The 71,491-nt window shown below is 47.1% G+C and overlaps 2 protein-coding genes across 2 annotated transcripts; both read right to left on the minus strand.

The window, feature by feature from the left end:
- Positions 1 to 18,409: 18,409 nt before the first annotated feature.
- LOC135875584 (oxidized low-density lipoprotein receptor 1-like) lies at positions 18,410 to 26,751 on the minus strand. Its single transcript, XM_065400513.1, has 6 exons — positions 26,556 to 26,751; positions 24,406 to 24,498; positions 22,166 to 22,273; positions 21,237 to 21,379; positions 19,737 to 19,879; positions 18,410 to 18,551 (listed from the first exon to the last, which is right to left on the minus strand). The coding sequence occupies exons 1-6, from the start codon at positions 26,749 to 26,751 to the stop codon at positions 18,410 to 18,412; spliced, it is 825 nt and encodes a 274-aa protein (XP_065256585.1).
- A 12,599-nt stretch (positions 26,752 to 39,350) lies between these two features.
- Positions 39,351 to 45,999, minus strand: LOC135876524 (cystatin-like). Its single transcript, XM_065401785.1, has 3 exons — positions 45,778 to 45,999; positions 41,537 to 41,650; positions 39,351 to 39,761 (listed from the first exon to the last, which is right to left on the minus strand). The coding sequence occupies exons 1-3, from the start codon at positions 45,997 to 45,999 to the stop codon at positions 39,684 to 39,686; spliced, it is 414 nt and encodes a 137-aa protein (XP_065257857.1). The 3' UTR covers positions 39,351 to 39,683.
- Positions 46,000 to 71,491: the final 25,492 nt, after the last annotated feature.

Below are 71,491 nucleotides of genomic sequence, written 5' to 3' on the forward strand. Positions count from 1 at the left end.
TCGGTTGGGCCAGCAAACTGAAAAACTGGTTACTGAGAAGTTGAGCTGTGAAAATAGTTCTTAATGGGACACTGGTAATTCGGGCCAGTGGGAGCAATCTGATTGGCAGATGAACATTCCTAAGGTGTGTGTCTATTGGCTAAAATTGCTGTATTGCACTCTGAAAGGCTGAATCTACCTCTCTTTGTGGTACAAATTCATGTGTATTTCTGTAAGCATGTTTACAAATTAGAGGAGAGTCTGACGCGCTCAGACCTATTGTCTCTCTGCAGCTCCACATTCCCCTATCTGCTGTTGAGTCTAGTCCTTCACTCCCTGCTGGGTGATTTGTTTGAGGGCTCAGCCTAGTTGATCTGTTGCCACCCTTGTCTTCTCACAAATACAGAATCGAGTTTCTCCGCAGTTCCCGGCTTTCGCGTTCCCTCCTTGGAAATAGGCACAAGCTCCACTCTGAAAATTGTCACTGGAGCCTCCTGGGATGTGAAACCTGCAAAACAGAAAGCAGGGGTTCCATACAGGCTCTATGATGGTGTCAGTGGACCCACACACTGACACAGGGCAGCAGAACATGAGCCTAGAAGGGAACTAAGTCATCTCTTCTAGGGGGAGGCCTGTAGGCAGACTACAAATAATGCTGAATCGGCACATTTACCACCGCTGATAGTGGTAGTTAAATGGCATTATTATAATTATAGTGCAGCCACAGAATGACACCCACCACCATCGACCCCCAACTGCCTTCAAGCCCCTACGAACTTCCTGTTACCTTATCCCAGGGAGTGGGGATCAGGGCACATTTCTCTCCCCAGGCCTTCTTAGCCCCTTTCATCCTGAAACATCCAAAGGTGCCTTATAGATGGTGAGCCAATGGGTTGGCTTGTTCCTGGGTTTCTATCCATGGAAGCCGACCTTAACGGAGGGCCCCTAGTGGCAGATAATCAGCCCAGAAGTTAGACACCTGCAGCTGACCTGGGGTCATGGGGCTGTTTGTTTGAGGTGTAGACAGCTGGGCTCAAGCTGCAGCCTGAGCTGGAACAGCTACCCCAAAATTAAACCGACGCTGAGCCCGACTCAGCTCGCACGGGCCAGCCACCGGTGTCTAACTGCAGTGCAGACCTACCCGAAGAGCACTACGGTGATTAAATACACTTGCAAGCTCCCCACAACTGGGGGGCTGCAGTCAGGCAACGGTGCTCTCAAGGTGGGGAGGGGTGGTGGGAAATGTGCTGATGGACACGTTGGAGGCTCACAGTTCCATGGCAGAGCCCACAGAGGTGTTAGCGCTACACTTTGGCTCATCACAGAGGATGTCCTAGTGCCAGAGACTTACAGGCCAGAGGACAGAGCCGCACCATCCATCCAGACCCATTTCTTCGTGCTGGGCTCGTTCGATAATCCAATCCAGTATGGGAAATAATAGGGAAGGCCTTGGTGATCTTCAACATATTGATAGGATGCTTTTTTGATGAAATCCTGCATGAGAATAAAGAGAGACCCTAAATTCCCTCCGGTGTGAATGAATAGATCAGTAGAGTATCCCCGATTCCCAGCACACTGTACTAGTCTAGATATGAGCGCAATAGCTGAGGTTGGCTTGCGCTCCCACTATATTAACCTGCTCTATAAGCTGACCAGGGATTCCTCAAACTCCGGGGGGCTGAAGGTCGCCAGGCTGAATCTCAGCCCAGAGCTGCCTTTTTTTCTTTTTTCTTTTTTTTTTTTCTTAATAAATGGAACATTTCAGCAAAATCCATGTAGCCATGTCTATGTTAAACAAGGTTGAAAAACGTATCTATGTCCCTGCTATTTCCTAATAAGGACTTTTGCCCACATGAATTCAAAGGTGCTTGAATAGATTTTATTCATACATGGCTCATTTCATAGATCAGTGCAATCACAGAAGATCTAAACAAAAGGCCTAGTTTGAAGAAAATAGCTACCAGGGCCGGCTCCAGCTTTTTTGCCACCCCAAGCGGGTGAAGAAGAAAAAAGCAAAGCCCGACTGAGCCGAGCAATTGAGCTGCTGCCGAAGTGCCGCTGAAGAGGAAGCGAGGCACTGAAGGACCCGCTGCCGAATTGCTGCCGCAGACCTGGACGTGCTGCCCCAACAACGGACAGACTGCCGCCCCTTTCTATTGGCTGCCCCAGGCACCTGCTTCCTTTGCTGGTGCCTGGAGCCGGCCCTGACAGCTACAGTAGATTTTGATTTAAAAGGCTCTGATTCTTGTTTAAACTAAGGCATTTTACACCATTTCATCAATGTAAAGAGGCCTTCAAGTGGGCACAAATTACATATACATGCACTTTAACATCCCTTTATGCTGCTCGAATGGAGTAAAAGGACCTTAGTGTAAATGAGAATCAGACTCATTAATGTACCAACTTTTCTTGGACATATGCAGCAGGTTTAGATTTTTTCCTACATTTCTCAATCTCAGCCCTCGAATGATGGCTGGGTAGCTGACGGTGACTGTATTGTTCAGCAGCCAAAGGCAGCTGCAGAGCTTTGAAGTTGTGGCGTGAAGCTGGAAACTCAATATAATCCAATAACTTTAATGCAAAATCCAGGTTGGGGATTCAAACGCTCAGTCGCTAAATGCCCCAAAACAACCTTAACTCTGCCCCTTTCGTGCCACTATTTATGCCTTAACATAAGGTATCTTTCTATCTTTGTGAACTATTTTCCAATGAACACAGTAGACAATACGAACATGGGGGTAGAGTGTGACATTACAATCTTCCCAGCGTAAGGAGCAACATGTTGTGCTACCCCTTCAACAGCCTGGGAAGAGACTGTGACTTGGGAAATCAGTCTCCTTCCTGCTCCCTCCACTGCTGTAAGGAGGGAATAAACTGCCAGATGGTCAGTCGCAGCTGTACCAGCTAGTACATTGCGAGGATGTAGCCTAGGTTCCACCCCCTTCCCACCCTGTTTTAGTCCCTCCCACCCCCCGGGGGAAGTAGCCTCTCTCTGAGTTCTGCTTCTGCCTCCCTGTGAGATGGGTAGCAAGCACTGTAATGTAAGTGCCATGGTGCTAGCGAGGCCACAAGGTAGTCCATAATCCTCCTTTCATTTACCCAGTTTTATAGCAGTATAATGATATTTCTCCTGATTTATTCATGGAGGCTCAAGGCCTTAATTCTGATCCATTTGTTTCCACCAGTGTTTAAAAAGAGACTCATTTTTACCAGCTCTTCCTTGCCATCAATCTTAAGAAACCTGGACTCTTGAGAGGAGCAAAAGGAGTTACATCTTTGCCAAGAGACGTTTTCATCGGAAAAGAGGTAAGAGGCTTGTCCCTGATGTATCCACCTCTCTGGACAAGGGTTGCTTTTATGTCCTTAAAAAACCAAACACATGCCATTACTCTATTGCATCTCTACATAAATGGTGCAAACTGTTGTGGCTGGGGATTTGGAGACCCGCCACCAGCCAAATCATCAGCTTGCCAAGTCAGTAAAGCGGAGTTTATCCTCCTTTATCATTTACCTACAATTGTTCTTTGCTTCAATTATTATGGGATTTACAATAAAATTGCTGTTGAATGGTTGGCTGGTAAATTGCAAATTCAACCGATCTACAACTATAAAGTTTTCCTAAGGAGACATCAGGTTCTACTACACAATTTACCTCTCTCCTGTGTGAGACGCTGCAGATTCTCTGAGGCGTTTGCATTCTGGGCTTGGCAAATGTTCAACTGCTGGGTAAGGTTTTCCAGCTGTTGGATTAAATTTTCCTGTTGTCTGCTCAATAAAATGACTGAAAAGGACAGAACAATTTTATTTTAAAATAACAATGGCTTCAGACAGCAGCTGTCCATTGAGTATGGCAATACCAAGAGTGATACACTTAATATTCCAGATTCCTTTCAGAGCTTGAAACAATGTCAAAAATGCACTCTCTCCAGAGTTTTTTCTGGTGTCTGGGGACACATGACTGATTTAGAACCTGATCCGGAAAACACTGGTGCATGTGTTTAATTTTACATGAATAGTCTTTTAAATAATGCCTAGTCTGTGAAATGAAGAGCCATTCAAATGCTATTTTAATGGGAGCTAGTAGGGGCTAAGCTCTCAGAAAACCAGGCTCCAAAATGACAATTCAGTGTTACAAATCAATGTAACAAACGTTACTGCATACGACCCAAAAGAGTGATACATTTAACACCGCTGATTTGATTTGATCTGATTTTGGTTTTTGCTGTCTTCAAAGTATTTTTAAAAACTGTCAACTTTGCAAAACAAAGCGTATCCATCCCAGATCAGGATGATTTTCATTTCATTAATTAAACAAGAATAGGAACCTAACTAGTTTTAAGGTGGAACTTGATTAGTTGATGAATGCGATCATATGATGGGGTTGCCTGTGATAGCAGGGGACTGAATTTGATGGTCCCAGTGCTATGTCCCTGTGTAATAGTGTGCACTTAGAGAGAGCATATAGAGAGAGGATTTCAAAGCATTCTGCCTATGTGTGTGTATATATATCTCCTCAATATATGTTTCACTCTATATGCATCCGAAGAAGTGGGTTGTAGCCCACGAAAGCTTATGCTCTAATAAATTTGTTAGTCTCTAAGGTGCCACAAGTACTCCTGTTCTTTTTGCGGATACAGACTAACACGGCTGCTACTCTGAAACTTGCCTAATATTAATTAATTATGCTCTTCAACGTCCCTGTGAAGAACAGACCTGATCCCACATCCCTTTCTCGTTATTTATATGTTTTAAACTGGGCCTGTTCCTCATTCTAAATCAGGTACAATATACAGATATTTATACAATCTACAGAATAAACCATCCCTGCATTACTAGCTAGTCCTCCCCCAGCTCATCTATCCTCATCCCTGCCTCTCCCTCCCTTCTTAACCCACCCTCTCCCCTTCTCAAAATCCTGCAAGAGCCTATGGCATGTCCAGCACGCCCCCAAAAGACAAGAGATTCCACTTCTGTCAGACCAAGGAGGGAAGCAAGTTCCCCAGCGGAGGGCCCCTCCTTGAAGTTGCCCTGCCTCCAGCTCCCTCCTAGTTAAATGAGCTTGAGCGGCTCAGCTGAATTCAACCACGGGGTTGGACAGGAAGAAAGAGGTAGCAACTCAGGTACACAGGGACCAAAACAGAACCTCAGCCAGCGTCAATGGATGTAATGCCATTGGCTTCACTGGTGCTGTGTCCGTTTACAGCAGCCGAGGAGCTGGCCATAAGCGTGTTATAGCTCCAAACCTTGAGCTGCATCTGGAAACAAGTTGGAAACCAGGGCAGGCGTAATGTGCTTCCTGCCAGGTGAGAAGAGCAGACGTTCTGCAGACGTAGACGTTTCTGCACAAGCTTTAGGTGTAGCCCCATGCATAGCACATACAGCCACCCAGTCTTCAACTGGCCAAGGCACAGGTAACTGGAGCGAGGTCCATTTTTAAAAGAAATAGTCACCACTTTCATCCTATGCACCCCTCCGGGCCAGCGCTGTTACCTGACTTGCCAGACACAGCCAGGAATCCAGTGAGAATCCCAGGCTAGGCACCTGTGTGCTGAACAGCAAGTTTGATCTCCAGTCCAAGGAGCCAAAGTCATCTCCAACATTTCATCTTGTTGCTTCCTCCAACCTTTCAGCATTGCCCTGATATTAGTCTCAGCCTCTGTGCAATTGGGAGGTGCAGCAGGCGAAGACATAGAATCACAGAAGATCAGGGTTGCAAGAGACCTCAGGAGGTATCTAGTCCAACTTCTTTCTCAAAGCAGGACCAACCCCAACTAAATCAACCCAGCCAGGGCTTTGTCAAGCCGGGCCTTAAAACCTTCTAAGGATGGAGATTCCACCACCTCCCTAGGTAACCCATTCCAGTGCTTCACCACCCTCCTAGTGAAAAAGTTTTTCCTAATATCCAACCTAAACCTCCCCCACTGCAACTTGAGACCATTGCTCCTCGTTCTGTCATCTGCCACCACTGAGAACAGCCGAGCTCCATCCTCTTTGGAACCCCCCTTCAGGTAGTTGAAGGCTGCTATCAAATCCCCCCTCACGACCTCAGTTAGCTTTGATCTAGCTGGCTTGAATAACAACAGCAGTGAAGCCATGGAAGCCTGGGTGCTGGCTGCGTGCGTATGTACCTAGGATCCCAGGGAGGAAGGGCTGGCCCGTGCCACCACCTGAGCAGCCGCAGCTTCACTGCTATTGTTACTTGAGCTACTGAGCTCGGGTACGTCGGCAGGGGCTGCAATCACACCGCCCTATGACAAGGTAGATGTACCCGAAGTCTCAGCCAAGCCCCACTGTCAATTGTCACTGCATCACGCCAGCTGGATCAGAGGAGACTGGAGCATTTCTTTAATTTACTCCTTGTGATTTCCAAATGCATCCAAGCAAATAGCTGGATTCCAAGAAGAAAAAAAGCTCTTCCCTTCAAGCCAATAAACATACGGAAAAAGAGCCTGGGGAACAGGATGGCCAAACGACCTTGGCTGGATAAGAAATGAATACAGCAACACGTTAAAAGGCCCGTCTCAATAACAAATTAAAAAGACCGTCTAAGGCAATCGCTGTAGAGTAACAGAAAAGAGACTCCTATTGCTAGTTTGTAAATTAACAGGGCTTGTGAAAAGTGCTACCTACAGGAACATTAAGAAACAAGTGAAATGGGAACACAGGGACCGCCAGACTGGCTCAAACCCAGGATCCCTCTAATCTAATCCAGTAACTGGCCTCCCACAGTGGCTGGACCCAGATGCTTCAGAGAAAGGTGCAAAAACTGCAGCAGACAGTTATGGCATTTCTGCTTAATCCCACATGGCAGGGCACTACTGGGGAAGCCTCAGTCAGCTCCTGCCACCCCAGCCCCAATCAGGGGAAATGAATTGGGGCTGGGTAAACAGCCTAGGTTTGCCTAATCACTGACTACACCTGCCAGGCAGGAGCTATAAGGCTGGGAGGAAGTGAGTGGAAAGGCGGGGGTGGAGACCAGGAGGGACGGGAGGCTCAGGGAGAGGTAGGAGCCTGCTACTCTGTTGTTGACCAGGCCTGTGTTAGGCCAAGCCACTGTAAATAGTAGGAAACTGGTGGTGGGAAACGGACACAAATAAAGAGCACGGTTGTTGCACCAGCTTGGAGTGTCCCAGAGTCTGTGAGGAGCGGGGCCGAGGGGCTGAATACGACGGGGCGCAATGTGCACCCCGTTACGCCCCCACTAGTAGAGGTTAGTTTACGCCCTGAAGCGTGTGGGTTTATATCCCTTACAAAACGCCTGGCTTTTTAAAATAATCCTCTTTTTTTGTAATGAAATAGATCATTCAACTGCGGTGCTCGATTCAGCGTTATCTTTGAGGAAAGGAAGATCTTGGCTTTCCCATAATATTAATAAAAAAGAATAATATTTACCATCCTCGCTAAGCCAAACGTTTAGAAGGGAACAAGACCCACGCTTTAAAAGCAAGATAAAAATGTCAGCTCTACAAAGGAACAGCAGCGTCTCTTTCTCTGAGCTTGTGTGTTCTTAGAAACACCTGGGAATACGTGGAATTTTTTAAAAACAAATTTTTTCAGATGTTTCTCATTAGTCTTTCACGACTGGTTGGTGATACCAAAAGCAACAATCAACGTACATGGGAAAGGTCTTGCTGAGGTTAATGAGGAAAAACTCTGATTACAGACTGCAGGAATTTTAAAGGGAAGATTAAAATGTCCATTAGAGTTAAAGAAACATATCTTATTAGCAAACGGTTCCCCACCTGCATAAACCTCGGGGAAACCAAGCATCCATCCATTCTTGAACTTGGTAGCATTTCCCATTATTCCTAGGAAACCCCATATTCTGTTTAATAAGCACCAAACAAGGCTCATAGCACTCGCCTCCCTTATCTCCAAATCAGCTGAGTTTTCCCGAGTTTCGTTAAAATTCTGCTCTGCTAAATCAGCTTTTTTCTCTAAATCAGACTTTTTTTATCCAAAGACACAAACTAATCTCCTCCCAGGAGAATAGAAAACAGACTTGGAAGCCCTTGAACGACACCTAATGGGTGTTAAATATTATATTAGATATTTGTAGAAGAAACTGAAGACTAGGCAGTTGATACCTTGCCTGGTAGAATAACACCCTCCCAAGTAGGCAGAGCAATGTGACAGGGACTGAAAGGAGAAAGGAAGCCTCCCCTCCATATTTTCAGCCCCATTCAGTGCTTCCACTGATATAAACTGATCTAAGAGTACCTCCCTCTTAAAACTGGGTTCATTATTCCAGAGAGTTCCATTCGAGTCAATGGGGCTTCTCTCATGAATAAGGACTGCAGGATCAGGTCCTATGTACGTAGCCTATTATTATTATCCACTTTACAGATGAGCAATTTGAGATATAGTGAGATTAATGACCTGCCCGAGTTATGTAGCACATCAGTGGCATAGCCAGGGTAAAGCCAACGGTTTCTGACTGAAGCCCCTAGTGATTTTTCCGGGTTTATTTGGGCGGCACCAAACTCTAAAAGACCGAGACCAACCACCCCGTTGGAAAAAAAAATGTTCCAACTTAACTTCCGTTGACTGGACGCTGGATGGAGCTGATCCTCAGCGGGTGAAAGTGGAGTGCAAACGGGTGGTGGGTGCAGCACGATTTACTTCAATGGAGCTCTGCCTGTTTGCACGAGCTAGGTTTCTAGTCACATTTCTCCATAGTCCCATATTTGTTACATGGTGTACCTTTGCTTCCAGCATTCTCGGGCTTTGGTGTCTGATGTTCAGAAGAGGATTGACATTTCAGGTCGTCCTGCTCACCCATTTCTGGTGGGGCAATAGGAATAGCCGTATTAGACTCGCCTCCAGTGGTTGTGTCAGAGTTGATGAAATGCAGGCGGTTCTAGAAAATAGATCATAAAGGCAGGTGCAGAAGCTTTCGGTGAAAGGATTTAAACAATACAATGATTTGTACTACCTGGGTAGACTGAGATGAACAAAAATTGTGGAATAGACATATGAACATAAAAAATGGCCATACTGGGTCAGACCGATGGTCCACCTAGCCCAGTATCCTGTCTTCCGACAGTGGCCGGTGCCAGATGCTTCAGAGAAAATGAACATAACAGGGCAATTATTGACATCCCTGCTGTCTAGCCCCAGCTTCTGGCAGTCAGAGGTTTAGGGACACCCAGAGATAGGGATGCAACCCCGATCATCTTGGCTAATAGCCGCTGATGGACATATCCTTCATGAACTTCTCTAATACTTCTTTGAACCCAGTTATTCTTTTGGCCTTCACAACATCCCTTACAAGTTGACTGTGCATTGTGTGAAGAAATACTTCCTTTGGTTTGATTTCAACCTGCTGCCCTTTAATTTCATCAGGTGACCCTTAAGTTTCACGTTATGTGAAAAGGTAAATAACACTACCTGTGTCACTTTCTCCACATCATTCATCATTTTATAGACCTCTAGCATATCCCCCCAGAGTCAGCTCTTTTTTCCAAACAGCCCCACAGGCTTTTTAATTTTTCCGCATATGAAAGCTGTTTCATACCCGTGATCATATTTATTGCCCTTTTCTGTACCTTTTTCTATTCTAATATGCCTTTTTCAAGATGGGGTGGGGGGGCAGAACTGCACACAGTATTCAAGCTGTGGGCATACTATGGATTTATATGTAGGCATTATAATATTTTGTCATATTATCAATTCCTTTCCTAATGTTCCTAACATTGTTAGCTTTTTTGACTGCCACAGCGCACTGAGCAGATGGTTTCAAAAAACTATCTACGATGACGCCAAGATCTCTTTCTTGAGTGGTAACAACTAAATTAGACCCCATCACTTTGTATGTATAGTGAGGTCATTAAGCAGAAAGATTTTCTGATTTCCACTACGTTTTCCCCGCTCTCATTGTGTGTGCATATTCTGTGTCTTTGGGTTTAAAGTTTTAATCTGTAAAGTACTCTCCATACTCAAGGAAAGTTAGGGAATATTGCTTCCAGCTGCCAATGCCTCCTGTCCACCCTACAACAAAAGCCAAACCTGCCCATGCACTGTTCAATTATAAAGGGCGACGCCAACATCCTTCCCAGAAGTCAAAATCTTCCTGTTAGCCCATGACAAGTCTTCCCTCATCTCCAATATCCTACCAAAATTCTCTGGGTTTTCTTACTTGAAATATTCAGTCACCTGAAATACAATAGGTCAGTCCCAGCTACAGCAAACACCCATTATCAAACTACAATCCATGACAGCGCCTGGGAGGGATACCTGAGTGTGCATCCGGAGGTCTGGGAGCTGAGGCCGGTGTTCCGGAATAGAGCTCTGAGTGGAGTATCAGCCCCGCTGCTGTTTATGAATCCTGATGGGCGTGGCAGGGGGCGGAGCCAGGCTCTGATCCTCCTCCCACATCTGCTTTACACTGGAGTGACTCTCTTGTCTCACTCCTGATTTACCCTGGTGTAAGTGAGGTCAGAATCAGGCTCTAGCAATGCGTGTCTTCCAGTTGGACTGTCTGAATCTCAGGGGCCCAGCAGAGAGAGGAAGGATGATTTGCTCGTTGCTGTTCCAGCAGAAACCGCACAGAAAGAGCTCTCTCGCTGCTAATTTGAGATGTGAAACTTCTACACACGATGTTTACCTTGATGAGCTCAAGAAAGCAACACCGAGGAGGAGACCTGAAGAGAGAACTCCAAAGACCAGCGGAGGCTCTTCAAGTGCTGACGTTATTAAACAAGAGCATATTGGAAATAGATGCTCAGCAGTTGACAAGGCTTGTTGGAAAAATACAGGCCAACAGTTGCAAAGCAGGGTGGCTAAAGACAGGCTCTTGGGGCCTGCTCCAAACTTCACTGAAGTCAATGGAACGACTGCCATCGACTTCAGTGGCCTTTGGATCAAGCCCTTCAAGCCATATTGTAGGATCTAGTCTGCGATCTTCAGAGGAGCCTAGGGGAGTTAGATGCTAAACTTCCCCTGACTTTCAATGAGATTGGGGTGTCTTATTCCCTGAGGCCCCTTTGAAAATTCCAGACCTAACCAGTGACTTGATTTCTGGACGTGCTCAGCACCAGCTGCTCCCCTGCAGTCCGTGCAAGTTTTGGTGCTCAGCACCCATGAAAACCAGGCCACTGTTTTTGAGGTGCCTACTTTTACACACCCGTATTTCAAAAATACCTGCTCTAGAGCATTGTCTTTGTGCTCACAGGCCCTCTTCTTACCCTTAGGAGGGACTCCACCTGGAATGGAGCACACTCCCCCACTGTCTGGGCTGGAAGGAGATTGAGGAAAGTTTTGTCCCATTGAAAGTCAATAGGTTCTAAGCTTCTAACGGCCGAAAGCACTTTTGAAAATGAGAGGTGGGCTCCTAAATTAGATAGACGTTGCAAGGCTGAGCATAGCTACGCCTGAATGCCTTTAAAAATCTGGGCCTTAGGGAGCAGGCAACGCAGTCTCAGAATGAACGGTGGAAACTGAGAAGAGAAACAGCATCGGACTTGGACCAAGGTTCTTCATCAGCACATCCAGCGATCTTCACCCCAATATGTCCCACCCAGCACTCAGCAGCAATGCGCCCCGGCTGACGGAGGAATTGCATAACAAGGATATTTTTATGTGCCCCAACTCCAGGGATTATGGTAATTGCTGACAGCTCTGCAAAGTGCAATGACCCAGCATCCTAGGGAATGCACAGCACCACAAAGGCCAGGTGCCATCTCTGGAAAGTGCAGATCCATGATACATAACTAGCAACACGCATTTTAAAAATATATGCCCCAAATAGGTTACATTAATTGATCTTTTTCGAGTATTGACTCCCCACCCCCAACCTGATCAACTACACAGACACACACACACACACACTTCTGAAACCTTTTCAGCATTTGCTCATGATGGAGGACTCAGGGATGTTTGGTGTGAGATTTATTTTGATAGCAATTATTCAACTTGTGTTTCAGATATATGATGTGGAGTCTGCCTAGGGACATGGTGGCACGTGAAACTCTTGACATTTAACAGGATCAAACACTACAATATATACATCTTCTTCTAGCAAAGGCAGAATCGAGTTTCTCCACAGTCTCCATCTTTGACATTCCCACGTTGGATCCGCCCAGCCGTGGGCCATTAAAGATCCATTTCATCATTGGTAGCAGAGGATGGTTACCGTGATAGTGGGAAAAGTCAGGGGTTTCTGAACTGGTAAGCCAAGATAAAAGAAACAATATATTGCCTTAAAGCATTGTGTGGTGCTGGGAACTGGGGAAATATAGCTTGGAACCAGAATATTCTAGTAAGCTAAGTGAAAATATTGTTTTTAGACAGTGTATGGTGCCAGGGAACCGGGGGTTATATACAACTTGGAACCAGTATATTGAGAGAGGAGAAACACACAGGTTTGCAGGGTTGTATGAGTGTTATCTTAAAGCCAATGATGTTCCACAAGCACAATCAAGGTGGGTTTACCTCGGAGGACAAGGGGATGCCCCGAAGCCTCTGGGTACGATGAATAAGTGCTTACTAAGACAGGCATGTGAAAGCTTGGGGTCTAATTCATGTCTGGCTGATGCAGTCCCCACACTGCGTGAGAAAGGTTTGGACAGCTTGTTGTTGGGGTAGCAGAAGGGTTACACTCCTAAGAAAGCCCAAACAGCAGCACAAGTGAGCTATGCTCTGGATCATGCTGTAAATAAGCTTGTAAAGGAGCGAGACATTTTGGAACATCAGCAAGGAAGTTGAGAACAGGAATTGAAAAAATTAAAATTGCAAAATGAAAACCTGAAACAGAACCTGCAAACTGCTGTAGCACAGAACGTAACTGAGGCGCAGCAGGTAACAGCTTTAACCCATACATGTCGGGGCTTAGAGGAAAGAATAAATGTTCAGGTGGAAGAGGAAGAGGAGCCCCTTCCACGGCCTCCGGTAACCCAGCCAGTAGTGGAAGTGCAAATACCTCAGACTCCACAGCAAATACAAGAGGAAATAATTCGTCCTCTGACTGAAACTGAAAAACAGACACTGGCTAAACAATTGGGTTCTTTGACTAAAAAAAACATGTTTGTCTTGGCTGTTGGGATACATGGTTAGAAAACATCTAGATCTTAGAGTTTTAAGAGAATTGATAATATCGTGTGCTGGCCCTAGGGAAGGAACGACATTGTTGGCAGAAATTGAGGCAGAGTTAAGCAAAGATAACAGAGACGGTGCTATCTGGAAGGTAGCCTGATATTTTCTGGCCCCCTTTGAATTCAGGAGATCCATTTTGTTGATGTACCAGAAGGAAGGGGAATCTGTTCTGGCTTATTGTACTAGATTGTTGTTGGTGTGCTCTCTGGCTGGAATTGAGGAGAAACAGGTGACTGATTTAATATCTTGGATGGATTTAGATCAAGCAGAAAGGGTAGCAAGTGGAACAAGTATTTCTCCAAGGAGAATGGGTGGTGAGGCTTCCTACAGTAATCAAGCAAGCTAAAACGTCTCCAACCACGCTGCCATGGGACGTGGTAGTTGCAATGAAATAGGACAAGGCAGAGAACGGTCTGGTAGGAGACACAGAGTGTCTAGTGAGAGATCATTGCGAGCACAGGTATGGGCAATACTTTAGGAAAGGGGTGCAGAAATGCCACATTTGGGTAGGCAACCTCTGGATACTGTGTTAGCTGCTTTAAGTGATTTGATGGCAAGGGCTAGATCACAGTCAGCGCTGCAACCAGGAGCTAAGGCTGTTGAGACCGTGGAAAGAGGTTTAGGAAACCCTTTGGCTTGTTATTCCAGGAATTGGCTCAGATAGATGTGGTGACTTCCCATCAGGGTGGCTCCAAATTTCAGTAAAAATGCCTTAGCAACCCCTGCCCCCAAAATGGGATGTTAGTGGCCAGATTACAGCCCCATGTAACAGAGAGACTCTACATGGAAACGGGGACAGAAGGAAACATATAATGGTTGCTAGCATTAATTGACACAGGAGCAGAGGCAACTTCAGTTAAGTCAGTGCAGGAGGATGTCTTCATTATTCTGGAAGCATGAGACAGAGTTCCATTCGAGTCAGTGGGGCTTCTCACATGAGTAAGGACTGCAGGATCAGTTCCTATGTATGTAGCATATTATATTTACAGATGAGCAATTTGAGATATGCCCCGATTTATGCAGCAAGTGAGTAGCATAGCCAAGAATAAAGCCAACGGTTTCTGACTGAAGCCCCTAGTGATTTTTCCGGCCAGTACTTACGCTTGGCACCCAGGATTCTCGCTGTTATCAGCAAAAGCAGGCACAATGAGAGGACGCCGAGCACGACTGCCATTGGCAACCGGGAGGACGATGGAATGGGAGAATCTAGCACAGAGAGAGTGACATGAACACAAAGAAGATGAGCAGAGAGAGGCCTGAGAAACGAAAGTCACGTTGGAGTTTATTTGGGTGGCACCAAACTCTAAAAGACAGAGACCAACCACCCAGTTTGAGCCTTTTTTTTTCAACTTAACTTCCATTGACTGGAAGCTGGATGGGCCTGATCCTCAGCTGGTGAAAGGGGAGTGCAAACGGGTGGCGGTTGCAGCGCCATTTACTGCAATGGAGCGCTGCCTCTTTGCATGAGCTTGTGTCCTAGCTATATTTCTCCATAGTCCCGTATTTGTTACATGGAGTACCTTTGCTTCCAGCATTCTCGGGCTTTTTTGTCCCTGATGTTCAGAAGAGGATTGAAATTTCGGGTCCTCCTGCTCACCCATTTCTGGTGGGGCAATAGGGATAGACGTTTTAGACTCCGCTTCAGTGGTTGGATGAGAGTTGATGAAATGCAGGCGAGTCTATAAAATAGATCATAAAGGCAGGTGCAGAAGCTTTTGGTGAAAGGATTTAAACAATACAATGATTTGTAGTATCTGGGTAGACTGAGATGCACAAAATTCATGGAATAGACATACAAACATTAAAAATGGCCATACTAGGTCACACCAATGGTCCACCTAGCCCAGTATCCTGTCTTCCAACAGTGGCCGGTGCCAGATGCTTCAGAGAAAATGAACATAACAGGGCAATTATTGACATCCCTGCTGTCCAGCCCCAGCTTCTGGCAGTCAGAGGTTTAGGGACACCCAGAGATAGGGATGCAACCCTGACCATCTTGGCTAATAGCCACTGATGGACATATCCTTCATGAACTTCTCTAATACTTCTTTGAACCCAGTTATTCTTTTGGCCTTCACAACATCCTTGGCAGGTTGACTGTGCATTGTGTGAAGAAATACTTCCTTTTGTTTGATTTCAACCTGCTGCCCATTAATTTCATCAGGTGACCCTGGAGTCTTGTGTTACGTGAAAAGGTAAACAACACTTCCTGAGTCACTTTCTCCACATCATTCATGATTTTATAGACCTCTAGCATATCCCCCCAGAGTCAGCTCTTTTCCGAACAGCCCCACAGTCTTTTCAATTTCTCCTCATATGGAAGCTATTTCATACCCGTGATCATATTTGTTGCCCATTTCTGCACCTTTTCCTATTCTAATATGCCTTTTTCGAGATGGGGCGACCAGAACTGCACACAGTATTCAAGCTGTGGGCGTACTATGGATTTATATAGAGGCATTAGGATATTTTCTGTCATATTATCGATCCCTTTCCCAATGGTTCTTAACATTATGTTCGCTTTTTTGACTGCCGCTGCACACTGAGCAGATGGTTCCAGAGAACTATCTATGATGACGCCAAGATCTCTTTCTTGAGAGGTAACAACTAAATTAGACCCCATCATTTTGTAGGAATAGTGAGCTCATTAATGGGAAAGATTTTCTAATTTCCACTACCCTTTCCCCGCTCTCATTGTGTGTGCAGATTCTGTGTCTTTAAGCCCAAAGTTTTACTCTGTAAAGTGCTCTCCATACTCAAGGAAAGTTAGGGAATATTGCTTCCAGCTGCCAATGCCTCCTGTCCACCCTACAACAAAAGCCAAACCTGCCCATGAATGGTTCAATGATAATGGGCCAAGCCACCTCCTGCCCAGAAGTAAAAATCTTCCTGTTAGCCCATGACAAGTCTTGCCTTCATCTCCAAAATCCTACCAAAATTCTCTGGGTTTTCTTACTTGAAATATTCAGTCACCTGAAATACAATAGGTCAGTCCCAGCTACAGCAAACACCCATTATCAAACTACAAACCATGACAGCACCTGGGAGGGATACCTGAGTGTGCGTCCGGAGGTCTGTGAGCTGAAGCCAGTGTTCTGGGAATAGAGCTCTGAGTGGAGTATCAGCCCCGCTGCCCTTTATGAATCCTGATGGGCGTGGCAGGGGGCGGGGCCAGGCTCTGATCCTCCTCCCACATCTGCTTTACACGGGAGTAACTCCTTTGTCTCACTCCTGATTTACCCTGGTGTAAGTGAGGTCAGAATCAGGCTCTAGCAATGCGTGTCTTCCAGTCGGACTGTCTGGATCTCAGGGGCCCAGCAGAGAGAGGAAGGATGATTTGCTCATTACTGTTTCAGCAGTAACCGCACAGGAAGAGCTCTCTCGCTGCTAATTTGAGATGTGAAGCTTCTACACACGATGTTTACCTTGATGAGCTCAAGAAAGCAACCACGAGGGGGAGGCCTGAGGGGATAACTTCACAGACCAGCGGAGCCTCTTCAAGTGCTGAAGTTATTAAACGAGCGTATTAGAAATAGATGCTCAGCAGTTGACAAGGCTTGTTGGAATAATACAGGCCAACAGTTGCAAAGCAGGGTGGCTAAAGACAGGCTCTTGGGGCCTGCTCCAAACTTCACTGAAGTCAATGGAACGACTGCCATCGACCTCAGTGGCCTTTGGATCAAACCCTTCAAGCCATATTGCAGGATCTAGTCTCCGATGTTCAATGGAGCCTAGGGGAGTTAGATGCTAAACTTCCCCTGACTTTCAATGAGATTGGGGTGTCTTATTCCCTGAGGCCCCTTTGAAAATTCCAGACCTAACCAGTGACTTGATTTCTGGACGTGCTCAGCACCAGCTGCTCCCCTGCAGTCCGTGCAAGTTTTGGTGCTCAGCACCCATGAAAACCAGGCCACTGTTATTGAGGTGCCCACTTTTACACACCCGTATTTCAAAAATACCTGCTCTAGAGCATTGTCTTTGTGCTCTCATGCCCTCTTCGTACCCTTAGGAGGGACTCCACCTGGAATGGAGCACACTCCCCCACTGTCTGGGCTGGAAGGAGATTGGGGAACGTTTTGTCCCCCCATCCTTGACATTTTCTTTTTTTTTTGCCTTCTCTGCCACACTCAGCCTTGCAAGGCCTAACTAATACAGGATCCTACATCTCATTTTCAAAAGTGATTTAGGCACTTGGGAGACAAAATCCCATTGAAAGTCAATAGGTTTTAAGCTTCTAAGGGCCTAAAGCACTTTTGAAAATGAGAGGTGGGCTCCTAAATTAGATAGACGTTGCAAGGCTGAGCATAGCTACGCCTGAATACCTTTAATCTGGGCCTTAGTGAGCAGGCAATGCAGTCTCAGAATGAACGGTGGAAACTGAGAAGAGAAACAGCATCGGACTTGGACCAAGGTTCTTCATCAGCACATCCAGGGATCTTCACCCCAATATGTCCCACCCAGCACTCAGCAGCAATGCGCCCCGGCTGACGGAGGAATTGCATAACAAGGATATTTTTGTGTGCCCCAACTCCAGGGATTATGGTAATTGTGGACAGCTCTGCAAAGTGCAATGACCCAGCATCCTAGGGAATGCACAGCACCACAAAGGCCAGGTGCCATCTCTGGAAAGTGCAGATCCATGATACATAACCAGCAACGCATTTTAAAAATATATGAGCCAAATAGGTTACATTAATTGATCTCTTTAGAGTATTGACTCCCCACCCCCAACCTGAGCAACTACACAGACACACACACACACACACTTCTGAAACCTTTTCAACAATTGCTCATGGTGAAGGATTCAGGGATGTTTGGTGTGAGATTTAATTTAATAGCAATTATTCAACTCGTGTTTCAGATATACGATTTGGAGTCTGCCTAGGGACGTGGTGGCACTTGAAACTCTTGAAATTAGACAGGATCCGACACTACAATGATATACAATAGGGGGCAATAGAGCATTGGCAGTGAGCTGCATTAGGAGAGTCCATACGTCTTTTCCATCGCTCATGTCTATGATTGTGTAGCACACACGTATGTCTGTACACGCCATAGGCTCTGGAGAGTTACAGTTTACCCTAGTAGTTCTCAACGTTGCATGAATACCCCCCATACAGCCAAGAAAATAACATTAGGTGAGACGAGGTGTGCAGATTTATCCAACCACTACAGACGCCAGCAGATGAAGTCAGGCTGTAGAGGAAGGAGATTGTAGTCAACTCTCACACGTGCAACATAAACGAGCAGATAGAGGAAATTTCCAAGACAGGAAATGAGATTTTTCCATCTCTGTTTGGTTTAGCAGACTGTCCAGGCCCATTCCTGATGAGGGAGTTCAAGTTCTTGTCAAATCCTTCATCTTCTCGCAAAGGCAGGATCGAGTTTCTCCACAGCCTCCAGCTTTGAAATTCCCAGCTTGGATATAGGCACAAGCGCCGCGCGGATAATGCTGGTTTTTGGCTACTGAGATTTCAAGCCTGCAGTGCAAAAAAGAACCATTTACACTTCATCTTAATAATCCCTGAGCCCCCTGCCTCAGGCCGCAATGCTTGGACTCTGTGTTTGTACTGAGGACAGTAGACGATGCTGAACCAATGTGCTACCCTATTTGTCTAGGAAACTCTGTGAGCACAGGATCACTAAGACCTCATGGCCCTCATGTGTTCTTTATTCCCCCTCCCATCGTGGTATATCGTGGCCAGAGATGTCTCCAGTCTGGTGGTGGGAGAGTGAAATACACACACGCCGCCACGTTCAGTCACAGAAGTGGAAATGGTATCCATGGGATAAATTCGTATCTCACATGGGTCTGCAATTTTTCATGCACCTTAGATCAAATCACCTGCCCTCCGCCTGCCAACCCAGCTCACTGGGACTTGATCTAACACTGAAAACCCTGGAGCAGTGTCAAACAGCTGACTTGGCTTTTGTGACATTTACACTGACGTGGGTAGGTAGAGAAAAGTTATTTTCATACACTTAGGAGGTTTTTACGGTTCTGCCAGAGCCCTGTAGTGTTGGACTCATGGCGTAACGAAGTCACCAGGTTCTCCAGGTGGAGGGATACAAAAAGGAGTCCCAATACATTTTTTTTTTTTTTTACAATAACTCATTTTTGCTGTAAGATGTGGCCTGTATAGAAACATGGCAGGGTTGCGTTGCCCTTGACTGACACCAGCGAGTTCAGCAGCTCGTCCCTCAGAGGTTGCTGAATAACCAGCTGATCCTCCTCCTTTGCCATGCCCAGCCAACAAGCCCACATTGGACCAGTGTGTCTGGCTACAGCCTGTGGCAGGGGGAAGTAGCAAATGCCTTTCTCCCCCCCCCAGCCTTCTTGGCCTTCTGGGCTGAATTTGTGCCACTAGGGGCCCAGCACCACCTACAATCAGGCTCACAAATTGAGGGCACTTTGGGGTGTTTCAGGATAAAAGGCATCACAAAGGAGTTAGAATTGCTCAGAGAACGGCACTGTGGGAGCTGGGGAGAACAGGAAGTTCCCAGGGGCCTGATCTCCAGTTGAGGCCAGTGCTGTGGGTTAGTGTCTCCACTTAAATAAACGTATGTACCGCAGGCTGTCTGTGGCTCACAGTGGAGAATCAAACACAGGACTTAGTGCCGCGCTTTGGTCCCTAGCCGAGGATGTGCTAGTGACACAGACTTACAGGCCAGAGGAGAGAGCTGTGCTGTCCACCCAGACCCACTTCCTGGTGCTGGAATCATACGATAATCCAATCCAGAAAGGGAAATAATATTTAAAGCCTTGACGTATATCAAAATAAAGAAATGATTCTTGTTGTATGAAATTCTGCAGAAGAATAAAATAAAGTGTTAAAACCTCAAATTCCATCACATGGGTATAAGTGGAAATGGCTGGACAGGGTAGAAGATGAGGAACTCCCAGCACACGGTATCACCATAGGTCTTCTTAGAGGTATGACTACAGCTAAGGGTGAGTTCCCACTTCTATTACAGTGTCTGGCTGTTTCAGTGACCGATAACTTTCTCAAACCAAATCCTTTTGGGCTGAAATTGTCCAGCCTGAATCTCAGGCCAAAGCTGAATGTTTATAGCAAAGTTACAGTAAAAACTAGTTAGCCCTTTTTGGGTTATGGAAGGGTGCTAAAAAACACCCGACATTTTCCCCAAATGTTCCAGTCAGGAGATGGTGCGCACATTGAACTCAGAAGTGCCTGAACTGGTTTTGTGCAGACGTGGATCATTTCATAGATCTCAAAGGGATCTAAGGAAAAACCTGCTTGAACGAACTTTGGCTCGGTTGGTTTGAGTTATAAATGATCTAACATTTCTCAAATATTCCCAGTCCCTTGAGATTTTGCTAAATCACTTTCACTGGTTTAACTGCTGTGAGTGTACAAAAATGGTCAATTGAAACTTTCATTGATATCTGCTCAGTACCTGAGTGGGTTTGAATACAGGGGACTGTGAAGGACTTTAGCTCCATTCAGTCTCATTTAGAGGTGCCAGTTCTTTTGGGATTCACGACGCTTCATGGGAGAAGTTTTCAAAACCCACCAGATGACTGAGTCACCCAATTCCATTAATTTGAGTGGGAGCTGGGTGGCTGAATTCTCTGCTGGGCTTTGAATATTGCATCCAGATTTCCATTCTTAGTTCTGCCACACGGTTCCCCTGCAGCCTTGGGGAAGTGATTTAGGACAAACATTGCAACCCTGGGTGCCCCCTTCTCCAACCAGCAATGAAAGCCGGCCCCAAGCAGAACTCCTAAAATGGCGGGTGGGCGAAATGAGGAGATGGAAGATGGTGTGGTTATTGCCTTTGGTGGTTTGGATTTATTCACCACAAACAGGGTTGTTTGGCAGAAAGGGGAAATTTCTGGACATTTTCATGGTCACAACACGGCGTTACCCATAGGGCCCTGTCAATACATTTACAAGAACTGATCCCATTATCTTCAGACTCCGCTTGTTTGGGGGAATCTCCCTGACACTTAAAATCAAGCTGAATCTGAAGATGACAGGTCCCTTTCTGCCAAGCAGGGCAGTGCTGCAGTCACAGCGCCCTGCATGTAGCATGGGGACGGATTGTATGTCGGGCACGGTCCATCCCACACATTCAGCAGGGGAGTTGCTGCTGATTAACACAAGTTTTGCCCCAGTATTTTAAAAGAAACTCAGATTCACCTTCTCTTCCTTGTTCTCAGTTTTAAGCAGCTGGGCAGATTGAGATGAGCAGTAGGATTGACACTGTTCCCAAGTTCTGGTTGCAGCAGCAAAGAGGTACAAGCTGTCACTGAACTGTATCCACCGTAGCGGACATTTGTCCCCTTGAACGAACAAACACCGCCGATCAGTTCACCAGGATCCTGCCTCGCTCTGGTGTGACGAGGTGTGCTGGGGACATTGCCGTCTATCCCTGGGATTGTACTCCAGCCTTACGCCTTGGCCCCCATGGCTACTGTTGTCATGGACCATACAGTCCGGTGATCCCGTCATCCCATGGGGATGGGCCTTTCCCCTCCAGGAGCTGCTGCTGCCAGGCGGGGAAGAGCAGGCTGCCTGAAGGGACTGGCTTCCCCAGCAGCATGATGGGGTGACTGGAGAACCAACCCTCACCGTCTTAGTGGAGGCCTGACTGCCCTCCTGAGCCCCATTTGGGTTGGGGAGATGGGAGCCTGTCACAAGCAGGGAGACGGACAGCTGGGAAAAGCACATTGGCCCAGCTCAGCTGAATCCCAGTTGCTAAGGGGAGAAATGGGGAGCCAACTGTGGAGCTGGATGTGAGAAATGACCCACATGCTTCGGCCTCAGTGCACTGCCCACAGCTGGGCTGCGTCGGGCCACGGGAGGGGAGTTTATCACTGACTACGTTCCTGCCTCTCCCAAGGGACAGGGGAAAAGCTGAGCTGGTTGGGCTGAGAAGCGAGGTTGGGAGGGCTCTCCATCTCCACCCCACCCCACCCCACCCCACCCCATGGCTGGCCAGTGAGATCTCCTTCAACCACTTACAGGGGAACTCCCATCCCAAGCCCAAGCACTTTGGGACAGAAGGAATCTCCTGTACGGATCTGGATCTGGCTGGTGGGGACAGCGGTTCCTCCTCCTCCATTTACCTCTGTTGTTCGGCAGCTCCTGCGTAGTCCCTTGGTGGTTTGTGGGTTGGCTTTGGCAAACCTTCGGCTGCTGGGTGAGATTTTTCTGCTGGCCGTCACACTGAGTGACTTAAATGTCAGAACAACATAACAGTGTCACTTACCAAGGCTATGGCAGAATTTACAGAGCAGTCGTTCTCTGAATCATGGTGATACGAAAGCCTCAGCTGAAACATAGCACAGTGCAATGGGCCCATAAAACCCACCCTGAATAGCCTAGATCTGTTCAGAACATCCATGCACAGCACGCCACCCAACCATTGTATTACCAGTGCTTTGTGGGTATCTCTTCCACAGCTCAGATCTTCTAACTGGGTACCTTCTGCAGCAGCTCTCCACACCTGGGGTGGGGCTGTTATACAATTCTTTTGAGAAAGTCTACTGTATAAAGTAGCTTTATTAATGTATACAGTAGCACACATTTTGCAATATTGAACAGCGTTGGTACTTGCATGAAAACATTCTGTATTTTTTCAACAACACAGGCATCGGGACTGCAAGCCAGATTCTCAGCTGGTGTAAATCAATGTAGTTCAGTGAGTATGTCAATTTACTCCAGCAAAGGATCTGGCCCGAAAGCTGTATGCTTAAAAACACAGATGTGTAGTACCTCAAAACAAGAACATGGAGTGTTGGCTAATTTATTGCAGGGGAGTGCCTCAACACCCAACTGATGTCTTCATGGATTATTATAGCCTTATATATATGGGTATGTGACAGAGTGCTTGCCCCACACAATGCCTGACTAGGTACACCTGGAGGAGAGCCAGGGCTGATGAGGTCTAATGGCTGATGAAGGCCAGCTGGGGAGAGGAGCTGGGGCAGGCAGGAAGAGAGGAAGTTGGTGGTAAGAGAGGGTGGCAGGGAGGAGCTCTGCAGTCACTCCCTAGAGAGCAGGGGAGTTGGCAACAGACTATGGGGAGTAAGCCCTGAGGTTCTGCCTCGGCTACAGACTGACTGTGACAAGAATCCGAGAGTGGTGAGAACCATAGGGAGCAGAGGAAGCTCCCCTGGTAACTCAGACGATAGGAAGGGAAGTAGGAAGGAGACCAGGGAAACAGCAATGGTGTCTGGGAGTGAGCAGACTGAGGCTGCTGGCTAGAGCGTCTCTGTGCTGGACCCTGGAGTATGGTGGGCCTGGGTTCCCCTACCAACCTCTGGGGCGGTGGGTCAGACCGGGCAGTGGAGCAGAAGACTGCCTGAGGGATTTTGTCCAGTAGGACTTTGATACCGTGGAAGGGAAGGACTACAGTGACCTAGCCAAGGCAAGAAGCACCTTGAGCGATGGGGAGGGAATAACCTGACTCCAGAGAGAGAGAGAGAGACCATGGGGTGAGGAAACTGGCCCTGAGCTAACCCCCACATGGACACAAGGAGGAGCCCCAGCAGCAAGTAGAACACCCCGCAACAGGGTAGAACAAAGGCACAGAGAAGTAACGTGACTTGCCCCAGGTCAGAGGCCGAGCTGTGACTAGAACCCCGGAGCAAAGCCAGTTTTAATACGTTGTAGTCGGTCTACCAAAACGGAAGTGCCTCCTGCCCAGTGAGATTGTGCCCAGGAACTGCCCCGGGGTTTGGGGGAGGCCTAGTGAGATGATTCTAACTATCCTCTCGCTGACACTCCCCTAACTGAACTGACTCAGTGGACGCTGAAATTGTCCTTGGCATGGCATGTGGGGAGATTCTCTGGACTCCCTTCTGCTGCAGGAGTGGAGCCCTGCTCCTTGCCACCCTAGTGACCATTTTTCATCCGTTCAGTTTGATTTCAAAGGTTCTTCACAAGCAAAAGTGCATTTTTTTTAAAAACGAAAGCCAAGATTTTCTCTCACAAATCTAGTTTCCCCAAAGCATGGAGAGGCTGTGTACAGTGCAAAGGCCTGCTCCACCCAGGAGTCCTGATTCCCGGTCTCTGCAGTGGTACACAGAATCAATGTTTGTCTTAAACAGGAAGGCACTTTTTAAAGAGAACACCTGCAATTATAGACAAACAGACTTCTACCCAGCTTGAGTTCCAGTCTTGTCTCTCTTGTTTACCAGGGTGCATACTCTACCTTGAACTGCATACAGCATACAGAGATATCTAGTGGCTGAATAATATACTGCAAATGATATGGTATTAGTCTCTGCTGTAGCCACTAGAAAATGCTGTCTTCCCCTTCAACACATTATAAGAACTCACGACTCCTTTTTCCTGTACTTACCCTTGGAAACCAAAACTCCTGTTGCTATCAACAAAAGCAGGCAGAGAATCCCAAGGATAACTGTAGTGAGCAACCATCGAGAAGGCAGAGGATCTAATAAAGAAATACAAATAATACATCATAATTACTGACATCTGCAAAGCTGCAAAATGAACATCAAAAATAAAGTATCTAAACAGAAGAGGAAGGGGGAGGGAGGAATGTAGTTGTCTTAAAAAAAAATCTCCTAGAAAGAGTGCTTTTGATTAAAAAAAGAAATAGAGTAGCAGGGCCAATGAACAGTAAGCTAAAAAGATAATTCTGGCCTGTCCAGTACCACAAATAGCTACGTGCCCTACCTTTGAAAAAGTGTGTGAGTTGCAAAGCAAGTACTGTGCATGCAGTCATAGAGACTGATGGTGCAAATGCAGCAGTAGATTAGCCGATCACTGAAAGAAGCTCCAGTAGCAATACTGAGGGGACTGGGAATAAAGAGAAGAAAGTATATCTGGAAATGAAGAACAGAGACTCTAGCTATCTAGACCTTGCCACAATTAAAGTTGATACAGGTTCCCAAACAAATATATTGTCAGCAAAGTTACTCCAGAAAATCAGAAATGAGCCTGAGCTAGGGAAAAAAGAGAAATAACAGACAGAGCACAGGGGAGAGAAATGGCCAGTCAATGAGATTTCAGCCAGATAATGTCTAAAAGGGCTGTGAAATCATTTGATTTTTAGTGAATAGGGATCAGGAAAGTCAGACTGTATTTTTCCCCTACCTCAACAGAGATGTTATTTCCAGTGGTGCCAACTCTCTCCATTTGATCATGAGTTTTACAAAATTTTTGTAAAGCCGCAGCTGCTGGAATCATGTTATTACCTGAGAATCTCAACTTTCATTGGAAAAAAAAATGGTAAGATTCTTGTACTCATTGGTTGTGGAGACCAGACTGAACACCTGCCCCTAAACACCCCAATGCCAGAAGAAACAAAAGAAAACAAAATGTCGTATTTTTACATCTCATGATTTTTAGTCCCGACTCGTGGTTTTTAAATGCTTGGGGTTGGCAGTACTGAATAAGCAGCAGACAGTGATGATCTATGCTTCTGTTCAAGATTTCCCCTCTAGTGGTGACAATGTTTTACTTGTAAAAAGAACAGGAGTACTTGTGGCACCTTAGAGACTAACAAATTTATTTGAGCATAAGCTTTCGTGGGCTACAGCCCACTTCATCGGATGCATGTCGTGGCAAATACAGTAGGAAGATATATATATACACAGAGAACATGAAACAATGGGTGTTACTATACACACTATAAGGCGAATGATGAGTTAAGGTGAACTTTTATCAGCAGGAGAGAAAAAGAACTGTTTGTAGTGGTAATGAAAATGGCCCATTTCCAGCAATTGACAAGAAGATATGAGGAACTGGAAATTGCTGGAAATGGGCCATTTTCATTACCACTACAAATAGTTCTTTTTCTCTCCTGCTGATAAAAGTTCACCTTAACTGATCACTCTCCTTATAGTGTGTATGGTAACACCCATTGTTTCATGTTCTCTGTGTATATATATATCTTCCTACTGTATTTTCCACTACATGCATCCGATGAAGTGGGCTGTAGCCCACGAAAGCTTATACTCAAATAAATTTGTTAGTCTCTAAGGTGCCACAAGTACTCCTGTTCTTTTTGCGGATACAGACTAACACGGCTGCTACTCTGAAACCTGTTTTACTTGTGTAACTCAAAGGCTACACCCACAGCATGGCTACAGCTGAGATACAACAGCCATTGGCCATCTTGAGAGAGAAATTCCAACTTTAAGGCACTTGATATAGTGTCCGGAGCAATGGATTATTACACTTAGATGTTTGATTATTGGCGGTAAAGTAATAGAATGGTCAGGAGTACAGCGCATGCAGTGAGTCGTTAAAAGGTACAATACAGTATTGTGCTAGTCAGTTACTAGAGGTAGAAAGTCTCATGGGGTTTTAATATATGGCAGGTAGATTTAATAGGAAGTATTTAGTAGGATTTAAGAAAAAGAGTGTTGGATATGGGTTGTACTGGTGGTGGTGAAGGAAGAGTAGAAAGGCTAAATTCTGAGCAGCAATCAAGACACGTTTAGCTCTGTTTCGCTGTGATGATGCTGTTGTTCCATACAGTACCTTTGTCTCCCGCACCTTGAGGTCTTTGGCTTCCCTGCTGCTTAGCTGGGATGTGACGGTTCGGTTCCTGGTTCGTTGCCGATTCCTTACGTGTTGCTGGTGAGATTATAGAGACAGAAATTTTAGACTTGACATTGGGGAGGTTGATAATACAAGTACAGTAGTAGAGGGGCTGATCATGAAAACCGGGTCCCATATCGATAGTAGGGGAGGGCAATACAAATTGTAAGTATCTTCGGAATTGAAGAGTGAAGACCCTTGGCACAGTTAATTTGACGCAGGAGTTGCCAGCAATATTATATCAGGAATAACTCTGAGATGGTGGGGAGGAGGGAAAATAACACAGGGCCCAATGGAGAGACATTCCCAGTAAATAGGATATCAGCCGTGGAAATTACAAAGGTGTTGTGAAGACACTTGTTTTTCTGATGGTGGATGAGGAAGCTCCATCTGTATTAGGGACTGCAAGATGTGAATAGCTAAGACAGGTCACACGTATAACAGGAGCCTGGTGTGGTCTGAATGACAAGTCCTTGGAGAATTTATTGGTGGGTTTGATGAGATGGGCTGGCGTGAGGACATGCCTGAGTTATCATTCTATCCAGGGCAGTTCCATTAGCACGGAGAGGCTGGGCTCTGCAGGAACTAACATGCCTCATGTATTTCAAAGTGAGAAATCAAGTCAGCCAACTGGCTGGGTGCATCTAAAAGTGATGGACACTTTTTCTTACTAAGAACTGAAGAGCTTTAGGGTGAGATTCTGGCCAACCAGTGCCCAGCTGCAGGGAGAAAGAAGGCAGAAAGAGCTCCCTCTGCCCTTTGTGTCTCTTTGCGGTGGTTGACCAGAACTGGTGTGTAGAGCATGCTTGTCCTTCCCTGGAGGCTAGCTGCCTGAAAGGAGATGGTATCTCAAGTTAGACCAGCTCCTGACAACCTACATTAGAAAATTACCGTAGACTCTTAGGCACTTGTTTGAAAACCTTTGATTAGAGCACCACACAGAATGCAAAGGACACTTAAGCTCATGACAGCATCGGTTCAAACTAAGCCTTAGCTAAGACAAATTCCCTAGCAAGGGCAATGTTATCAGAAGCTGAGGGTAGCATGGAACATGATCTAGACAGACTTGTTTACTGTGAAAACCCACTAACCCCTGCTGATAAAACATAGATGTTGATGCAAGAAACTTGCAAAGATACAGATCTAAAATCCTCAGAAGGCTGAATCTTGAGTGATAGCCAGAGGTGAGGAGAAATCTCATCCACTGGCCATTATTATTAGTCTGCTTTTGATAAGCTTCTGATGGTTAATGTAATCCTTAAACGGGAAAAACAATCAGTGAGTCCATGCATCATGAGGAATCAAATGTTATGTTGCATTCATGATGAATTTCTGGGTATGAAATTAAGCAAAGAGAAGAGCTAGAGTAATCTTTATTAGCCTGGTACAAACACACAGGTTGCTGATCTGGATTTGAAATGTAGCGGTCACGGCTATAGAATCAGAGCATTTTTCGTAAGGAAAAGAAAGACCTTGGCAACATCTATCAGACGACCTCTTTTACTTTGTAAGTACAGATTATTTAGTGGTAGAGGACTCGTATTCAGGCTACTTTGAGTTTTCTACCAGGTACCCTGAGTGAAACACCATTAGCTATTATTTCTGTACAATAATGTTTTATTACGTACTGTACCTTTGTCACCAGGTCTTGGCCTTCTAGACTCATCAAATTTCAGAGCTGAGTAGGTTACCGCATCCTCATTCATTTCCGGTGGAATAGAAATTTTAGACTTGGTTTTAGATGACTGAGGAAGCTGGGTGGGATTCAATGAGAAACTCATGGGTACATGAAAGATCTCTATGTACTGTAATAACTCTGTCTAGGCCTTGTACTGCTGAGTTTTATAGCATGTTATAGTCTGAAATGACACTTAAAAAAAGAATGTTAAGGTTGCAAAATCAAGCACTCAATAATTCGGAAATGCCAGATTTAAGGTTGCCCGTGCAACCTTAATTCACCCCCTTGTGCATTTTGATACAGTCTTTAATTACACAGTCACATACTGTTTTTTCCACAGGACCCCTGCTTCATTCAGTACTCAGAATGGATGGTGCTCTGTGAATGGGTAGCTATTCAAGATCTCTTTCTGTTCTCATCATTTAATATGTGGCCCCCGCATGCATTATCTACTGTGCTCTATTCAAACTCTGCACTGAATACAGAATTATTTAATTCCTCGTTGACTTTTCTATGCTACTCTCATGGTAGTATCTTAGCGCTTTACAAACGTTAAGGAATTCATCGTCACAACATCCCTGTTTGGGGAGGGGCAAGTAGTATTTGCATTTTAGGGATGGGGAACCAATGCACAGAAATCAAGGCCAAAATTGTCAAAAATATTAACTAATTTTGGCTGCCCAATTTAAGAAGCCCAGGGCCTGATTTGTCAGAGTACTTAGCTTTTTATAGCACTTTATTTGTTCTGAGAAGAGCTCCCACTGACCTCAGTTTCAGCTGTGAGTGCTTAGTACTTCTGCAAATCAAACCCCAAGTATCTCAAATCAGACCTCCAGGAAATGAGGAGCACACAATTATGGACCACTCGTGAAAAGTCTCATTGGAATGACTTGCCCAGCATCACATAGGTAGAGTAGGTAGAATTCAACTGCCTTAACCAGGAGACCCTCCTTTCTCTTCCCACAAGCCCCTGCCTCATTCACTACACACCTTCCAGCTTTTGCCACGAATGACACCGGGGTCCTACAGACAGCAGCCTCCTTCACTGCACACAGTTCCTAAATGCTGTTTCGAAATGGAAAGTGCTGTTTAGCCATTTTGAATCATTTCGTTTCAGTCAAAACTCTTTTTGGAATTCTTCATGTCATGAAAAAAATTGACATTTCAACGTTTCCTTCTGATTCGGAACAGAAAACAATTTGAAAAAGCCAACCTTCCTGGCCAAAGGAGAGTTCCATCTTTCGAACAGCCCTAATCATAACTGATCTGAGCCCTGAAGGGAGCAAGAGCTTTAGAGAGATATAATTTGAAAATATTTTGATGACCTCTTGAGTTGCAGAGGAGACTTTAAAAGGCAGCAACCCAAAGCCCCTTCAGTGTTGTTAAACCAAAAGCTAAATATTGTTGTGAAATCAATGTTCTGCTGTCAAGATTCTTCTGGCTTCAGAAGGAGCTAGAAAATACTCTGCTACAGGCTGCATCTAATGCATAAAGAGCCTAGAATTGACAATTGAGCTGCCAAAGTCTTCTGCACCAGCTTTCCATGCAGCAGTTCAAGTATAACTGTGCTTCCTATGATAAAACTAGCAAGGGACATATATAGGACCAGATTCTGCTCCCAGTTACACCACTATAATTCCACTAACTTCATTGGATCTACTCCTGGTTTATTCCAATATCTCCCCAGTTAGTCCTGGGTAAGTCTGTCTCTTCATTGGGCTAGTGCAAATCAGCATGCTCCATTGGAGTTGACAGAGGGATGCTGATATATGGAAGCTAAGGGTCCGGCCCATCGTGCCTTACGACAGAACAAAAGAATCTGATTCTTTTTTCTTGAGAACATTAACTCCTTTCAGAAAAGTCTCTTCTCCCATTTCATCTGATCGTGACGGGTTTCAGTGGAGTAAACACAGCAGTCAAAACCTGTGCTCTCTCCCCTTTGCTCTAAGACCCACATTAACCTTTACCCCCCAGGACAATCACCTCCAACCTGATCCTGCTCCAAGCTGCAAAATCCTTCCACTTGCCCCGATGACAAACATTTCCAGCTGCCTCCCCGCTCTATTTCCTACCGAGACATTGACAAGCAACTCCAACACGGCCCTCAGCCTCAGTTACCGGACACTTCCTGTGTATTTTCCAAAATCAGCCTGCTGTCCTTCTTGGAAAACATGATTCTCTAAAACAGGATGTAGCCTGCTCTAAGGATGCGCCTCCCCCTTTCCCCCTTCCCCCATGATTTGAACGCAGTACCTTTGTTTATCTCCAGTGGTTCACAGGCAGAGGTTCTGAAATGGACCCTGAAGTGGCACGTCTCACCATATATGAGTCCCCAGTGGGGGGGGATAAAGGAGAACAATGATTGGCTATGCAAAGTTCCATCGGAAGCTGCACAGGAAGCTCTCTCGCTGCTAATTTGAGACACGGTCCTCACCTAGCGTGCTAACCAAAAAGGGACTTTAATCTTTACATGCAATGAGACCTTTTTACTCTTTTATAGCACATGGAAGGAGGTTGTGAAAGGTTTCAATTTCACATAAGAGGTCACCAACCTAGAAAGGTTGAGAAATGCGGATCTAGTGCACAGAGCCCTGCATGCAATCTTGGGCACCTTACACTACCTTGCTGCAGTAACTCCCATCTGGGCCTCTCACAAACAGCCCAACAGCTTGCAACCTGCATCCTGAGTATCTGTGTGTACCTGCAGCCTGCCAGCTATGCGTGGGTTACGCTCTGGCTCTCACTAGCCTGGGTTATTCTGCAGGGTGACCCCAACACACTCCCAGTCCTGGATTTTCCCCCAGCAATGTATGTCTTGTACTGCCCAGCCCTGTCCTGTCCAGTCCAAATATATTAAGTCCATTATTCCTTTTAAGAGAATAATATACACCAGCGTATTACCTTAAATAGTCACCCAGACACTCTTATCTAATCCAATGTGTTTAAGTTAAACAATAAAACAAGTGATTGAACTACGAAGAGAGCGATTTTAAGTGAGTACAAGCAATGAGGCAGAAGAGTCAAAAATGGTTACAAGAAAAATAAAGATAAAACCCTTTCTAGTGCCAACAAATTATATTTGATTTAAAGCAAAGTTTCTCCCAACATGCGTCCAACAGCATTTCTGACCAAACTCTTCAGGTTAGGACCACTCCGCCAGAGTTCAATGGCTCCTTCTTTTTGTCTTCTCAGGTGCAAAGAGAGGGAGAGAGAGGAGGGGGTCTCTTGGGGTGTTTGCCCCTCCTTTTTATAGTTTCGGTCCCCCTCTTGAAAAGCATTTCCAGCTGATAACCGGAGACAAAGACTCTGTGTGGAAGGATGTTCCTTCACCTGTGTGAACTTCCTTTGTTTTATCCCTTCCCCATCCTGAGTTTTTGGAATCTGTTATTCACACAGCTCTAATAAGGAGTAGCTGCTTCGGGGTTGGATATTTCTGTCCTTCATCCTATGCTGTTTCCCTCTGGACCATTGTGGCGGCTGTGACAATGAGACGTGTTCTGTGAAGGCCTGTGTCTGAGCACTGAAGAACTAAGCCCAGTGGCACTTCATCAGGTGCCTCACGCAATAGGCTCCTACCCTACGGATGGCTGATTTGCTCAGACTAGCCTTTCAGCTGTCATCAAGGTGTTTAAACTGGCTTCCCTGTGAGTGTTTGGAGGATGGGTTGTCTACAAGCTTCCAGGCCCCTTGCAACTTCCCTCCGGTTGATTCTCAGAGAGGGAGGTAGACCATATGTCCTGGATGTTTTCACTCTTAACTATCAAGGAGCCCTGCTGCAGCTCTCAGCCTTGCGCTGGTGGCACTTACATTTGGAGGCTAAAGTGGATTGAAAAGGGAGGGAAAGCTCCCACGGGACCAGCCCAGGAGAAAAACAGCTAGGGGAGCATTGCTTTAGCAGTGTGTGATGGAATGCACCCCTGTAGTCACACCCTACACACTACTGTAATAATCTTCGTACAAGGCATGCCTTGTGTGGTATCATTTGAAAACTCATAATGTGCTGATCATTAATATCACGGTGAAATGTGTGTAGCAGCATTCTGTGTAAAGTTATACATTTCCCCCCGTATGATGTTAAAAATACATGTCCAGACTCACGTAACATCAAACTGGTCAAAAAGACCTGTCTTGAACAAAGGAGTGTATGCTTGTCTTAGTTTGCATTTAAGCAGTTGTACTTGACTGGACCCAAAGAAGAGCTCTGTGTAGCTCGAAAGCTTGTCTCTCTGGCCAACAGAAGTTGGCCCAATAACAGATATCACCTCACCCACCTTATCTCTCTAATCAGCCTTCATATAACTCCTCCCCCTTGAATGTTTTGTGGACGTCTCTCCATTTCGTATCGGTGATGCACATAATAATATTCGGGCAATAACTACTGTGCCATGCATAAGAGATAAGCTGCTTGTACTGTCTCTGTGATAACCCTCTGGGCAGCACTCAGCTCTCAAACCCGAGGTTTAGTCACAGCAGAGGCGCTAGGCAGCAATCAGTCATGTCCCCCTTCAGGTTCGGCTGGCGGACATCCTCCTGCAGTTCATCCAGGAGCGAGCGGTACCCTCACTGATGGATTCCTGGCCTGCTGTACCCCCGGCTATCTTCTTTAATGCTACACAGCAAAACTCTGTCACGCACTGTTCAAGTGTAACTCTATGACAACCTCTGTCAAGGGAGGGGAGGCCTTAAGCCTTCAGCTAGCTGGGGAGGGCATTACGTGTTCCTCCCAGATGGTTCATTCCCAGCACAGGTTAGCTCTCACTCCGGCTTCTTTGGCATCCGATGGCCAAACAGCAATGGGAGCGGGATTGGCTCCTTCCCAGGTGGCAGGTGTCTTTCCTGGCCGCCAGGGGGCAGCAGTAAGCAACGGGAGTGCCCAGGTAGGCTGGAGAGCGGACGCAGCACAAACCCAGCCGCCCTCGATGTCGCGTGGGTCTGATTCCCCCGTGGGGGGAGTGGTATTTTTGCAGGCACCTGCTAACGAGAAGAATGTCACGTATGCATCTAATCGCCCCAGCGTGTGCCTGAAGCAGTGGCCACACGCACGCCTGCTGCTGTCTCCGCGCACCCGGCTGCTGACTCCTGGCTGGCGTTGGGTCAGACCCTGCGCCATCCATGGGTCCTGGCAGGCTCTTCCTCCTGCTCCCGTCTGCACTAGGGCTTGGGCCAAACAGGGCACAGCCTTCGCCGGAGCTGCCTGTATGTGTCTGGCTGCTCGGAAGGGTCAGTGGAGGGCGGCTAGTTATTAAAGGCAGCTCCAGGCACAGTGTTTGGGTCTCCACACTGACTGGAGCTGGCAGCTGCCTGACGCCCCATTGCGCTTTGGAGAGGACGAGGGAGCACGGCTTCCCCCTGGGTCTGTGTTCAGACGCTGCCTCCGGGGAGCAAAGTTTTGAAAATATTAGCCCCAGATCTTTTCAACTGGCTCAGCTGATAGCTTAGCCCTTTGGCTCGCTGCCCACCCCACCTAGGGAGATCCCTGCCGTTTTATTCTGCACCCCTGCCTGGTAAGAAGATACAGCGGGTCAGTCCTGGAGCAGCACGGACAAGCCGGCCCCGAGGGAGAGCCAGGAAGGCTGCTGTGTGAGGCCAGCGCTGTTTATCGTGTGCTATGTAAATGCTAGTCAAAAAACCCAGCGCGGCTTTGGAGGATAGTCTTGTTCTTGTCCCCTACGCTGCTCTGCGCCACGAATTCCAGGGCACAGAGTGGGGTGAGGTGGTTTCCACAAAGAGCCAGGGAGCTCCTGGGATCCTGCTGCCGTGTGGCGAGTTTGCGGGTCTCTTGCAATCGAGCGTCCTTTACAAAAACTCACCAGACCAGGGACACACACAGACTTTGGGACACCCATCTTTGGCCTTCGCCTGGCTCCCGCTTCCACCGCCGTCCTGCGCCAGCAGCCCCTTTCTCACCTCCGCCTCCCTGCTAGTGTTAAAACGCTTACCTTCGTTCCCAGCCACTTGGCAAATTATTGCCCGCTCAGATGAATTTCAGTTGCAGACATTGCTCCTGCCCCCACAGGATTTTCCGGCAGCAGGAGATTGGGGGGAGGGAGAGGAGTTTGACTCTGTGGCCTTCTACCTTATTGTTCCTCAATTGGGCAGATATAATGGGATGTGCAGCCCCCACACGACAGCAGACACTAAAGAGTTAATGACGATTACCAGCACTCTCCCAGCTGGGCTGAAGTGACCATTAGAAACAGCTGGGATAAAATCCTGCAACCCAGGCAAAGCAGGGGGTTACTGGAGAGGCTAAATGCTACTGTGAAGGTGTGCCACAGGATCAGAGGGAGCCAAGCCAAGCCACCCAAAGGGACAAATTTCCTGGCAGAAGGATCCAGGGAAGGTTGCCAGAGGTAGGGCGCAGCCTGGGAAGGCAGAAAAACCTAAATAAACAGCCTTTGACTGCCTAGTGCAGGCTATCTGGGCTGGAGCCCCCTTCCAGCTCCTTAAAGGGAAGGGAGTGGAGCTTGCTGACACCCCAGACTCAGGGTGGGGGTACTAACGTAAGTCTGTTGGCCTTTATTTTTTTCCCTGCTGTAAGTTCCTTTGGTTCTCTCTGATGAAGGAGGGAGATACTAGACTGGGGGACTCTAGGCAGAGGTCTTACTATCCTGACAGGGGAGGGACTCACATGACCGGCAAGAGGGCTGGAACTGTAGAGAGAGGCCAGGTGCTAAATTTCTAAACTGACACAAAGGGAAACTGAGGCAAGGCTACTGTTACCGAACACCTGGCTGGGGGTGTGCATTTGTGAAAACCCTGCTGTAGTCCATTTTCACTAGGGTGTGTTTAAACATACGAGTGTATTTCTTCTCCTCTTTACCGTAGAGACACCAGATTTCTTCCATTGTACCCAGGCAAGCAAACCAAAATGTTGTACGGTGTGATAAACCATGACACTCCCTGTTCACCAGCTTCTGTCACTGAAAGTCAGAGAATGGGGATAGAAACTGTAGCTGCAAATTGATCGCTGGGATTTCATTATGAAAATGCTATAAGTTAGAACCCAGGAGTTCAAGCTACACTGGGACCTTTAACAATAGGTGTCTGTTTTAGCTGCTAGCATCATCATGTTCCCATTACGCCTCTGGTGTTTAGGGCAGCAACGAAGCTCCTCCACTCCTGTCTGTTTCTGGCAGGTCTTTCAATGGTTCCCCAGCTGTGCCCCAGGTTTTTCAGATCGGCTTCCACAGCTTTTTGCCATGTTGTTTTTGGGCGGCCTTGTTGTCGCTTGCCTTCAGATGTCCATCTTAATGCTACTCTGGTGATGGAATCAGTTTCCGTCCGAAGCACATGGGCAATCCATCTCCAATGCCTCCTGGCAATGATGGTGCTCATATCTTCTTGGCTGCACTGTGTGAATAGGTCTTGGTTTGAGATTGTTCTGGGCCAAAAGATACGGAGGATTTTTCTGAGGCAGGTTGTATGGAATGAAGAGAGTTTGGACATGTCATACTTTCTCATTCCCCAGCGTTCTGCACTATAAAGTAGTGTTGGAAATACACAGCTCTGATAAATCTTGAGTTTGGTTTTGGTGTTGTAGTTTGATGATTTCCAGACTGTATTTAAGCTCCTGAAGGTCTTCCTGGCTCTATTGATTCTGTTCCGGATGTCCTGGCTTGTTCCACCGTCCTGGCTGATAGTGCTGCCCAAGTATGTGAATGTTTCTACATTGGTGAGAATATGATCCTCTATCCGTACTGGTGATGGTGAGGCAATATTAAAGGTCATGATATCGGTCTTATTGTGGTTGATTTTCAGTCCAATTTGCTTCTGAATGCATTGAGTTGAATTGTTTTTTCTTGTATATGGTGTTGGGTATGTGGTAGGAGAGCGAGATCATCTGCGAAGTCCAGGTCTTCAGGGGATGAGAAGGGTGTTCATTTAATGCCTCTTAGCATGTCTTCTGTTGTACGCCGCATTACTCAGTCGGTGGCAATGCTGAAGAGAATTGCAGACATGACACACCCCTGACATACTCCTGTTTTGACTTCAAAACTGAGCTCACTGTGATCAACACTGCATTGTAAAGTTGAAATAAAAGCTTTTGATGTTGATTATATGGAGAGGGATTCCATATACCTGCAGAATGTGCCATAGGCTGGTCCTGTGAATGCTATCAAAAGCCTTCACAAGGTCTATTAAATTTATGTAGAGTTGCCGTTGCCATTCTAAGCATTGTTCTATTACGTTTCGTAGAGAGAAGATCTGGTCTGTGCATCCATGCCCTTTCCGAAAACCGGCTTGCTCTTTCCTGAGAACACTATCAACTACCTCTGATATACACTGGACTATGATCTTACACAATACTTTGCTTGGTACAGATAAAAGTGTGATGTGATATGCCAGCTATTACAATCACTGAGAGTTCCTTTCTTTTGTATCTTCACTATAACCCCATTAGTCCACTCATCTGGCACTTTTTCCCTTTCCCAGACTGATGTAAATAGAGGGGCCAGGATAGATGCTGCTAACTCAGGATTTACCTTGAACAATTCTGCATTCAAGTTATCCTTGCCAGGAGCTTTTCCATTTTTTAAGGATTTGATGGCTTGAATGATCTCTTCCTTAGTTGGGGTGTCTGTGTTGATATCAAGATCTTCTTCTGCCTCCTGGATATTTGCTTCGTCTTTAGGTGGCTCCCTGTTCAGCAATTCTTTGAAATGTTCTTTTTCTGTTAGTAGGTGGCCTTGTTTGTCCCTGATGAGTGTTTGTTGGTGGCTGCTGTTTACCACTGATAAGCTGCATCATTTTGTAGACAGTTCCTTATTAACCCCCCCCCTTCCCCGTTCCCTGCCCTCTGACCGCCCCGACCCCTATCCACACCCCCGCCCCCTGACCACCACCCCAAACTCCCCTGCCCTCTATCCAACCCCCACTGCTCCCTGCCCCCTTACTGCGCTGCCTGGAGCGCTGGTGGCACTACAGCCACGCCGCCCAGCTGGAGCCGAGCCACGCCGCCCCCACCACGCAGCACAGAGCACCAGGTCAGGCCGGGCTCTGCAGCGGCACTGCCCCAGGAGCTCGCAGCCCCACCGCCCAGAGCATTGCGCCAGGGGTGGAGCAAACAAGCTGAGGCTGCGAGGCGGGGGGGGGGGGGGGGCGGAACAGTAGGGGAGGGGCCGGGGCTAGCCTCCTGGGCCAGGACGGTCCCGCAGGCCGAATGTGGCCTGCAGGCTGTAGTTTGCCCACCTCTACTTTAGAATGTGGACACCAGAACTGTACCAACTATTCCAGTGTGGATTCCCCAATACCATATACAGCGATACAATCGCCTCTGTTTCTCGTCACTCATGCCTGTTTAGCCAAGGACTGCATTAGTCCTTTTGGCCACAGCATCCCACTGGGAGGGCATGTTGAGCTGCATGTCTACTGTGACCCCTAAATCCTTTCCAGCCCCTTCTTTGCAGGCTGCAGTCCCCCATTCTGCTGGCATGGCCTGCATTCCTCGTTCCTGGATGCATAATTGGCTGTTTTAAAACACACTTTGTTTGAATGGGGCAAGGTTACCAAGCAATCTAGATTTGCCCTGTCCACTCTGCCAAACTTTATCAGCAGTGATTTTTATTTACTTCCACAGCTACCTTTATCCACTGAACTTGTAATCTCATCAAAAAATGAGATCAAGTTTCTTTGATAAGACCTATTTTCCATAAGGCCCTGGTGCCTGGCATTAATTATATCCTTATTAGCAATTTAATTCCACGTCAGCTTTTCTGTTTTGCGTGGGATTGATGTCAGGCTAACTGGCCTATAATTACCTGAGTCCTCCTGCTTGCCCCTTTTTGAATATTGGCACAACAGTAGCACTCTTCCAGTTTTCTGGAATTTCCCAGGTATTCCAAGATTCATAAAAATTAACATGAAGGGGCTTAAGATTTTCTGAGCCAACTCTTTTTGGACTCTTGGGTGCAAGTTATGCAGGGCTGCTGATTTGAAATTGTTCATCCCCAGTAGATGTGGTTTAACATCCTCCTTGTTTACTAATGGACTGGAAAGTACTTCATCATCCTTGTGTGAGACACGTACATCCTTCCTTACAGATAAATACTTCTGTATTGAACACTTCTGCATCATTATTAACAATGTTCCCATCCTCCTCTAGTATTGGGTCTAGATCTACTATGCTGCAAACACTTCTGCACCTGGGTGCAGATCTGCAGGATCAAAGCCATTATTTGTGGTGTTTTGTCTGCTGAGGAAAAGCCTTCTCAGGCCCTGACTGTCTCTGAAAGCAATTGCTCCTCCCCGATGTTGTACTTCTACCAACACTGACTGAAATGAAATCTCTGGGGGAGCGGGGGGGAACGGCATCATGTTTAACCATTACAAACACAGGGAGCTCAGAGTACTGTCCTTGGGATACCTCATCCATGTGTCTAGGTGTTTATAATGCACTGAAGATTATGGTATATTCAGGGGCAGGGAGGGGGTGCAAAATGACAGGGGCACTTCTTTTAAAAATATCCACCCATCAGAAAAGCTCCACCCCATGATTCATCCCTCCCATTACATTGTGCATGTTCTCCGAGCATCCCTGTGCAACTGAAACTGGGCTCAACCCTTCAGTAGGGCTCCTCGGTTTTAGCTCCTTCTGGATTGATGGGGCAGTACACACCTCTTAGACCTATTGTTCCAGGCTCTCAGCAGACTCAGGCAGAGAGACAATGCTGCCTTGGTTAACCCTTGAAAATGTGATCCCTTCACAACTAGGACAGCTAGAGTTACTTTTCAGGCTACTGTCTCGCTGCCCAGAATCTTCGCTTTAAATTAAAAGAGGGAATCTGTTCATTGCACCACCATAATCCAAACCTGGATTATATGGGTGCTATGAGTAGGATCTCACACGACTGCCAACATAACCACGCCACACAACTGTTGCAGCAAAACCCAGGCCAAACAGCATGAGTGCTGTTGGTCAGAACTGAGCTACACAGGCAGAACTGTGTGGGGAACTTGCAATCAGATGCTAGCTCCTGGGAAAGCTCCTCCATTTAATAGGCAACACATCCGTTCGTAGGCTTATAATGCACACTCCTGACAAAATGACTACATGCTCTGGCACTCATTAATTAGTTTTATTTCTGTCAGTCTCTGTAACAGGGACACAAACATTTCTCAAAACCTCTGCTGTTGACAAGTTAGGTTAATGTTTTATTTGAAAGGACAGACTGGAGGAACAAAGTAATTATAGGTAAGAAACAAAAAACATTCTATTGTGCTTCAAAGGAAGGTTATAGAACTTTACTTGCATAGCACAAGTATACATAAGCATTTGAGTTAAGAGCAATGGACGGAAATCCATCTCGAGAGGGTAATTCAGATTATTGCTTTAAAAACAGCAAACCTACAACAACTGGTTGCCGACGTGTGCGGGAACAAACAGGTGCTTATTGGCATTTATTTTCCAGTAGGCTAATTTTGTTTAGCCAAGGAACAGTGTACACTACGAAGTTGCAAGTGATGTGCTGAGGAGAAAGGGGAGAGGGGAAAAAGTTAGTTTACAAATATAAAATGCAGATCTAATTGAACTGGTCATGCCAGGGATGCAAACATTTACTATCTGTGGAGGTCAGTAGCATGTTGCAGAACTGAGAAGGTGGCTCTTTAAATTATCTGCACTTGTGAATATTCTGGGACAACAGTTTCATCAACAGGAGACCAGAATTGGAAAACTAGTTTTCCAAAGTGTCAAGCCGCCAACCAATGCCATCAAAGTCAGCAGGAATGGCTGAGTGCTCGGCACTTTTGAAGATCAGGTTAGCTCCTCTCAGGGGGCCTATACCACAACTAGACACCCATAGCTGGCCCGTGCCAGCTGGCTCAAGCTCGGGGGCTGTTTAAATGCAGTGTAGACATTCGGGTTTGGCTTGAGCCTGGGCTCTGGGACCCTGTGAGGTGGGATGTCTACACTGAAGTTAAACAGTCCCATAGCCCAAGCTGTGCGAGCCCAAGTCAACTGGCATGGGCCAGCCACAGGTGCCTAACTGCAGTGTAGACATACCCTAAGAGCCTAACTTCAGCCAAGACTTTCAACAACGGGAGTCTGAAGCTTTGATGGAGCTTTTCAGAAGAGAGCTAGCACCCATGTACGTTTAAAAAAAGGACAAGTCAGGGCAGCTAACTCATCAGTGCGTGCACCACTGCAGCATGCACAACGCTAGTAACTGCACACACAAGTTACCAGCTAGCTGTGCAACCAGCAGGAACTGTGCATGTACAATTTCATGCGCAGTTGCAATAAATGTGCATGCAGGCACACATCTGATAATCTAGGCCAGGGGTAGGCAACCTATGGCACGTGTGCCGAAGGCGGCACGCGAGCTGATTTTCAGTGGCACTCACACTGCCTGGGTCCTGGCCACTGGTCCGGGGGGCTCTGCATTTTAATTTAATTTTAAATGAAGCTTCTTAAACATTTTAAAAACCTTATTTACTTTACATACAACAATAGTTTAGTTATATATTATAGACTTATAGAAAGAGACCTTCTAAAAACGTTAAAATGTATGACTGGCACGCAAAACCTTAAATTAGCGTGAATAAATGAAGACTCGGCACACCACTTCAGAACTATTGGCCTAGATCAGGGGTCGGCAACCTTTCAGAAGTCCTTAATAATGATAAGGCTGTAGTAGTATTGAAAACTGGATTCTGATTAGGCACTATTTGGTGGCTCAGTTTAGTCATTAAGGAGTTTGATCTGAAATCAGGCGACATTCCCCACTGAATTACGTTATTTGTGTGCAGAGGCCTGGGATTCTTTGCAAATCTCCCGCAACTGTCAGATCTCAACTCCTGTAGCAACTAACCTCTGCCACCATTAACCTATTTGTAGACCTTGGTGACAAAATGAACCTTTAATAAGTTTGGGACCGAAACTTAAATTTCTCAAATTGCCAATGAACAATGTGACAGAGGAGTAGGATCTGGAGTGAGAGTGAAGAGCTGTGGGTTATGTTCCCAGCTCTGCCAGACCTATGTGACCTTGGATAAGGTCACTTATTCTCTGTGCATCAGTTCCCCATCTGTGAAATGGGGATAATAGCACTTTTCTCCCACCCTTTGTCTGTCTTGTCCATTTAAGACTGCAAGTGCTGCAGAGACTGTCTCCCTATGTGTCTGTACCACATCTAGCACAATGGGGCCCCAGATAAGATCTGGGGCATCTAGGTCAGACCTTAATCCAAGTTTTATAGATACACTAGCCCTCTGAGTTTTTTAAGCTCTTTCTATGCCATACCTTAGCCAGCTCTGGTGTTGAATGAAATTCACAGTCCTGAACGTCCGTTGATGACTTTGTGCAAGTTGTCCGGCCAACCTTAACATTCAGATAGTACTTGATTCCGGACACAATCTGTAAAAGGAGGGGGAAAGCTTGTTTACAGCACTGATCCATTGTCTAGAAAGCACTACAGGCCATTGACCTGCTGAGAGGGTCAACGTGAGACCGGACTAAAAGGAAGCCTTGTTTTTGTGGTGATGTTGCTAGTCTAGGATTGAGTTCTTTGTGGCAGGCACTCTTTTCCTAGGTGTGTGTACAGCATCAAGCACCATTTGATCGCAGGGGAGGCCTCTAGGGGTCATACTGCAATAAATACTAAAGAAAAGTGTCTTGAACAAATGGAGGTGCAAGGAATAAGTGAGTGACACTGGAAAAGCAGAGAGATGGTCCAAGGGACTGAAACCAAACATGCATCCAAAAGGATTGTGTGTGGCAATTAAAAATAAGGACCCAGCACCCTTTGCAGGCCAGAAAACAAAACCCAAGGTGCTGATTCATTCAGGAGAACTGCTCAAGTGAAGTATTTGAAACCGCAAGTGACAATTTTTTTTTTAAACTAACACAATTCTGATTGGGGGGCAGTTGAGGGCAGCCTATTTTAATTGTTAATAGAAAAATGAACTGACCACTCAATGCAGAAGGGCAGCTGAGGAGAGTCCATAGGTTAGATAACCCTGATCACTGTCTATGCCTGCTGTGTCTTTTTCACCCTCCTTTCTCAGGCCTTGCCACTTTGGGCTGTTGGCACAGTCTGTGTTTCTACACTGTCTAGCATTATGGAGCGCCCCGCCCCCACAATCCCCATCAGGGTCTCTGTTCACTACTGCAATATGCATTAGAAAACATAGTAACTGCTAAAGGCCTCCAATTTCAGTTTCTAAGTCTCACATAGGCTTCCTCCCATCATTTGGGGTAGCAGTGTGAACTAGTGGCTAGAGCACTAGCCTAGGAGTCAGGAGATCTGGGTTCTATTCCTTATTCTGCCACTGGCCAGCTTGCAGAAGTCACTTCATTGCCCTGTACCTCAGTTTCCCCAAAATGGGGCTAATGCTACTGACCTTCTTTGTAAAGAGTCTTGATCTACCAATGAAAAGCACTGTGTAAGAGCTAGGTATTGTTATTTAAGTAACTAGTTAGTGGTTTGTTTGTTGCTTTATTTTTAAAGCATTGATCAAATTGTCTCAAGGCCACTAAGAGTCACTTCAGCCTCCAAAGATGTCCTGCAGAAGAGGAAGGGGAGGAGAGAAGGGTTTGTGGCATTTGTTTCTTTGTAATGCAGAGAAAAGGCCTAAAAGATTTTGGTTCCGTTCTCCTAATTATTTCCCCTTCTCCTTGCTTGTTTTTCATTAGCAATTAAGGCCCTGGGTTTTTTCCCTGGGAAACTCTCTGGATGACTGGGCAGTTGGGACGGGTGGTTATGACATTACAGATACCATAGAAACAAAACCCAAAAACACTGTGAAGGCAAATGATTTTTATTCAAGCTGTTTGAAAGTCTTTGGTTTTGTTAACCTCTAAAAATCTTTTCGTTACAACAACCTCAACCCCTTCAAATTAAGAAAACCTCTCCAGGAACATACAAGAGGGCCTGGGAAAAGCAGAGTTTACATTCCTAATATTTCTAAGATAAAACAGGCAAACTGCCCCTCCCTCTACCCCACTAAACTTTCGAAAGGAACCAACTCATTTCCCTCTCCACTCCACTTCCCCCCCACCCCTTGTGCAGGGACATTTCAGATGAGTGTTTAGATCTGAGCACTCTCTAGTTGTGCATTAAGTGCTGGGGCTAACATGATTCATTCTCTCATCTTCTCACCAGGTGGACACTTGTGTCTGCATTAGATATGTACGCACTACACAGTATATCAACCACAAAGATTCTAAGTGCTAGAATGAAGTATAGAGAAACACCCCTTTCTGCTGATTGGTTACTGTTTGCCTTTCAGAGAAGGCCTGCTTCTCTGTTCCTATTTCCTTTTTCAAAAAGCTGGCTTGGTGGTTTGTTTTCCTGCAACTGGCCTGGTCTACACTACATAGTTAGGCTGACGTAAGGCAGCTTACATTGACCTAACTATGCAAGTGTCTACGCTACAATGGTGCTCCCGCAGATGGAAGTCGCCCACTACATCGACTAATAACTCCAGCTCTGTGAGGGGTGTAGCGCTTCGGTCGATGTAGTTAGGAGAACAGTGTCTGTCTGTGTAGACACTGTGCTACTTACATCGCCTGTTGGCTGTCTGCCCCCACACGGGGACTGACAGCCCCCCTTCCAGTGTGGAAGGGGGGACTCAAGCTCTCCTTCCCCCTCAATCTCTCACTGGAAGGTAGCCAGGCGCGCGCGCGCGCGCACACACACACACACACACACACACACACTCTCTCTCTAAGCCCAGGCACCTGGCCTCAAGTTCACAGCAAGGAGCCTACCAGCAGTGAAACTTACAATGTCAGTTTCACTGTTCCTATTATTTCACCTTTGGTCACCAGAGGCTGTCAGCCCCAGGGCGGGGAGGAGAGGGGGAGCGCCAGCTGTGAGCCCTGCACTGGGCTGACAGCCAGAGACAAAATGTGAAATAACAGCAGCTATGAAACTGACAAGAATGTCAATTTCATTGCTGGCAGGGGCCCTGCTGTGAAACTGAGCCCTGTGCCTGACTCACAGCTGGGGCTGTCACGGGGTACTCCAGCTGTGAGCCCTGCACAGCTGTCAGTGCCCCACAATGCCCCACTTCAATGGGTGCAAGCGCTCCTGATGAGGATGCACACCACCAGCAGAAGGAGGGTACGGTGGACACCAACAACCAATTTAATGACTGCAGTGGCTGTAGGTCGACCTATCTTAAGTTGACCTAATTTTGTAGTGTAGACAAGCCCTTAGTTCTCATGTAGTTCAGTGCCTATACAAGTAGTTCTATCAAACAACTGGGGAATGGTGGGGATTTTAAAGCCCCAATACAAAATGCTTGATTAGTAAGAGATGGGTCCCCTAGGAAAACATGAAGGAGGGGAAAAGCCTGCAAGCAACAATGGAGTGAAGACTGAATAAAGCAGAGAAGCCTGAGAAGAAATGTTCACATGCAGCAGTTTGGTTACAAGGCGCAGCCTACTGGCCTCACCTTCACCAACTGCATTTGCTCAGCACCAGCTTAGAGAGGAAACTCAGTAGTGGAAAGTAACCCACCACTTACTGGCTCAGCTTGGGTTTTGCATCTCTTGATTTCTCCATTTTACATTAGCAAAACTAGCTGTCATCTCCCGCCCTGACCTTTGGGAAAAACCATAACTACAGGGGCCTGCCTGAAGCTGGGGTAAAAACTAGGAGTAACACCAGTTCTGCAGGTACCTTAGCCTTACACAGGGGTAAAATAAATGGAGTTGGAGAACCAACCCCCTACAGGTCCCTCAGACCTACCAGTTCTTTCCCACTTCTGCTACAGCGGCACATTCCAGGGCCAGGTTAACAGCCAGATACCTCCCCTCCGCCGCCCAGGGCCAGCCTTAGGGGTGGGCCACCCAGGCAACCGCCCAGGGGCACCATGGCCAAGAAAGTGCCATGCAGCAGCACAGAGTTGCGCACCGCCGGTGTACAGTCAGAAACTGCTCCTGGCTGGCAGGGGAGCGCGGGGGTACCCAGGGTTTTCCCTGCTCCCTCCTGATGGAGGTAGGGGGGAGGACAGCTGATGAGTACAGATATTGCTTGCCCCCCCCCAACAGTCCAACTGCCCCCATATGGGGCTGGAGGGGGGGGGATAAGGAGCAACACCAAGCGCTCGGTGCATCCAGGTCACTTCCCCACCTGGGCAGTGCTGTGAGGCGAGCAGCCCTCCCCTTACGCAGCCCAGGTGGGGAAAGTGCCCTGAATGCAGGTGGGGAAAGTGCCCTGGATGCAGGGAGCCCTGACCTCGCTCCTCACTCCCCCCACCCACAGCCCCTTAGGGGTGCGGGGAGCTGCGATGCCAGGTGCTCCGTGCACCCAGATCAGTTTCACCACGTGGGTGCAGGAGGAGGGGTGCAGGGGTTAGGGGCCCAGTGCAGGAGTGGGGGGGGGGGGCAGGGTTTAAATCCAGGGATTCACACAGGGGCGTCACCGTCTGCCCGGGGCTCTGCTCGGAGATCCGGGGGGAGGCGGTGGGGGGCTGGCTGGGTGCTCCCCCGGGACCCTCCCCTGGCTGCCGCCGGCGGGGGGCGAGGGGCGGTACCTGCTTGCGGGCCTGGATGACCTCGGCCACCCGGCTGCGGTACTTGTCGTTGCTGGCCTTGTTGTACTCGCTCATGGCGAAGCGCAGCGCCCGCTGCACCCCCTCGTCGTTCTCCTCGGCGTCCATCAGCCCCCCCAGCAGCCGCGGGGGCCGGTCCCTGGCCAGCGCCGCGCCGGCGGCCAGGGCCAGGGCGGCCAGCAAGAGCCACGGGGCGCCCATCATCCTGCACTGGCTGGGGCGGAGAGCGGCGGTGCCAGGGGCCGGCCCGGCGCAGCGCTATATCCCCCTCGCCCGGGGGGCAGGCTCCGGGCAGGGCCCGCCCCGGCCGGCCCACACGGCCGCAGCCTGCGCCTATCCCGGCTGGGGGGCGCCGGGACACTGCCCCCAGCGCACACGCCTCCCCCAGCCCCCTTCCTGCCAACGCCGAGATCACCGAGCCTGGGGGGTCCCAGCGTGTGGCGCTGCCCAGGGACTGACCCCTGAGATGGACCCCATCGCCCCTTGCCGTTTGCATCCCTCCCCCCCCCCCGGGGAGGGGGGGACTTGCATTTGGCTTTGGTTACACATGGCAAAGGGGGAACTGTCTGTCTGCAAACAGGCCTTGGAGACGTGGGAGCAAATTTTAATTGTCGTCTTCTCCCTGCCCCTTAAAATGTTGAGCTACTTTTTCTTTCCGCCATCGACATTCCGTCTCGGGATGAAACAAACTCATCAGCATGTGGAATTAAAAACATCAGCAGCGGGCTCCACTTAGCCCTTCACTTCATCTCCCCCTGCTTGACAAAACATGAACTAGACCTCAGCCCCCCAAATCGAGATTGCTTAATTTACAATTTAGCTGATATTTTTGAAGGGGCAAGAGGTAGGTTGCGTGGCATGCAGTGAACATCCGAAGAAGTGAGGTTTTTACCCACGAAAGCTTATGCCCAAATAAATCTGTTAGTCTTTAAAGTGCCACCAGACTCCTTGTTGTTTTTGTTTTAACAGAAAGTAGTTTCCTTGCTCATAATTCCAAGCCTACCTTTTCAGCCAGCACTCTGCCCAAAGAAAATGCCCCTCTCTTGGCTTCCTCTTAGACAGAGCCATGCTACCAGAGCTTCTCAGGTACTTTCTCTTGCCTGTCCGCTTCTGACACATATGGACGCTTACTGCTGCAATCCAATCAATGCACTATCCCCTCCATTTGCAATCACTTCTCAGGGAAATTCCTCTTATTCCTCCGCAATTAGTGCTTCCCCAGGCCTTCTACATGGCCAGTGCTTTGGGCGGTGGTTTCTCTTTTTTCAGCTATCTTTCTAAAGGAGCTTAATTGCTTCTTCCATTTAGCCATTAGCCTTGAAGGTCTCTGATCTATGAGCAACCACAGACAGGCACAATGGGAGCCACCAACATAACAACATTGAGCAACTACATCATTCACCATCCAATACATGCACAGAAATATTGACTCAGATTGAGTAGTATGTTACTTCACAAGTTGCTTCAATGATTTTCATGAGGCTGTTTGCAGTGTGAGGCCTGGTCTGTGTTTACAAGTTTTCTGGCATAGTTCTGTTGGTTAGGGGTGTGATTTTCTCCCCCCCCCCCCCCCCCCCCGAGTCCTGACTGACATAGCTATGCTGGCAAAAGCCCTAGTGTAGATGCATTTATACCAGGAAAAAAGAAGTCCTTTTGTTGGTATAATTTATTTTGATCAGGCAAGTATTAGTATAAGTATTCTGGCAAAAACATTCCTTTGCCTGTATAAGCTGCAACTCCACTTTCCAGTGTGGACTAGACCAAAGACGCTGTAGATCAGATGTGGGCAAACTACGGCCTGTGAGACCATCCTGCCTGGCCCCTGAGCTCCCGGCCAGGGAGCCTAGTCCCCAGCCCTTCCCCTGCCGTCCACCATCCCCCCTCCCCCGCAGCCGTGCCGCCGCACGGGCCACACTCTGGCCCGCCGCTCCCACTGGGCAGCGTGGGGAGCGCAGCTGGCTCTGGCTGGGTGGTGCGGCTGCGAGCTCCTGCTGCTGGCGGGGGGGGGGGGTGTAAGGGAATGGCGGGTCCTGGGGGGCAGTCAGTGAGCAGGGGGTGGTTGGATGGGGCGGAGGTTTGGGGGGGGATGGTCAGGGGATGGGGAACAGGGAGGGTTGGGAGTGGGAGTCCCAGGGGGTGGGAGTGTGGATAGGGGTCGGAGGGCAGTCAGGGGACAGGGAGCGGGGTGGGTGGGATAAGGGGGTGGGATCCCATGAGGCAGTTATGGGCGGAGGGTCCCGGGGAGGGGGCGGTCAGGGGCGAGGAGCAGAGGGCAGTTGGATAGGGGGTGGGAGTCCTGGGGGGGGGGCTGTCAGGGGGCAAGGGTGTGGATAGGGGTCGGGGCAGTCAGGGGACAGGGAGCAGGGGGGTTGGATAGGGGGCAGGGGTCCTGGGAGAGGGCGGTCAGGGAACAAGAAGCAGGGGGGGTTGGATGGGTTGGAGGTTCTGAGGGGGGCAGTCTGGGGGCAGGAAGTGGGAGGGGGAAGATAGGGGGTGGGGGCCAGCTGTTTGGGGAGGCACAGCCTTCCCTACCCAGCCCTCCATACAGTTGTGCAACCCCGATGTGGCCCTTAGGCCAAAAAGTTTGCCCACCCCTGCTGTAGATCCAAAGTGAGAAATCTTGCCCTGAATTAGATAGGGTCCTGCACAAGAAATAGTAGGTGATCATGTAATTAAGGACTGTACCATAATACCTACGCACAAGAGAACAGAGTGAAGGTTGAGCCAGCTCCCTTAACCTTGGCCCTTCTTGACTCCCGAGTGCTTTGCAGACTTGAGTCTCAATCCTGCACACCCTGATTGCAAAGTTGTGTGTAACATCACATCAGTTAATACAACTCCTTAAGGTCACTTTCTTACACGACCCGAATTTCTTAGTGAAAACTCACACACGGGCTTTAACGGTGCAGAAGGACTCACCTCTGGCCCTTTGATTAGAGCTGGCTGGAGGACAGCAGTTCCATTTAGCAACAACTTCTGAGGTTTTGAAATTTGTTTTTGTTCTGCATTGGAAGGAAACCAAAACCTTTTGAATGTGTTCACTAAATGGCTGTTTTCAGATTGAAAAGCTCAGGGTTTCAATTTGGGGCTCGCTCGCTCTCTGACCAGAAGCAACCAGAGAGCTCTTGACCTCACAACCCTCCTCTATAAAAACGTAATTGAAACCAGTACATCGCTGCCAGATGTTGTGGCTTTGATGAATCAGCTATTTTGACGAAATTTCATTGAATTGAAAATGTCCCACCCAGCTCCACTTCACACATCTGCAAACACTGGGGTTCCATTTCATCAGACTGATCCTCTTGGCACTTTTCTTGGGGCGTATGTGCACTGCCTTGCAGCTTACAGAGTCATCTATGTACTGGGCCCAGTCCTAGTCAATATATTCATCAATGATCTGGACAAAAGGGGTAAACAGTGAGGTGGCAAAATTTGCAGATGATACAAAATTGCTCAAGATAGTGAAGTCCCAGGCAGACTGCAAAGAGCCACAAAAGGGTCTCTCAAAACTGGGGAACTGGGCAACAAAATGGCAGATGAAATTCAATGTTGAAAAATGCAAAGTAATGCACACTGGAAACCATAATCCCAGCTATACATATAAAATGATGGGGTTTAAATTCGCTATTACCAGTCAAGATGGAGATCTTGGAGTCTTTGTGGACAGTTTTCTGAAAACATCCACGCAATGTGCAGCGGCAGTCAAAAAAGCAAACAGAATGTTGGGAATCATTAAGAAAGGGATAGAGAATAAGACAGAAAATACCATATTGCCTCTATATAAATCCCTGGTATGCCCACTTCTTGAATACTGCGTGCAGATGCCCCATCTCAAAAAAGATATATTGGAATTGGAAAAAGTTCAGAAAAGGGCAACAAAAATTATTAGGGGTATGGAATAGTTTCCATATGAGGAGAGATTAATAAGACTTGGACTTTTCCGCTTGGAAAAGAAATGATTAACGAGGGGTATGTTAGAGATCTATAAAATCATGACTGGTGTGGAGAAAGTAAATAAGGAAGTGTTATTTACTCCTTCTCATAACACAAGAACTAGGGGTCATCAAATGAAATTAATAGGCAGCAGGTTTAAAACAAAAGGAAGTATTTTTTCACACAATGCAGTCAACCTGTGGAACTCCTTGCCAGAGGATGTTGTCAAGGCTACGTCTATAACAGGGTTCAAAAAAGAACTAGATAAGTTCATGGAGGATAGGTCCATCAATGGCTATAGGTCAGGATGGGCAGGGATGGTGTCCCTACCCTCTGTTTGCCAGAAGCTAGGAATAGGCGACAGGGGATGGATCACTTGATGATTACCTGTTCTGTTCATTGCCTCTGGGGCACCTGGCATTGGCCACTGTCAGAAGACAGGATACTGGGCTAGATGGACCTTTGGTCTGACCCAGTATGGCTGTTCTTATGTACTTATAAAAATACAGGGTTGGAAGAAGCCCCTCAAGGCTCCTCCAACCTCTTCCCCCCCTCCCCCTCAGCCCCCCCGCACTGAGGTAGGATTAAGTCATCAAGTGGGAGTAAAACACAACTATTCATCTGTTTATAGTATTTCACACCCACTTTACACAGGTGCAAGGCAGTGGAGAAACATATCCTTTAAGAACAATCTATTTGTGTAACTGATTCTGACTTTTGTATGCAGTGGTGGTGTAGCCGTGTGGGTCCTAGGATATTAGAGAGACGAGATGGATGAGGTAACATCTTTTATCGGACCAACTTCTGTTGGTGAGAGAGACAAGCTTTCGAGCTACACAGAGCTCTTCTTCAGGTCTGGGAAACTGATTTGACGTGTTACTGCTGAACACAAGATTTGAACAGATTGTTTAACATAAGTAGTTAACCTAGGCCATGTCTACACTACTAAATCGGCACTGCTGCGATCAATGCAGCGGTGTCCATTTAGCGGGTCTGGTGAAGACATGCTAAGTTGATGGGAGAGCGTAAGTCACCGCTGTAAATCGACCTACGTTACATCGACTTCAGTATGTAATTTACGTAACTGAACAGGCGTAACGTAAATTGACTTGCAGCGTTAGTGTAGACCAGGCCCTAGTATTTAGCAGTGACACGTGGGCCACGTCTATACATACTGCGCTGCAGCACGGGTGGTGAAAACGCATTATGCTGACGGAAAAGAGTGCTCCCATCAGCATAAAGAAACCCACCTCCACAAGCAGCTATGTCGGCGGGAGAAGCTCTCCCATCAGATTGGCCGCGTCTTCATTAAGCGCTATCATGGTGCTGTAAGTGTAGACAAGCCCTGAGTCCATTTCCCAGACCTGAAGAAGAGCTCTGGGTAAGCGCAAAAGCTTGTGTCTCTCACCAACAGAAGCTGGTCCGATAAAAGATATTACCTCCCCCACCTTGTGTCTCTGACTTTTGTAAACCTACTGTACAAACCTACGGTATTTATGCAATGCTAGAAGTAATGTAGAACCGCCTCCCAGTGACTGTCCAGAAGAGGCTAATGCAGCCAGGTGAGGCCGTATGTGACAATGAGCCAAAAAACCCCAAAGATTGAAGCACAAGGGCACAACTAAAAAAGATTCAAATGCCTCACTCTTAGCCAAAATAAAGTGAAATCAAATCATTCATCATAATAAGTGCCCCATAGCCCCTGCAAGGAAAGACCAAGGATATTTTGATTACTCTAAAAAAAAGCCCAGTATTTGCAAGCATTTCAGCCAACGCGATCAAGTTTCAGAAATCTTATCTTCCTTATCTCCTCCGTACATAACGTACCTTCCTGGCTTCAAAAAATGCAATAACAGAAGCGGAGATTGTGACATTTCACACTCTGCCCTGGAGCTGGCGTGGCGCACGCGCATTGCTGTGCTGCCTCAGCACAGATTAAGGAACTGATTGTGACTCTGAGTCACCGTTCAGTCTTTTTCCTCTCCTTGCTCCATGGGGGAAGTGACCTGCTGGTGGAATGTATCCATACTACAAGAACAAGGGGCCACCAAATGAAATTAATAGGCAGCAGGTTCAAAACAAACACAAGAAAGTATTTTTTCACGCAACGCACTGTCAACCTCTGGAACCCCTTGCCAGAGGGTGTTGTGAAGGCCAATACTATAACGGGGTTCAAAAGGGAGCTAGATAAATTCATGGTGGATAGGTCCATCAATGGCTATTAGCCAGGATGGGCAGGAATGGTGTCCCTAGCCTCTGTTTGCCAGAAGCTGGGAATGAGCAACAGGGGATGGATCACTTGATGATTATCTGTTCTGTTCATTCCCTCTGGGGCACCTGCCATTGGCCACTGTCAGAGGACAGGATACTGGGCTTGATGGACCTTTGATCTGACCCAGTATGGCCGTTCTTATGTTCTTATGTCTGTTTCCATGTTCTTCTTGCTACAACCTTGGAAAGGCATCAGTATTGCTTATTATTATTTATATTACCCTAGTGAGTTGCGATCATGACCCGGGACCCCATTGTGCTAGGTACTGTACAACGACAGAATACAGGACAAAAGACAGCAGATGATCCAGACAGACCAACGGGTGAGCGCAAGGAAACAGTGGGACAATACGGGTCAGCATGACAGGCTGTGGCCTCAGCACACCAGAGGCCTAATTGATGCCTAGAAAAAACTTAACTGTGGGGATGTAAAGTTCCATGAGAGGGTAAGGGTCACGATGGGACACTTGCCTGGCAATAAATCATGGCCTTATGTAAGGCCCCCTGGTGGTTATATAAGATAAGGCCTTATGTAAGGCCCCCTGGTGGTTATATAAGATGAGGCCTTATGTAAGGAACAATTGAACCAATCGGTGTGGGGCTATACATGTGATAAACACATGATTCTCCTTCTTGTCCAATCGGTAGATGTGTAATTATAGCCTAATTGTGTTATGTAATGTTAAGAAAGACTATAAAAGAAAGCTTGTAATAAACAGAGTTGGAGTCAGCTTGCAACCACATTGGTCGTGTGCTTTATCCGCTCCCCACAAATGGTGACCCCGACGTGATTCGGCTTGGACATCGAGGCAGCAGATTAAAGCCTAAGAAAGAAAAGGAAGGTACTGAAGATGAAAATGAGGAAACTTCCAAAAGCAATAATGCAGAGAGGAAGAAGAAGAAGAAAAAGCATGAGAGGAATAATACAGCTCGGGTGGAAAGAAATGGAAATGGTAATCATAATGAAGAAGAAAAACAAACACATAAAGTAACAAAAACGTAAACATACAGAAGAACCTTACACCAGAACAAAAAGAATGAAATATATAAAAACATCTGAAAAGTGAGGATGCAGCCATGGAAACTGAAGAAATTGGGGATGCAGATAAAGACTGTCCAAATTCTCCTATCACGTATGCAAACACAGCCGACTGAAGCGTTCGGTGAGAAAAGGCAGAGGTGGCAGGAGGTACCGGAGGATACCGGCTCCTGGTCGTCCAAGAGAGACGTTCGTGAGCTCACAGGTGAGCGGCTGCATTCGATGGCAGCCGCGGCAGGAGGTACCGGAGGATACCGGCTCCTGGTCGTCCGAGAGAGACGTTCGTGAGCTCACAGGTGAGCGGCTGCATTTGATGGCAGCCGCGGCAGGAGGTACCGGAGGATACCGGCTCCTGGTCGTCCGAGAGAGACGTTCGTGAGCTCACAGGTGAGCGGCTGCATTCCATAAAATGGGCTCTGCTTTGTCTGCAGAGGAGGAGACAGTGCATGATTTTATTACGCATCGCTGGAAAAAAAAAAAGGGGAGAGAAGCTTCCCTCTGACGCTTTGTCCCGTTTGCTGAAATGGGGACAAAGACGCGGGGTTTTTGTTATACCAGCAACTTCAATAGAAAATTGTAATGAAGTGTATCTTGTGACAAATTTAATGGGTGCTGACTTGAATAACATTGTAAAGTGCCAGAAGCTAACAGATGACCATATACAGTTTCATCCGATGTTTCCACCCTGCGACATGTTTCGAACAATATCCCGGGCGGCTCGGGCCCCCCGGACCTCGTAAGGCGTTGGCACGGACTTATTAGGGAAGCCCATATAGATGGGGAATTTGCGCCCAAGGCTTATCCAGTAGTAACACCGGACCTGCACTTATTGTTTGTCACAGCCTAGACACCTGATAATGCTGTACTTCCTTATTTAAGAAAAAGGGGGGAGGTGTGGGGATGTAAAGTTCCATGAGAGGGTAAGGGTCACGATGGGACACTTGCCTGGCAATAAATCATGGCCTTATGTAAGGCCCCCTGGTGGTTATATAAGATGAGGCCTTATGTAAGGCCCCCTGGTGGTTATATAAGATGAGGCCTTATGTAAGGAACAATTGAACCAATCGGTGTGGGGCTATACATGTGATAAACACATGATTCTCCTTCTTGTCCAATCGGTAGATGTGTAATTATAGCCTAATTGTGTTATGTAATGTTAAGAAAGACTATAAAAGAAAGCTTGTAATAAACAGAGTTGGAGTCAGCTTGATTCAGCTTGCAACCACATTGGTCGTGTGCTTTATCCGCTCCCCACACTTAACAACACAGTTTTGAGAAGGGATTTGAAGGAGGACAAGGAGGTCGCTTTATGGGGCGCTCCTTCCAAGCATGAGTAGCAGCGTGTGAGAAGACACATAGGTGCCTCTGATCCTTTGGGTGGAAGGCAAGTCTTCCTGATTGGGCTGAAGCCTCCATCATAGGGGAATCATAATGTTCCTACTGCAATTAACACCCCTCACTGCTCCTCAAAGGAGGGGTAGGGCCCAGGCACGGGAGGAGGAGGAGAGCCGGTAGCTCCTTCAGGGGCTCCACACCCTGTGTGGACAGCAGAGCACAGCACAGAGGACACTGGCAGTTGCCGTGGGGATGAGGTCTGCTCCCCCCCTCCCCATGCATGCTGGACCTTTGTGGCATTTCCAGGTTCTGGCCCCTCCCACCATTTGGATTTGCTCCCTTCCTGTGGAGGAAATGATGCCGGGAACTGGATTTTTTTTTTTAACCTGTTTAGGTGCTTCTACAGCTCCCATCACCAACGTGCCTCCTGCACATGAATGAATTTTCCTCCAAGCGTCCATGCCCAGCCCCGTTTCACAGATGGGGAACAGAAGCACAGCACGATGAAGCCAAGGTCACCCAGGGAGTCTGTGGCAGACTTGGGCACGGAACCCAGGTCACCCAAATCCTAGACTGGTCCCTTAACCAGGTATCCTTACCTGCCCGGAATATTACATGGGGAAGAGCAGCGACTAATGGAGCATTGTGGCAATTACCAGAGAGGGCGGGAGGGCACTGCTCAGTAGTCAAGAGATGGCAACCATGAAATGGTTTAGAGAATCACGTACACTCGGTGGCTGCAGCCTTGTAATGAAAATGAGGGCAGTGTGCAGTGACTGGAAAGGCCGTGTGGTGCTTGCTGAGCAGAAGTAATGTGCAGTGTGAGAATTACCGCAGGGACAATCCCTGAAGTTTGCCACATGCTGTGCAACTCATTTGATGGAAGCAAAATGTGACAGTTGTTTATATCACTAGATACTTGTGCCCCACAAAAGACATGTACTGTAGTACGCAGGGAGAAAGAACCACCGTGTGTAATTTAGAGCTGAATCCATGGAAATCAATGGGAGTCTTGCTCCATTTTCTTCAATGGGCTTTGGATCTGGCCCTAACTGTTTTTAATCCTTGTAGTGGTAGAGTTAGGTGTTCTGTCTTCATTGTCAATGCCTGATACTTGAAGAAACAAGCCTAATGTGTCGTGATCAGTCATAGGCCCTGCTTTCATGAAGTACAATCTCCCCTCAACCTCTGTTCTGGCAGCTGAATTCCAGCACTGTTCCCAGGCTGCAGGACAAACCGGTGGGCTGTACAGTATTGCCAGGGAAATTAGAAGGTTTTTACGAAGACGGGAGGATTAGAGAGTCCAGGGCATGTTTTTGAACAGGCACATAGGGTTTGAAAAGCAGTGGGCCAGCGTCCCCGTTGCGTGCAGCTTCTGTAGTCATTTATTCAATGCAAAGCTAGTGCCGTTGGTGTAAGATGCTGCCAGGTCAATATAGTAACGTTACAGTCACGTTGCTCTGGTGTAAAGGAGTAGGCCTGGGGCAGAGCAATAGAGAATCTGTCCCAGTGAATCCCATTTAAAAGCTAAAATCTTGCCCAACTTGACATTATTATTGTGTATTTATTTGTGATACCGTAGCACCTAGGAGCCCTCATCACAGATCAGGACCCCGCTGTGCGAGGCGCATTATAAACACAGAGCAAAAAGACAGTCCCTGCCCCAAAGATGTTACCTATTAACGGAACTTCACAGTCGTCTCATTGAAGGTTTTCAAGTAATGTGTTGAGTTCTCTGCTGGTGTTCCATTGACTTACGTGAAGTACACTCCTTCACACTACAAGTGAATATGGCCCCAAAGCTCCAATGAAGTTTATCCAGGTGAACTCTCTCTCTCTCTGTTTGTACTGACGATTTGAATAAGTCAGGAATTTCTCAGTGACTCGGGAGTTTTAAGTCAGAAAATGCCAATTTGACAAAACCAAAACTTTTCACGGTTTTGATGACATTTTTGGGGAGAGAATTTCTCAGGTCCAGTATGGAGTTTCTGGCGAGAGAGGTCCCTCCCGTCTCCCAGAATAGCCAATAGCATGGTGGTTCGGGCACTCGCCGGGGATGTGGGAGACCAGGTGAAGGCAATAAGTGTCTCCCTGTTTGCTCTGTTTTTTCACAACAAAAGGTCTCAGTTTTGTCCCGATATGACCAAGAATGTTTTTTTGAAATCCTTCAAAATGTTCGCAGGACGGGAAAACCATTTCCCACCCAGCTCTATTCATGACCCAGAAATGGAGAGAAGGAATTGACCAGAGTCAGGGCAAAAGACTGTTGCCCATAGGAGGAGACAGACAGATGGACACAGGAATACAATGAATCTCTCTTGGTTGGTTCTACACAATCAAATGCATTCACTAAGAGGAGTTGATTATACCTGAGAGAGGAAAGAGGAGGGGGAGGGGGCAAGGCGCTCTTCATGTGTTTAAATATGAGGCAAAGCTATGAAGTAAATGTTATAGATATGGGCTGGGATGTTCTAAGAACTTAAAGCAGCCATGCTCAGATCCTCAAAGTATTTCGGCCCCAAATTGTTGGTTCTGGGCCCAGTTCCCATTGGATTTCAGTCAGATCTGAATGCCTCTCTCGTTTGGCTCTAGTGAAATCTCAGGCTTATAACCTAAGCAATTGAACCAACTCTTTTGGATGCCACAGTGAATTTGTGGCCCCTAAAATAACTCCAGCGGGCCTGGCCATGCCTTAACTATACAGCCCCACCTTGGGGCAGTATGGAGATGCACAGCCCTGGGGGAGCACTGGAGACATTACGTGAACCCAGGACTTGTCTGCACTGGCATTTCACCAGTGCACACCGTAGTGCAGGCATGGTTTACACCTGTGTAGCACCATTTGGGGTGAGTTACACTGGTGTGAATCGTGCTGCACCAGCATCAATTGTCAATATAAAGGTGACACCAATCTAGCTACCCCAGGGGTTAAAATCGCAGTGTAGGTGTCACAGACTGACAATATCCTGGACAAACCTTACGGAATTAAGACAAGCTGCATTGAATTAAGTTAGACCTTATTGAATTCGGTTAATATCTTTGGGGTCCAGGGTATTAAAAATGCAAGTGTATCTGTTTCTAAGGCACGCCCATCTCCAACTATTGGCTGTATGCAAACAAAGCTTACCTATCTACCTACCCTACTGGCCCCATCCGACTCCCGTCTGCTAACTTCATTCTGGCTAGCTCTTTTCAATGCAACTAGAGCTCTTTAAACAAGGCGGCTTGGCAGGCGTGTGGAGTCTCTTAATCCAAAGTAACTGTTTCTCTACAAAACTGACCCCTCCATGACCCTCCCGGAAAGCAATTACTGCAGTAGATGGTGGGAGGTACAATAGAACAAGCACAACTGAAAAAATAAACAGCTGTTTTAAATTAATCTTAACCTCCAGAGCAGCAAAAATCTCCCAGAGGAGACAGTGCAAGCTGCTGTTTGACGCAGGGCCAGATCCTTAACTGGTGTGCCTCGGCGTCGCTCCACTGAAGTTAATGGGAACCAAGAGCCAGGCCTACAGCTAGTGCAAATCAATGCAGCACCATTGTGTCCAGTTCTGGCCTTTGGGGTTTTTTCCCTGCCCTGTAAATAAACAACGTGCTGCATTTTGGAGAAGTACAGCTCAGAACGGGCTGGCGTCCTGTGATCCAGATCCGAAATCAGTCAGCAGTGCATGAGACCGCTGTGGGGAGTGATTCATATTTGACGAGACAAATGGCCCCGTTGGTTTCATCCCTGTGTTTAAGGCCCTACATTTTGGGGAGTTACCAGTTTTCTCCAAAACATTCCTGGGTTTTGAAAAAGCCGGTTTCCGGGTTTGATTTTTTTTTTTTAACCTGAATTTTGGCCTCCTGATGCTAGCCCTTCAATATGGCTCTGTCCACTTCCCCTGCCATGCTCTGTACATGCTTTGTGCCTCTGTGACTCCAGGACTTGTCTACACTAGGACCCATAATTCACCAGCAGTTTCAGATCCCCAACCTGGCAACCTTAAGGAAATGAAACTTGCCCCTTCTACCTGCACTCACACTCCCTCTCTCTCTCTCTCTCTTCCCTCCTCACCTTCCCCCAGTGTGGCAAGCTCGGAGCACACCGCACCTTTGACATTGACTAGCACCGTTAAGGTCCAACTGTGCTCTCCTTAAGCCTCAGAACAGCCCTGTGAGATGCACCAAAACAAATCCATTACTTAGAATGGCTTTAAATGAGTCCTTGAGGACCAGCTCCTCAAAAGAGCTCGGCACCCAGGGTGCTGGGTTCTTTTAAAAATGTGGCCCTTATTTTCTGACCAGTGACAAAAAAAAGTGACCAAGTCATTTATAATAAAATAATAATAAATTAAAGTCTAGCTCTTAGCTAGTGCTTTTCATTGGAAGATCTGAAAGCGCTTTACACAGCAGGTCAGCTGGGGAAACTGAAGCACAGGGAGGTAAAGTGACTTGCCCAAGGATATCCAGTAGGCCAGCAGCAGAGGTGGGACTAGAACCCCAATCTCCTGACTTCCAGTCCAGTTCTCTAGCCACAAGTCAGGTCTAGTAATTAAGAACCAGGCAACAGACTTAGCCTTGTTTTAACTTAGTAATTAAATTACTAAGATTTCCCAGTCCTACATAGTTCCTGTCTATATTCTCCCCCGGCCCCTGATCCAAGGAAGTTCTGCCCAGTTTCAATCCCCTTCACTCATATAAATGATGGGAATACCCTGGGTGTGGCTAATGTATCGTTGTGTATACATTTATATTAATAATTCTTGATGTTAAGTCATTCTGAATGAGCACAAGAGAACAAGTCATTATTTCACTTCTTAGTAAATAAAAACTATTAAGTCACTTACAGAGCTCTGTGTAAGCTCGAAAGCTTGTCTCTCTCACCAACAGAAGTTGGTCCTATCAAAGAGATTCTCACCCACCTTGTCTCACGAATATCCTGGGACCAACACGGCTACAACACTGCATACAACAAAAATTGAGTCATTCTAAATAATCATCTAGGGCCATATTCAAATAGGGGGAGGTTTTAAGCAATGATTTCAATGGGGAATTCTGCTTGAAAACTGATGGCACGTTATAGCTATTAGCAAATACAAGTGATGAGGTAATTTGTTTCTTTGAGGTGATTTCTATTATCAGAAATACTGGGAGAGGGATAGAGTGACTGTGCACTCAGAAACGTTACTGTGGGTTGCGTGCAATCTGGTTCTTAGATGATCCTAAACACTGTATTGCCATACATTTAAGAATAGCAATAAGTTGCTCCTCTTCTCTCTCTTTTTTTTTCTCTCTCTCTCTCAGTCTGCAGAAGAAATAACTTGCCTTGTTTTTAATATTTTTGCTTATCAGTTTGCTCTTGTCTTTGTGTGTCCAAAGAAATGATTGGGACTAAGCTTAATCGAGGAAATGAGTTTTGCATTCAGTCCCTGATCCAGCAAATCGCTTAAGCACGTGCTTAACTTTAACCCTAGGAGTAGTCCCAGTGACTTCAGTGGAACCCTTTATGTGCTTAAAATTAAGCACGTGCTTAAGTGCTTTGCTGGATCGGGGCCCTAGTGCTAGCAGTGGCTAGGTCCATGGTCCGTTCTTATCTCTTGCAGAAGTGGGTTCCAAAGTCTGATCCAAAGAGTCAGATGTTTCCATAGAAATTTGATTAAAAGGCAAACAAAAAAGAGTCAGCGTCTAAAGATAAGAGCGATTCTCTGAGCTGGCTTTGGGCCATGCCTTCCTAGCTGCTGCGCCCCATGGAGAGTAGCCAGCTCAATGGAGCAGAGAAGCCTCCAAACCATAGGGAAGCAGGGCCGACGTTGCTTGCTCTCCCACGGGCCTGCAGAAAGAGACCTGTGCAGGGCAAGCGCTGCAGGTGTGTGGGGTGAAAGCTGGGGTGGAGCTGGCGAGCAGCCTCTGACTACAGCACACTCTGTTCTGTACCTTGTGGATTTCCGCTGCCTGCACCAGCAGTAACTGCTCCAGATAGGGGGCTTCTGCACAGGGATGGGGGCTGCAGTCAACGGCTTCCAGTCCAGCCGTTCTGCTAATGGGCAGGAAGCTCAGTGACCCTCCCAGAGAGGAAGGCTCTTCGGGTGGTAGATGGGTCTGTGTGGACTTCCCAGAAGCTGCTGGCTTACCAGCCAGGGCTCTTTTCCCCTCCACATGAGCCCAAACTGTTCCCATCCTCCCCCAATGCCTATAACACTGCTAGTGCTCACTTGATGACCTTTGGGGGGGGTGGGAAGTTACCCTAATATGGGGTTCTCTGCCTTTGGGGGGCATGAAGCACATGATTCACTAAACACACAACACTGTCCATTCAAAAATAATGGAGGGAGGGTATTGATCAGTCACTCATTTCCAGACTGAATCCATTGCTTTGAGCCACAGAGACTCAATGACTTTGATGTGGTCTGCTGCACTGAGCATCTCTTTAGTGGGTTCATGGTTGTCTCCCCTCTGCCTAGTGGTAGCAGTTGTCAGGGCCGTGGACGGAAATCAGTCTGGGCAGAGGCTTATTATAACTTGTTTTCTTTACACCATATACGCCAGCCCCTGACCCGCGGTGGTCACACATTCTGCTAGCTCAGCATTTCTATGCCACCGGCTCTGCTTGCCGCTTGGGAAGTGAAACCCTCTCCGTTCTGAAACATTCCAGAGCAGGGAACAACATGTTCTCATGGGACTGGATTGGACGCCCAGCTGTTTCTCATTAGAAATGACTTAGGACCTTTTCCACACTGTGCACGCGGGGGCTGAGAGCTTGACATCTTTTCAAGCTCTCAGTTGGCAAAGCACAAATTCTCAGGGAATCACAGTCCTTCGGCGACAGATCCAAATGGGCCGGGTTCAAACCAGCGAGTAGTATTGGAGGTGCACATACGCACAGGGGGAAATTCATCTGATAGATTACACAGCATTTGGGGGTCCTTTATAATGAAAGAGTAAAAAATCTGGGCATGTGCGCTCATGAGAAAAGAAGACTGGGGTGTGGGGGGACATGCTTAGTCTTCAAATATGGCTGCTATAAAGAGGACAGTGAGCAATTGTTCTCTACTGAAGGTAGGACAAGACGTTATGGGCTTAATCTGCAGCAAGGGAGATTTAGGTTAAATATTAGGAAAACCTTTCTAACTCGCAGGGTAGGTCAGCTCTGGAATAGGCTTCCCAGGGAGGCTGTGGAATCCCCAACCCTGGAGGGTTTTAAGAACAGGTGGGACAAACACCTGTCAGGGATGATCTAGGTTTACTTGGTCCTGCCTCAGCACCGTGGCACTGGACTTAATGACTTCTCGAGGTCCCTTCCAGCCCTGCCTTTCTCTGAGTCTATGAAAGGTGCTCTCTGAATGGAAGATAGTACTATCATATAAGTAAATATCAATGATCAATTACATGACAGCGTAATGAATATAAATAAATGTATAGAAAGCCTCTGCATTTTGCTGCTACCACTGATATCAGGTGCTCTGCATTTACTGATAACTAAACATCCCTTGGGGGAACTGGGTTATGGGGCATGGCTGGCCTTCAAAGGGATCTTCTTGCTTCCATGAGAACATGGTCCGAGCAAGAGTCTGTGATATTCGTCATTAATTTACTGTTTTTCTCCAGTTAGAAAAGCTTCGCTCATCCAGTCAGGGCAGCAGAAACAACCTGGTGCGACTTAGGCACCCGGTCACACAGCACAGGTAGTAAGCAGGAGAAGCAGACAGCTCACAGACCGCCCCGTAAGCTGATGTTTGTTTGCACAAACTAGCAGGCGACTCTTTGGAATACCAACCATATTCGCCGAAATTAGGATCAATTGTTGAGCAGAAAAAGGGCTCCGTTCACTGGATAATTCCTTTACAATGAATGATTTGACCAGTAAAATAAAAACGAGCATGTGTCTCATCTGTTAGGCTAGTAGGAAACTAACCACGCTAATGGTCATACTCCAAGTGACTGGGTACTGTTTATCTTTAAAGAGTTGGGATGGGAGTTTCATTGAAACCTAAGGGAATCCCCCAGTGCATTTCAATGGAGTTCGGTGCCCAGCTCCTTTAGGTGGTTCCAAAAAATCCCAGCCCTGCACTCTGGGGCTGTGTCTCCACTTGGAGCTGGCGGGGGCGGGGGGGTGATTTCCAGCTCACCTAAACATACCAGCGCTAGCTCTCATTGAGGCGGTGCGCTAAAAATAGTAGGGGACCAATGGTAGCACAGGTAGCATCAAGCAGCAGCAGGGGGAGCCACCCCAAATACATACCCATGAGGTCCAGGCAAGCTAGCCCATGCCACTGCTCTCCGCTACCCATGCTACACTACTATTTTTGGCACACTCGCTCAATGAGAGCGAGCATAAGTCTGTCTACCCGGGCTGGGGATCTCACTCACCCGCAGCTCCAAGCATAGACATCGCCCTGACCCGGATCCTGCACCACTGAAGTCAAGGGGCGCTTTGCCATTGACTTTAATTAGCATAGGATTGAGCCCTAACTCTGTCCGCTCTTGAGACATTCGTTGAAAACCCCCCATGAAATTAATTCGACGGATTCATCCTAACCCCCGACTGGAGTTCTGGCCACTTCACAAACCCACTGTTCAGATTTGGCACAGTGGCAGCTCCGTGTTCAGAAAGTGCCCTCCACTGGAATAATTAAGATTAAGAGGCTTAAGCACAACTTTGCTAGAAAACGTGCAGTTACCCGCCACATGCCATACCCACGCTGGGTCTCTTAGGCTGCTGGTTTTATGAGCATTAAGCCCCGTGCAAACATTCCGTAATAAATCAGGCTACGTTTTTATTCATTTCCCATTTTTACAAGAGAGCTTTGTTTTAAACGTCTGTTACATTATGTCTGTACTTGCAGATCATGTGAAAGTGGAGGAGTAGCATATTGTGATGGCACCGTCACGAGGTGGTGCTGCTACATGTAGTCGTCCGAGGTTTTATTTCCATGATGTGTGAGCCAATGTTCAGTCTTGGGAAAACATGCTGTGTTGTAGTGGGTTTTTGTTTTGCAAGGTTTTGCATAGAGGCAGTGATTGACCCTTGGAGAGAGAGCTGTGTGTGTAGCAGGAGAGTTTGCTTTCTTCCATGGGCTCTGATCGGAGTCAGCGCTCCCTGGGAAGTGCGCTTTGAGTCTGCGCAACTGGGAAGATGTCCTGTAAAGCCTCGGACATTTGCGACCACTACACAGTGGGACAAAATGTGTCAGAATGGGATGCTGTTGCTGGGTGACACTGGACAGTAGTGGGATAGAGATACTGCTACGCCTGCAGTATTACATTTATGAATGGTTGGGGTATGACTTTGTTCTATTCCAAGGGATGGGGGTGCACAGCTCCTCCAGGAACTCAAAACAGTGAGAGGGAGATTCAGACTGTGAACAACTCCAGAGAGGTACCACCCACTGGCGTGGTTTGCATGTGCTGGTTCAAACTGGGTTTTCCAGAGACTAGGAAACAAAGAAAGGGCTTGTAGTATAAAAGGATGAGCTTGAACCAACCCAGGCCTTCTTTTTGCTCCAGCAAAGGGACATGAACTTTTGTCCAAGTGTGCCCCAGTCCTGCTGAAGGGCCGGAGGGACTTCGGCTGCTAAGGCACCATAAGACTGATGGGTGATTCCTGGTATGTTTAGTGTGTGTTTAAATCTGTTTATTTGGGGTTTTTTTAATATGTTTTCCCTGTAATGCTTTTGCCCTATGAATAAATGTGCTTGCTTAGAAAGAGTTGTTTGGATTACTGGTAGATCACACCTGTCCTAACCCTCAGACAGAAAACAAAGCACAGGCGCTGGCCGTTTGACAGACTGGCTTATTGGGGCTATCACAGTGTACGGCAGCCTCAAAAACTCCCTGGTCAGAAGAGAGGGGGGGACAGGTCCCTGCCCAGACACAGGTGATGGTTGCAGTCCTGAGCCTTGACTGGGCCCTCCTGGAGTGAACCATGGAGGGGGAACACAGGTGCAGTTACCCCAGAAACTGACACAGTATTATCGGCCCCACACATTCAAAAATCAGGAGTCAGATCCCCAAAATAATGAGATTTCCTTAAATCATGAGACTTTTTTTTTTTACTATATTTTGGTTGCTTTTATTTGCTTTCGGGGGTTTGAACCTTAAGGATACACTTTGGTCACACTTTCAAGCTTTTCTCTGCAGTCATGAGGACGAGAACTGTTTTGTTTTGTGTTTTGTTTTCAAAGGAAAGCTGAGAGTCTCATATTCACATGACTCCAGGAGCTGGGACTTTAAGACATGCACCAAATATCGTGAGATTCATCACAAAATCCTGAGAGTTGGAATTATTTTGGGGCAGTTCTCTGGCCTGTGTTATACAAGAGGCCAGACAAGATGATCACAATGATCCCTTCTGGCCTTGGAATCTATGAACACTGGGACAATGATGAGTAATTCTGACAATACTCCAGCACAACACTAATTCAGAACCCTGACGGACATTTAGTAGTGCTAGATATTGTTCCTTCTTTCCCTTATAAACAGAACATACACAAAAAAAACCCAAACAAACAAGGAGGCTGCACTGGAGGCAAAGAGGCTACTTATATGGATAAAGTTATTCACAGACCTCTTTACTTGCAGGATCAAAGCTCGTAACACACAGTCGTGTTTCTTTTTACATAAGTCTCAAGTCTCATTTTGATGATACACAGACATTATGATTTCCGCCCTTCCTCTTTTCTAAAATGGGTTGTTTATAGAAGAAATAAAGAGAAGTTTCACAGCTGGATGCGGAAGTAAATCAGCCACCTTAACTCTTAATATTTTCTTTCCACTTCTTTTTGGTCTTCTTGTGCCATCCTAAAGGAAAAATAGAGGGCAGAAATTCCACCCACACGTGCTGTTTTGTGTTAATATTCCATCAGACATGCAGCTGTTCCCTGCTAGAAAATTGGTCTATAACCATAAGACCATATTCATCAAAGTTGTACTTATCCAGCTGCAAAGACGAGAAAGTCATTTATTATTATAGCACTTAATAATACCCAGCATCTTTCATCAGTAGATCCCTAATCACTTTAAAAAGGAGATCTCTACATTTCATCAAAAAATGTCCAACCAGCTCTATCCAAAATCACTGATCGCTTTTGAAAATTCAGGTCACAATTTGATACAGCATCTGCTGTTACCAACATCAAAGGACATTAAACTAAGACATTCAGAGGAGAGCACATCTCTTTGGTTTTACCTGCTATCCCAGGGAAGAATTTAGGCAGCCAATTACTAAATTGGAGAAGTGGATCTCATGTGCTTGACATAATTTGAAATCGTTCAGGATCGGTCCCCGCACCCTAAAACATTTCTGCCAGAATCCATTTGTGTCGAGTGGTTTTTGAAGTCATCTTTGGGAAGAAAAGATGAACGTTACAACAGGAAGCCATTGGTAAAGGCTGTTCCTTCATAGATACATTTTTTTAAAGGTTTTGAACCAATAAATTATCAGTTGATCACCCCAAAAGAGGCCAACTGAGGTTGGCTGTCAACCAAAGGAGGGTGCAAGTGGGTAGATTATCTTCAGTGGGCTTTGAATCAGGCCCTCAGAAAATCCAGAATCAGAGGAAGAGATTCTGAACGTGGCTTATGCTCTTTCAGTTCATTCTGTTATTCTTTCTTTCTCAGTTTAGCATATTTCCCTTCATTTAGAGGTGAAAAAATCCTTCCAGTGGGTCATTGTCTTCATTAACAAAGGAAAATTCAGAGCTCATTCTGACTGATTAGCATTAATGGCCTGTTCCATAATCCCTTTCACCTGAGCTAATACCGTTCACTAATCCCGCATTACACATAATTAACAATGTCCATTTTAATACTGTCAGGAATGCGGCAAGAACCTTTGCTTTTTTTTTTTTAAGGCTTTCACTTAGACAAGAGTAAAGCATTTCAACACTCCTACTGGGCTTAACCTTACGACCAGCTCCCATGTCAGGTTATCCAAAGGCGCGTGAGCTGTTTTAGCCTGATACCTGAACTGAAAAGGAGATGTCCTTTCATCAAGACCGGATTAAGGCATCAGCACTATAGGCCCATGCTTAGGGCCCAGCTTCTGGAGTCACGTGATGAAGTCAGGGGAATCTCACCTTTCCTGTAATGGGCCTGATTATGTGCTGTGTCTCCAGAGCAAAGAAGAAGCAGACCAGAGAAGATGGGGCAAAAGACAACTTTGTGCCCTCCGAATCCAGGGCTTTACAGGGACCATTTGGGACCACTGTGTAAGTCACAACAGCCTCCCCACTGCTGCCCATGTTACGCAGCGCAACCCAGAGTGAATACAGAGTGGTATGAAACAATGCGAACTATGGCCCCAGCTCCCTGGCTTCACCCCCAGCACCGCCCACATGCAGCTGCTCCTGGAGGTTACCTATAGTGGTCCAATGCAGTGCCTGAGTTGGGGGAATTACCTGTTCACAGCCCCTGTTGGCCATTGGAGCAGGGGTTACAATCCCTTCCTATGTTTCTAGTGCTGGTCTATATTAGAAAACTTGCCCCAGCATAATTACATCGCTTTGTAGTTATTCAACTTGTTTTATTGTTTTATCTATTCCAGTGTGTTTAAATTGAAGTAGCTGAATAACTATTTGAAATCATAAAATGGCGTATTTTTCTTTTAAAGAAATAATGGACTTAATAAAACTTGTACTGTCAAGGAGAGGGCTGGGTCGTATAGAGCATACATTTCTGGGGGGAAATCTAAGACTGGGGGTGTGTTGGGGTCACCCTGCAGAATAACCCAGGCTGGTGAGAGCCAGAGCGTAACCCACGTGTATCTGGCAGGCTGCAGTTACACACAGACACTCAGGGTGTGGCTTGCATGCTGGAAGGGTGTTTGTGAGCAGCGCAGGTGGGAGCTACTTCAGCAAGGCATTGTAAGGCACCCAAGGTTGCAGGGCAGGGGTGACACAGCCCCCCACTGGTCTGGATTGTAGCCTGGATCTGATTTCTTTGAAATTGTAAAATTCCTAGATTTGGAGACGACAAACAATATGGTGACCCCAACGTTGCAAACCAGGGTAGACAGCATGTCGTAATGCATTCAGCAAAGGATAGTTCTCAACGCAGGGAACTACCCAGACTAAAGGGAATATACTGGGGTGTAAATTATCAGAGTTCCATTGACAGCTATGGCACTTAACACAACTGAGGGTCTTCCCCAGTATCGGGGTGGGCCGTGAATGAATGTTTAAAGCCGTGATGCTCAGGGGTTCAAGACCCAAAGGAGCCAGTCGTGTGAATTCACTGTTTCATTTTAAATATACTCACAGCAAAATGACTGACCAAGTATTATTATTTGATTGACTACAATTGGTTAATAACGTGGTAAAAGCATCCGGATTGGTTAATAACTAAGACTGGTGAATAATTAAATCACACGGTGTTTTAATATCACGTGCTGCAAAGAGCCTCAGGAGACCCATTAAAGAGCCACTTGCAGCTCGCAAGCCTCCAACTGAGTATCACTGGTTTGAAGGCTAGGAGGACACCATGTAAACAGGAAAGTCGGGGTATATGGGATGAATTTCTCAGGTTCCTGCTCTGCCAATACTGGGCTGCTTCCAGGTTGGCGGGGAGGTAAATTCCTAGGGCAATTCCTGCTCCTCAGGCAATACCTACCCCATCCCTTCGTGGAAGTCACATGACATTTGTAGCCCGTCACATTGTTCACTCTACGTGTCTGTTATACCCCTTGGCATGTCTAGTTATACTATAAGCCAGGGATGGCCAGCCTGAGCCTGAGAAGGAGCCAGAATTTACCAATGTACATTGCCAAAGAGCCACAGTAATATGTCAGCAGCCCCACATCAGCTCCTGCCCCTGCTCCCAGCGCCTCCCACCCACTGGCAGCCCCGCCAATCAGTGCCTCCCCCTCCCTCACCTCCCGATCAGCTGTTTTGTGGCATGCAGGAGGCTTGGGGGGGGGGGGAGGAGCGAGGGCACAGCAGGCTCAGGGGAGGGGGCGGGAAGGGGTGGAGTGGGGGCAGGGCCTGTGGCAGAGCCAGGGGTTGAGCAGTGAGCCCCCGGCACATTGGAAAGTAGCTCCAGCCCCAGAGTCGGTGCCTGTACAAGGAGCCGCATATTAACCTCTGAAGAGCCGCATGTGGCTCCGGAGCCACAGGTTGGCCACCCCTGCTGTAAGCTCTTCAGGGCTGGGACTGTCCTTTACTCTGTACGGAGCCTAGTGCAATGTGGGCCCTGATCCCAGTCGGCGTCCCTCCCTGGGCAACTATATCATTATAAATAATAAATCCTGGCGCCGCTATCTCACTGAAAGCCACTTTTGAAAATGGGACGTCAGCTCCGAAATCACTTGGGAGCATTTGAAAACTTTCCCTCTGACTCAGGTACTTTTCACCCACCCGAAAGTCACACTTTAAAAAGCGGTCTCTGTCTTTCGTGCTAGTTTTGTCCTGACGCACAGGCCAGACTGCACTGCGGCCCTTAGTCCATTCCAGTGGATTAGCAAAGACACCGGAAAGTTCCTTTGCCCGCTCAGTTCCTTGGGAACTGATTCAAAGCTCTCCCACTGCCTGGGTCAGTGGCTCCACCACAGGACGAAATGGTTCTGACACAGTCAGTGACTCAGTGACCGGCGGCGCCAGACTCAGACGTGAGGTGAGTGTGTGCAAATCCACTGAAGACAAAGCAAGTTCGCCCCCACGCTCTGGGTCAGCGTTTGACCCCGTCTTCAACCATCACATTTCTTACTCAAACCATCTCCCCAAGTCTCTAGGGGGGGAAATTCCATCCCCGCACCCAGCAATCATGCTGTGGTCCGTGGCTAGATTTCTCCTTTTGGAGCCACAGTGTTAATAACTGGAGGGGCAGGAATGTTCAGACCATTACTGAGTCATTCAATAGCTAAATAGCCAATGGTCCGTTCTGGACTCTGTTTAAAAAAAAAAAGAATAGCCGGGGGGGGGGGGGGGGAAATATCTGTGCATAATAGACAACACAACTGACACCCTACATGTCTCTCTAATTCTCTGCAGCTTTGGCCTTGGGTACCATACTTCTGTGAAATTAGAGCTCTTATTCACTGGGAATCTTTTCACTGACTTTCATGGGCCTTGGATCAGGGCCACGGGAGTCTGTTTTGCCAGACTCCCGAAACAGTGGTGTTCACATAATGCCACCGTTTGAGTAGTAATGTGCAGCTTAAATCTGAACCCTGCTTGTCAGCTTTTCTGCGCAGAGCCAGCCGGGTTTCAACTCTACATCCATGAAATGTCCAACTACAACAGAACCTATCATGTCATTGCTTCACAGCATGTGCCAGTACCCTCTGCATGAGCCCAGATGCCCAATTTTCTTCCTGACGCAGATGGATTCCATACTGTATATCTAGGCACCCAACTCCCAGGAATTTCAGTATCCATTCGACTTCTTTAAAAACCCCAGTCTTGAAATGTGTCACATCTGTGTTCTCTTGCCTTGAAACTGAAATCAGCCAAATCTTCTGCTGAACCAGCAGCCTCCAAACAGCTTGCTCAACCTAGACTGTGTGTGAGTAGAACATTCGGAACAGATGGTGAAATCCCCCCAATGCTCATCCGCTATAGGCCAACACTTGTGAAATTAATGCTCCTGTAAAGCTAAAAGGTTGTAAAGCTGTCTGAGGTGACTCTAAAACCAAAGGGACTCAGAGACTGCAGTGATCAGTATAATATAAAAACAGATAGCTAGATGCCTGCTAACGCCACTAAAAATAACCAAAGATAATGCCTAGCTCTCACCTAGTGCTGTTCATCAGTAGATCCCAAAGCACTTTATAAAGGTCAGTATCATTATTCCCATTTTACAGATGGAGAAACTGAGGCACAGAGAAGTGCAGTGACTTGCCCCATGTCAGAGGCAGAGCTGGGAACAGAAGGGAAAGTTTCTAGCCCTCACGACTGCAAAGAAAACCTTCCAGATGTGAACCGATTGTCACCAACTCACTGCTATTTTCCTGAGTCTGCAGACAACCTGAAACAAAGACTGTGTGAGCTGTGAACTCCCTCACCTCTTCTCATCTCACTGGGGTGTTAACTATGAAACCTGATGATGGCACTTTGAAATGTCAGCATTCATTATTTTAATGGATGGGATGGAACGGCAGGACAGGAGTCAAGCCCTTTGGTAGGTGAGGATTGAGGAAATGCAGAGGCAAGAGCAGAAGAGACAGATGGTGGAGAGGGAGAGAAACAGAGAGGGGATGATGGGAAAGGAAGAGACACGAAAGGCAGGATGATGCCAAATGGGACAGTAATAGTCCTGAACGTGTATTGATCATAGATAAACATTTAGGCTGGGATTCAAAGGGACCTAGGCATTTAGGGGCCAGCATTCACTGAGAGTCAGTCAGTGAGAGCTCAGCATCTAATTCCCTTTGGGTGCTTGAAAAATTTCCTTTGCTATTCCAGGAAAGCTGAATTCCCCCTCTGGTACCTGTGCAGTCTCATGGGAATTCCACTGAGGATTGAGCAGGGGATCCTAAACTACACCTCGGTCCATGGATCCTCATTGAAAATGGAATTCAGCCTTCTTCGCAGAATGGTTGGACGCTGCTGACATGAACAGGCAGGAAGGTGCGGGCTAGTGCCTGTGGTGTGTTGAGAGTTGTGTTGAAATTGTAAGCTGTCACTTTAAATGTCCAGAGTTTTCCTGGTCCTGCTTGCAGGCTAGGGGGCTCTGTAGAGAAGCGTGAGATCTGGGCACAGCAGCAGTCAGTCTCCAGACAGCAAGCTAGGGTAAGGTGGGTTGAGCTGTGCCTCTCTGGTTTTAGGGAGCAGCCTGCTTTGTCTCTCTGCTTTGGGGTTCTTGAGTATTATCATTCTGAATTCTAAGAAATAAAGTCGTGTTACACTGCAGCCTTCCAGCAAGAATATTTATGTGCCTTCTCTGTGCGCATGCTGTGAAACGTACCAGGGCCACGCTGCACCATGACAGCAGCTGCTCTCCCTTCTAAGAGACATACTCTAGTATCGGGGTTTGGTGGACACTGAGCCCCTTGCTGGGTTGGGGAGTCCCATGAGAGTGATCACATGGCCCCAGGGGGCTGGGAAGGTGATAGTTTAGGACTCAGGAGTGGGGTTAGCACCGACTGCCTGTGCGGGTATTTGTGTGACGCTGGTTCCTAATGAGACAAGCACACTAGCTAACGCG

Source organism: Emys orbicularis, chromosome 3, assembly GCF_028017835.1.
Source record: "Emys orbicularis isolate rEmyOrb1 chromosome 3, rEmyOrb1.hap1, whole genome shotgun sequence".
NCBI lineage: Eukaryota > Metazoa > Chordata > Testudines > Emydidae > Emys > Emys orbicularis.

Excerpts from the sequence above, each read along its gene's own strand:
- LOC135876524 (XM_065401785.1), bottom strand. The coding sequence starts at position 45,999 with ATGATGGGCGCCCCGTGGCTCTTGCTGGCCGCCCTGGCCCTGGCCGCC. Across the intron at positions 41,651-45,777 it reads TCATCCAGGCCCGCAAGCAG|ATTGTGTCCGGAATCAAGTA; the intron begins GTACCGCCCCTC and ends CTCCTTTTACAG. Across the intron at positions 39,762-41,536 it reads CAACACCAGAGCTGGCTAAG|CACATCACTTGCAACTTCGT; the intron begins GTATGGCATAGA and ends CTTTCTCCTCAG.
- LOC135875584 (XM_065400513.1), bottom strand. The coding sequence starts at position 26,751 with ATGGGACCCGGTTTTCATGATCAGCCCCTCTACTACTGTACTTGTATT. Across the intron at positions 21,380-22,165 it reads GGAGCTGCCGAACAACAGAG|GGGACAAATGTCCGCTACGG; the intron begins GTAAATGGAGGA and ends TGTTCGTTCAAG. Across the intron at positions 18,552-19,736 it reads ACAGCTCTCTCCTCTGGCCT|GCTTGAAATCTCAGTAGCCA; the intron begins GTAAGTCTGTGT and ends TTTGCACTGCAG.